This window comes from Natrix helvetica (assembly GCF_964273705.1).
Source record: "Natrix helvetica genome assembly, chromosome: 1".
NCBI lineage: Eukaryota > Metazoa > Chordata > Lepidosauria > Squamata > Natricidae > Natrix > Natrix helvetica.
The window spans coordinates 140,371,760-140,443,848 of NC_138548.1; the positions used below are offsets into that span (position 1 = coordinate 140,371,760).

At 38.5% G+C, this 72,089-nt stretch overlaps 1 protein-coding gene across 3 annotated transcripts; it reads left to right on the forward strand.

Annotated features, from left to right (window-relative positions):
- The first annotated feature begins 10,259 nt into the window (after positions 1-10,259).
- Positions 10,260-45,217, forward strand: SLC35F5 (solute carrier family 35 member F5). 3 transcript variants are annotated; one of them, XM_081939851.1, is made up of 18 exons: positions 10,260-10,433; positions 16,431-16,503; positions 17,549-17,621; positions 20,209-20,278; positions 22,040-22,306; positions 23,568-23,711; positions 25,870-25,932; positions 27,296-27,377; positions 28,079-28,269; positions 33,861-33,942; positions 34,916-35,003; positions 38,912-38,976; positions 39,281-39,385; positions 39,525-39,684; positions 41,296-41,386; positions 43,318-43,472; positions 43,998-44,089; positions 44,564-45,217. In XM_081939851.1, the coding sequence occupies exons 5-17, from the start codon at positions 22,082-22,084 to the stop codon at positions 44,080-44,082; spliced, it is 1,536 nt and encodes a 511-aa protein (XP_081795977.1). In that variant the 5' UTR covers positions 10,260-10,433; positions 16,431-16,503; positions 17,549-17,621; positions 20,209-20,278; positions 22,040-22,081; the 3' UTR covers positions 44,083-44,089; positions 44,564-45,217. The 3 variants fall into 3 exon arrangements, with proteins under 3 accessions (XP_081795977.1, XP_081795976.1, XP_081795978.1); XM_081939850.1 differs by having other exon boundaries at positions 10,261-10,433; positions 20,209-20,290; XM_081939852.1 differs by lacking the exon at positions 25,870-25,932 and having other exon boundaries at positions 10,261-10,433; positions 20,209-20,290.
- The last annotated feature ends 26,872 nt before the right edge of the window (positions 45,218-72,089 follow it).

Sequence of the window (72,089 nt, forward strand, 5' to 3'; positions counted from 1 at the left end):
CCAGAATATTAACATACCTTCAGGCATCAACCATCTGAACCACACCCCCTTCTGGTATAGTTTCTTCGCTAATTGCGAATAGCTTTTTCTTTTCTCCCTCACTTTCTTGGGGATCTGTTTCAGAATGGTTATTTCCCTATCTTGATATTTCAAAACTTGCCCCCTTTGTGCACTCAGAATTTCATCTCTTGTAGCTTTTCTAAGAAATTTAATGTGGACCTCCCTGGGTACATTGTGTGTTCTGGCATATGCTGAGTTCACCCTATAAACCAAGTCTAGTTCCCACCCCATCTGTTGTTTCTCTTTCTGGATATATTCGGCCAAAATACTTGTCATAATGTCCCTTATATCTTCATCATCTGTCTCCACATTTTGAAATCTAAGATAAAAGGACATTCTCTCAAATTCTATTTTCATCTGCTGGGTCTCAAGTTCTTTGTTCCCCTTCTGCACCCCTTCCATCCCCTCCCTCATCTCAGCCGTTCCCCCCTCCAAAAGATCCAGTCTCTGTGAGTTCTTGTTAATTTGGGCCTGATTCTCTTTAATTTCTTCTTTCATCTCTTTTAATTGTCTTTTTATTTCCTCTTGTCCCTGTAGAAGTTGCTGAAACATTAGTTGAAATTCAGTCTCCATGGTTCTAGGTTGCATCAAAGCTGTTATCGTTGATTGAGTATTGGGACTGGCTGTTGTAGATGTCGGGGCAGAGGCAGCAAAGCCAGGCTTCCCAGGAGGTGGTTTTTTACGTGACATTGTTTGTGAAATAAAGAGTTCAGTCAATGCAGAGAATGATCAGTCAGAGAGGCAGAGCAGCCAGAAGAGTCCAGGAGATTAAAGGTCCAGGTAGAAGGTGGTTTTTCTAGTTGCACTGGCAATAAGGTAAAGTTTTTCACACCAGGGAGTCCAAAAAATAACAATCCACAAGAGATTTGTCTGAGTAGCACGGAGACAAAGACCGGAAGCCTGAAGTTTTAAAGGTGGAGTCAATTTTCACAGTTCATAAAGACACCGGAAATGTGCCATCTTGCCCTGCCAGCTTCGGGTTTAGAGGCATAACAAAGTTTTCAAAGTTTCCAAAGTTTCCAGATCCTCATTGGATTATAAGGTTAAATCCAAAATTCGCTTTTAGTAAGAGCGTGACATCATTAGTTGGCTCTCTCCCTCCTCCTCCCCCTAGGGCTGAGAGCAAAATTGTTTCCAGCCGCCTGTCCGAGGGGGGGGGAATCCCCCTCCCTCCAGCCGCGCTTCTCCAATCCAAGCCGAAAAAAAGTTTTTAAACTGCTGGCAATTTCTCCAAGTTAGGAAAGGGAATGGAAGGGAGTTTTCGCCTCACCGCACCGCAGCCGCGTCCTTCTGCTCGTTTATTCTCCCAACAGCCTCACAGCAAAGATGCCGGAACGTCTCCCCATCATGCTCCCCAGTGCCTGGAGCGAGGCGGGGGGCCCCCCACCGGCCGCCACCAATCCTGGGGATCCCCTGCGGTGCCGCCCCTCCGGCAGGAGCCTCTACGGGGCGTCCTGTGCACCCCAAGGAGTGGGGAGCCCACCGGGAAAGCGTGGGGCGAGCAAGGCTTGCCCGTCGCCATCAGCCGCCGGAACCGGAAGTCCTTTTACACATTGTTTTTAATATTGTAAAAATTGTGAGATTTGGAGGGATTTCTGCCACTACCGTGGAAGCTGCCAAAATTTTCTATGTACCCTCTTACCTTTCCCCAAAAATGTTTAAAAACCAATAAAATTCTTTTAAAAAAAGAATCCATATTAAATCCTACTTAGTGGCGATAAAAGCGGCAAACTAATGGAAATTGGAGCCCCCACATACTTACCCAGACAGGTGCCGAAGATGTCCTCGAACTCCTTAAGGATGGCTTCAGCGCTGTCGTCCTTCAAGGCATTGATACTGGTTACCTCTAGGCCTAGGGCTTTGCGCATGCATGTGCAGTTCAATTAAAATTGCGCAGAACTCAAAAACAAGATGATGGAATAGATGGCAGCGACCAGAGAACTGGTTCGGGGGTGTGGCAGACCCATGCCACCATGCCACTACTGGTTCAGCCAAACCAAGCTGAACCAGTAGGAACCCACCTCTAACTGAAGAACAAAAGAAGACATACTGTACATCATTACAAATTATCAGGGTTTGCGACAGACTGAATGGGCTGTTCAAACAGACTCAGTGGGCTTTGAAGACAGAATTGCTCTCTTAATCAAGTTTTTAGAATTCGCAAAAAAAAAAAAAAAGAAGAAAAGAAACTTTATGAAAACTGGATGGGAAACCTATCCAGCCAGTGTAAATAAAGAAACTTAAATGGGAATGGAGTTCTGATTACAGAGCCTCGGGTTAGAAATTATAGTCATGGAATACTATTTGACAAGGCCTAGGGTAGAGTAGCCAGGGACACTAACAACCTATGCAGCTTTACTCAGATTTACCCAAAATACATTAACATGTAGGCATAAATATAGAAGCACTTTATCCGAAGTACAAAATGCAATGGTAAAATATGAGAAGAAAGTTAATCACTAACTAATCCTAGTAATTATAGAGATGTTTATGTAAGCAGCCATATACATACAATATACTGTTAAAAAAATATGAAAGGCAGATTTAAAAGATAAAATATGAAAGCCAAGGGGAAAATGGCCCAACTAAAGCACGTGTGTAAACCATTCTCCAGTGTTGTTATTCACTTCCTGTTGTGTTCGATAGTCTTCAGGGAACTGAAGAGCAGGAAGAAATAATTACAGCGGCCATAACTATTAATTAAAAGCTGGCAAGGCAAGGGCGATGCGACAGAGAAACAATAAAGGTTCTCAGAGGAGTAAAATATCCTTTAGGTATCAGACAACTGATAGACAGCTCCTCTACCTAAGGAGAAAGATTGGAGGAGAAAGAGACTAGACTTGATTTGGAGACCTCTTGTTTCAGCAGGTGAATCCAGTTTGGTTGAATTGGTATCCAAGTGTCATTGATAATTGCTGGATTGATCCAAAATAAGTTCCTTTTTGATATTCATTATACATTTATGTATGCCTTTTATCTTCACCAGAAAAGACTCCTGGGAACTTTGCTTGGTTTTTCTCCCCAATACTCCAGGGACTGCTCAAAATGCAAATAAGTTAGGACCTGCAAACAGGCATTCAGTCTGTCAAATCTTTCTGGCTGCAATGAGTGCCAACAGCTGGATCCAGATATTGTAAGCCAGAAATGTAAAAATAAGCCAATATGATCTGGGGCTCAGGCATAAGATGAAGCTAAAGAGTAGCTTCATGAGTTTGTGCTAAACTAAAAGTTGCCACTTTGTCACTTAGCAAAAGGTGTGGTTCCAGACATATTGATTCTGCAGAAACTTGTGGGATGAGTGCGATTCATTCATGAATGAGATTCAGAAGAACAGCTGGGAATGAGAAGCAAGAATCATTCCAACACTGCTGAAAAGTCGATAGTGTTGGCTCTCTCTCACTTACAAAACCAATTGTTTCTAGCTGTATGTGAAAGTTTAATGCTGAAAGCTATCTAAATTGACACTCCCTCCCCCCCAGCCTTCTCTCCATAGTTCCCCCCCCCCACTATATCATGTCTTTTAAACTGCAAGGTTATATATAGGGATGAGTTCTGTAAGCTGCTCTCAAAGCATTTTTTGCCCTAAATCTTGGAAAAAATACTTAAAAATTGTATGAATACAAATTCTGGAAAAGATATCTGAAATGTTTGTGTGTTTTTGGAATATGTGAAAATAATGTCAGAAATATTAGCTATGGTAAGTAGTACAGAAATAAAGTCACAAAGTAACCAAAGTACTTCCTCCTGAGTCGTGTACTTGGAACTTGTAATCTATCCCTTTTATTTAGCTGCTGGAATATAGCTGCCACTTGCGATAATACAGCTATTCAAACAAAAAGTCAAGAGTGAAAAATAAGAGGCTAGATTTGTCCTTGTTTCTGGTAGCCAGAGCTACCACGTCTGACTATCCAAATTCAGAATGACCACAATGTGGTAAACAAAGTGTTTCACACAATGTGCTTCCATCAATATCCCAGTATTTGCAAGACAGATCAGCCAGTACAATTCTACCTGTTTTCTTAGAGTTAAGTCTCATTGTTATAAGTGTGTACATATTTGCAACTTTAGAACATGACACAACATGATTTCTCAAAAGACCCTCTGGGATCAGAGAGATTCATTCACAGGGTGCAGTCACTGCAGCTGAACACACCTTGACTTACTTTTTGAGTAAACATGCATAAGGACTGGTTGCTACAGGTCATGCCGCACTCCAAAATATGTCCATAGACTAAGAGAAGGAAGCTCACACAATTCTCGGAAAAGGTACATGATGGGAACTGATTTTCTCTAAGATAACTCAAAGCCAGACAAACTAAATTAGGTCCTCTGTCCCTACTGTTCTGAAATGTTAAGAAATTAACACACCTTGATTTTGTCAAGGATACCAGTGGAAACAAGCAGACGTTCATCTACTCTAAATGGCTGGCCTTTGATAGGGGAATAAATCTATCCTTATCGTCATCTTTTGGAAATTAAAAAATGTTTATTTTATTACTTCCTTACATCATACCTCTTATGGCAAAAGAGCTAAAACATGAAAGAATTGTGATTTGATGAATACTTAGCATGTTTTCTGTATACTATATATTTTTTTCTCCTAAGACCTACAATAGGTCACAAGTGCTTTATATATTACTTTCGGGAAATCTGACCAGTATCCATTTTCTTGTTTGTTCTTTGCATTTCAATGGAACTTTTTCTAATAAAATGCATGAGCCATACTGATATTTTTTTAAAAAAAATTCAGAAACCAAGTGCTATGGTTTGCACAGGCAGCCCTCAACTTACAAGAGTTCATTTAGTGACTGAAGTTACAATGGTACAGAAAAAGGGACTTATGATCATTTTTCACTTAAGACTGTTCCAGTATCTCATTGAGCCATTTCCTTCAGACACCATAATCACATTTTAATATCTCATTCTAGGGAAGATGAAAATTGGGCACGGTAGCATGATCATCTCCACTGTTTGCAGGATGTTAAACTATTGTGACAAAAATAATTTCTGCTCATCCAAAATCCACATCCGGCAAATTAATAAAAAGCAAATGTTGGTTACTTCATCTGACTTCTGTCCCAGCATGTACAGCAAGATTAGTCATAATAGGTTTTGGTTAGAATACTGTGTAAATCCTTCCATTCTGGTTTGTGAAAATAGTAGAATTGGTGGGTAAGCTCTTAGTACCCAAGAGCTGCCTTTAGGCAGCACATTTTTTTTAGAAGTCCAAGCACTGCAAACTGATTCAGGCCACATAGGCATTGTCACAATGATGTCATAATGATCATGTATGTTGTGACTAGATCATATCAATGATCCAATAATATAATTGTGTCAAGCTATCGTATTTTTCGGAGTATAAAATGCACCAGAGATTAAGACGCACCAAAATTTTGAAGAGGCAAATTAAAAAAAGTTTTTGCGCTCTGCAGACCTCTCAAAAATGGTCCCTTTTTTTCAAAAAGCGGCATGCATAGCCTTTATGAGGCTTGCAGAGTGCTCCTGGGGGGTGCCCCCCCCCCCAAAATGAGCAAAAAATGGCCATTTTTGTCAACCAAAGGGGCATGAATAGCCTTAAGAGGCTTATAGAGTGCTCCTGGGAGAGGGGGGCAAAATTTAGCAAAAAATGGCCCGTTTTTCACTCATTTCTGCCCCCTCCAGCCCCCAGGAGCACTCTGGAAGCCTCCTAAAGGCTATGCACAGCCATTTTGGTGAAGGGGGCGGGGTTTCAGGAGGCAAAAAATGCTGTATTCAGTGTATAAGATGCACCCAGATTTTCAGCCTCTTTTTTGAGGGAAAAAAGCCCGTCTTACACTTCAAAAAATACGGTATGTCATTGGTAGGAAATCAGGCTATCAAAAAACATGGTGGCTGGACATCATCAAAGCTGAAACCAGCCAGAACATACAAAAACTTAAAGAAGTAGTGCAAAATTGGAAGATACAGAGCCCATAGAATCACCAAGAGTCGGACACAACTGGATAGATATCATCATCATCGTCACTGGTTGCAATACAAGTGTGGCCCTCTTGACTCTCCCCATCAGTTCATAGTACATTCTTTCATTTAATCTGCATGCTTACATTTAAAAAAAAAGGTAAATAAAAAGGTAACATTCATTAAATATAGCAGTAAAAACAACATTTTAAAATAACACATTTGAGTGACATTTTCTCGATAATGAGACCCACTACTGGTTTTGCTGTATGAACCTGGGTCCAAATATAAGCATGCAAGACAGTTTTCTCACCATCCACCCCATGCATTTTACATGTCTATGCCCTCAGGTGTTCTAAAAGTTCTCACCAAATTGTAATGAAATAGATGAGGGAAATCATTAAATGCATGGTTGATATCAACTATATTAACTCTGACTAACTACTGTATACTGCATTCAAAATGATGTGAAATTTTAAACCAGTTTTGATTCTGGCCCACCCAGTTTCGGCATGCTATTCAAAAGCAGAGTGTGACCTTTAGCCTAGAAAAAAATATATGCAACAATAAAGGTAAATTTCCCAACTTGGCTTTGAGCTCTATCTATTTTTTTTTCTTTTCACAATATTCTGAAGGTAAGGATGACATCTGTCTCCAATTTTAACCAGGAACAAAGTCTGTCATCTGTCAGAAACTGGGAAAACACAAGCTAATGAAGAGAATCATGGGATAGGTGAATCATATGCTCTGCCTCTCTTTGCTGCTTAACTGCTACTGAATCTTGGCTTCTCACATATGCAACTGTTCAGTGACTCACTTTAGCCTTTGAAAAAGAACAGAAACCGTAGCAGTGTGGTCAAACTCTCATTTTTAAAAGCTGTATCGCTAAATCTCATTCAATTTACATTCAGTCAACTTCTTCTCCATTGCTTTCTCAAAAACATATTCTGACCTGTATTTTCAAACCCATAGTGCAGATAAATTCAGCATGTGAAAAGTACCGCTTTTTACATTCTTTTATTCAAGATGACAACTATCTTAACAGAAGTTTAAGATGAACCCCAAAATTTAGAGTACAGACAAAATAAAGAATGTACTTTGTTTCAAACCTGGATATAGAATGCTTCAGTACTTTGGGCTTCAAATAAAACAAAATCTGGAAAAACTCAATGAAATTTTATGGAGCTACCCCGTTTCCCTGAAAATAAGACCTCCCTGGATAATAAACCCAGTTGGGCTTTTGAGTGCTTGCGCTAAAATAAGCTCTCCCCAAAAAATATTGCAACAGCAGCAGCAGCCATGAGGTGACCATGCTCGCCGCCTCCTGCACCCCCAAAATAATAAGACCTCCCCAAAAATAAGGCCTTTTGATTTTGGGGATCAAAAGAAAATAAGACCCTGTCTTATTTTTGGGGAAACACGGTAGCAGAACAACACTGGTATATGGCTCACCCAAGACTGATAGTTATAGGCACTGCATATCCCACTCGTTTTGATTCTGGGTCTCTTAGCAGCATTTGTCACCTGGTCCCTGACATTCCAAGTGCCATTTTTTCCCTCCCTTTTCTTAGCCATTATATTCTTCTGACAAGCTAGACTACAATACATATTTTATAAAATGTCCTATAACATCAAATCTGATAGGAAAAATGAGTGGGAGCATTAGGTATGTAAGCTGCCTTGAATTGACCCAGTCAATCAACCAATCAATGAATGCAGGATAAACCAAGTAAATAATAAAGAGAAATAACTGAGTCTGACAAGAACTTTTAATTGGTAGGAAAACTGAAACTTAAAAATGTTTAAAACTACAATATTTGATTCTATTATTCTATTGTAGGCTACAAGTGGCTTTCCATTCTCAAAATAAGTCACAATATTTATAACTTAGAAGTCTTCTCAACAGGAGTTATGCCTAAGGAGCTTTTGAAATTATGCAAATTATTTTGCATAGTATTTTCTATTTTCATGCTTAGTCTACTCAATTGACAGCTCTAGTGATGATAAATGAAATGGATTGTATTTCTCATTGCTTCACAGGTTTATAAACACTAGGTGCGCCTTTTTTCTGACACTTTTCATTTTATTGTTTTTGAATTCCATGACTGATCATTTCTAATGCTTGAAAGAGAGTACAACCCACTATCAATATTAAAAATTTCTGGTAATTTTGGCAAGAATACTGTGGGTTTTTTTTTTATTCTTTCAAATTAAGAATGTAGGCAACAACTCATGTAAAATGTGTTTGCAATGGAGGAGCACCAATGACAGCAAATTGTGTCTTATTTTATTGCATAAGACAGATTTTTAAAGAAAATATTAGACCAACTTATTTCCTTGACATCTGCCAAAAGCCATCATTTGTCAAGTGTGGTTCCTCCAAGCCTTGGCTGCCTTGCTGATAACTTTCTCCTTCACAGAGTAGATGTTGGTACAAGAAAGCACAGGAAGATCCTGACTGTACTCCAACCAGATAAGCCTTAGTAGATGGTGGATACGGTTCAGTTTAGATTAGTTGATTTTAAAAGTAACTAAAGACAACTGTACTCAAATGTGTACCTTGAAAAGCAGTGCAAACAGTGTGGGATTCCATGCAGAAGAAACAAAATGGGGAAAAATTATAATACAGCCAGAGTTCCTAAAAAGATATCAAAAGCTCAATTACAAGCAATTTCAAAAATGATAATAGTAGAAGACAGTGTAAGACTAAGATTAAGTAATATTTGTGATTACTAGGGAAAAGATCACTGCCTAGCAAGAATCAGGATGGGATTGTCCAGGATAAATCTTGCCAAACCAACCCGATCATTTTGTGACATCACAATCAGTTTAATTGGTCATGCAAATACAGTGGATATACAATAGTGCACTTTGAACTTCAGGAATATATTTGACAGAAAGCAAAACAACCTGCCAATTGTACTTTGTTCTTTGTTGAGGGGCATTGTAAAACAAAATTGAAAGCATGTTAAGCCAAGATATTATTGAAGCAAAACATCCTTCTGAACCTTTGTGCAGCCTAAGGCTCATTTGAACTTCATAATTGCAATAAATACAGATGCCTTTCAATGACTCTGTGCGAAACACACTAAACTAATCCCATGGTAGCATCGCACTTTGTGTGAATCTCAGCCCAGATCCTGTGTATGCTCGCTGGTCTGATGAACTGATCAGTTCCAATGAAGGGACTCCTAATACTGTAATCCATATAAAATCACAGTCCTAATCTGTTTAGTGCAGGACTACTAAACCTGTCTAGCAAAAATCTTGACAGCAGCAAAAAACAGAACTTCCTGGGCATCTCTGCTGCCGCCTAGGGGTTATCTGATTTTTGCAGTCTATGGAATAGAATAGAATAGAATAGAATAATAGAGTTGGAAGAGACCTTGGAGCTCTTCATGTCCAACTCCCTGCTTAGACAGGAAACCTTATACCACTTCACACAAATGTCCAATCTCTTCTTAAAAACTTCCAGTGTTGCAGCATTCACAACTTCTGGAGGCAAATTGTTCCACTGATTAATGGTTATAACTGTCAGGAAATTTCTCCTTAATTCTAGGTTGCTTCTCTCCTTGAATAGTCTCCATCCATTGTTCCTTGTCCTGCCTTTAGGTACTTTGAAAAATAACTTGATTCTCGCTTCTTTGTGCCCCCCCCCCTCCGAGATAGATAGTGGAGCACTGCTATCATGTCATCCCTAGTCCTTCTTTTCATTAAACTTAAGACATACCCAATTCCAATAACCGTTCTTTATGTTTTAGCCTCCCGTTCCCCAATCTTCTGTTGCTTTTCTCTACAGCCTCAACGACCAAAATAGACGCATATTTCAAGTCTGGCCTTACCAAGGCATGGTAAAGTGGTATTAACACTTCGCGTGATCTTGCTTCTATCCCTGTTTATGCATCCTAGGACTGTGTTGGCTTTTTTTTGCCAGCTCTCATAGTAGCTCTCATTTTCCCCCACGTCCGTCATTCTCATTTTTTTAAAATGCAAATATTCCTCCAAAAGTCAGCTCCCCACCCCCACTTCCTTACTACCCTCCCGTGTACTCCTACTAGCCTCGCCTTGCCTCGCCTCTCCCCGTCCTCAACGCCCTATCCATTGCTCTCCACGGGCGAGGCAAGCGAGCAAAGCATGAGCGCACACCCAAGAGCCTAGAGACGGCTGAGGTAGGTGGGGGTGAGGGTGCGGGGGAGGGCGGAGAAAAGCCGATACAGGGCTGCTAATAGAGCTCCGAGCGACTCGATGAACAGCCTGAGCGAGTGGCTCCTCCTCTCGGCCGTCGATTCACTTCGGCCCAGGCAACCAGCCGAGTCTTCGGCCGAGTCAGCTGGGACGGCGAGAGCGGGGCAGAGGAGAGGGGTTGGCCACCATCTTTGGGAAGCGGGGTTTCGGTCGAGCAAGCGAGCCAGGGAGCCGACGCGCAGGACGGAGAGGTACTCCGCTGGGTCAAACCCTCACATGGGCTGTGCGTTTTGCTGAGGTCCCCGGAGCGTCGGGTGGAGAACGCTGGAGGTCTCTCCAGCCGCTGCTTTCCTGTCAAGCTCCCGCCAGGATTTTGGCAGGAAAGCCGCCCGTCTCGAAGCGCTTCGGAGCTGCGGCTGTGGCAGCCGGGCTCAAGCAAAAAGGGTGGAAGGGGAACAAGTTAGGGAAAGGCGGCGGGAACCTCAAGGGAGCTGAGCAAACGAACTTTTTTTTTTACACACCACCAGTTCCCCAATCGCGCCCTAATATTATTCTTCGTCTCCTGTCAAACAATAATGTATGCCCCACCGCGCTTGATCTGGTTTTTTCCTTGCAAATTTCAAGCCGTCCCGCAGAAGAATCAGAAACTAGCTTGGTTTGACGCTTGTGTGTCCGTGTCATGTGTGTGTGCTTAAGGATGTGTGTAAAAGGCTATCTGTACTTCCTCTTTGGCCGCGAAGAGCGTGTGGGTGGGAGAAGTTTCAAAGCTCGTTCTTAGTGTTCAATATGTCAAAGCAAAGGTGGACAGCAGACTTTTGGCAACTGGATTATTTTTATTTATTTATTTATTTATTTATTTATTGGGAGGGGGGAGAGAATGACAGACCCAAAATCTGCTAAATAGACCAGTGAAAGTGAAAGCAGTGTAAGAAAAGGTAGTTTACAAAATGTTGGTTGAAGGAAAAAGGGGCACATGTTGCAAGTTTGGTTCCTCAGAATAGAGCCTCCCCTATCTAAGGCTACAAAAATCTGGGTGGGCGCTCAATATTAAAAGAGTGATATAGAAAACTGTAAGGAGATTGATATAATTTGGGGAGTTTGTCTGGCATCTTGGTTCTTGCTTTGAAAGTAAGTGGAAATCAGGCAAGCCTTTGCCCAAATCTGGCTGGTGCAGTTTTTATTGCTGTCTTGGGAATGTTAATCCATCTCTTTCTCACCAGTTGGTTATGGGGCTACCTTTGGAGAAGCTACAATTGCTTAGACTCCAGACTGGACTACTCTGACATGCTAGGATAATACTTATTTTGAAATTATTCTACAGGTTGCCACTGGGCTTCTGGGCCCAGTTCAGACTGCTTCAATCGTTAAAACCCTTCACTGTGCTGTTCCAAACTTGTTTTCTTGGCCTCCCACAGTATTCAGAGCATATCAGATTTCAGGAGCATCAATACATTTTCTAGCCTGCTTTTTCAAAGTCCAACTTTGGCTTCCATAGAGTGTCACGGGGAATACCTTGGCTCACACAGTTCTGATCTTTGTAGGTATAGACATATGATAGCATCCAAACATCTTTTCCAAAGCCTTCATGACTACTCTACCATATGCTAGTCTATGGTGTATTTCTTGACTGCTTGTTCTTTTACTGCTGATAAAAAATCCTAAAAGACAGAAGATATTTCCCATTTCCATAGCTTCAGTGATAGTCCTAAAGCTTATTGTTGTACCTGTTGTCATTAGTTTAATCTTCTTTATGTTTAATTTGAATCTCATTTTTCACTTTGCTCCTTGACTTTGTTACTAAAGTTTGCAGATCCTTTGCTTTTTTTGTCTATCTGAGTACAATAGTATCTTCACCATACTGCACCACAGTATAACATGAATAACCGTGGGTTATTCATGTTTTCCCTTCAGTTTTAAAACCATACTGATTTTCCTTCAATACATCTTTCCTTAATATATATTGAGCATATAGGTTGATATACAAGGGAAGAGTGTGCAGCCTTCTCTCACTTGCTAACTTGAAGTCAGTCTGTTTCACCATGTTACGGTAGTAGATAGGTTTTGCATGAGAAAAACAAGCTATTCTGAGGTTTCTGTTTTCCTAAGCACGTTCCACAGCTTAATATGGTTGACACCATCTAACATCTTTCTATAATGAACATATAGTGATTTCTTGGTAATTTTTAGCTTTCTGAGTTATCCAGGGTACATCAGCAATAATGTCTTGTTTTTCTCTGCCTTTTCTAAACCCATCTTGAACATCTGGCATCTCCTTTTCCCTGTAAAGCTCTAATCTGTTTTGGATGATCCTACGCATAATTTTGCTAGCATGTGAAATTCATATTGTCCATGAACTCTGATATTATTCAGTCATTGATTGCATTGTAGCCAAATATTTTTCTTGCTACACCCTTCCTAACTATAAAACACTGCCGTTCCTTCTTTGTGTTTCGTATCCTAAGCAGAAAACAGTATAACCTTCTGAGCAAAATTGTCCAATCCTAATCTAGCTCGATTCACTGATTCCTTAGATGTCCATCTGTAGTTGTTTTATTTCAAGTTTATGTTTAATTTTCCTGGGTTCATGTATCCTATGTTTCGTGTTCCCAGTGTAAATCCTGTCTTTGCAGCTTGGTATTTTCCTGTATGACAACTACAGGAAATAGACATCCCAAAGACTTTAATTTAGACACATCATAAACACCATTACAACTCAGCTCTTCCTCAGTCGTGTCATCTAACCTGAGGGGCCCAACATCCAAAACTATATAATCAATTTTATGTTTTCTTTTAGCAAGAAAACCACTAAAGATGTAGTTTTCTTGCTAAAAGTACAGGGATTGTTTACTATTCCCTTTTCCCATGCAGAGTGAATTGATGTCTTTGCCACTGTTAAAGTGATCATCTATCTCCAGCATCTTCCTCTATCATTGTTGCCCAATATAGGTACACATTTGGTCTAGCAAGGCAGCTGGGATAACCTCATACTTGGGTGACCCTGCTGGAAATATATACTCTTGGCATGTACTTCCAAATTTCTTTGCCTAACTTTCCCGAGAATACTTCCCACCCATGATGAGGATGGCTAGGACAAGCACAAGAGGAAGGGAAAAGAGGGTAACACTTTGATACATCTAAAAACTCATCCTTGCATCTTGACTATAGGATGAAAATATTTTGCTAGCCATTTTTAAAGGACACGTTGCTTTTATCCCATCACCAGAGGCAGAAGCACTTATAGTTCTTATGATTACAGTTGTGTACTCTTGTTGTATGAATGATCTGCAATAGCTCACTAACAGTGTTGGTAATAATACAGTTATGGGCTGGGATTTCCCCAGCTGCTTTGGGCATTTCTCTCTGGTAGCTTGATATTGCATTCAAATGGCTATTTTAGCTTCATCTGAAAAAGAGATTAGGCATCTAGCTTCAACATTATGCCTTATGCCTTATGCCAATTTCAAAGCATTTGTTATATGTTAAATGGGCTCCTTGCTAAAAATAGATATGATGTTCTGCAAGAACACAGGAACTGTTTCCTTAAAGCCCTTGTTCAACAGTCCTTAAAAAGAGTGTGAGATCTGTCTTTTAAAAATGCTATTTCTGCCAATTGATTTTTATTGGTATACACAGTTTTTCTGCTGCTCCTACAAAAAATATAAACTTCACATGGCCAAGTCCACTGCCATTTTGCATGCAGTTAGACCTCATTCAGTGACCATTCATTCAGTGGCTATTAAAACTTATGACAGTGCTGAACAAGGGGATTTACTACCATTACTTGTACCTACAGTTATTATAATGTCCCCATGTTCATGTACTCACAATTTGGGCACTTAGCAATCAATTCACAATTACGTTGCAGCATTTCACAATCAAGCCATTGCCATTTGCGACCTTCACTGCTAGTTCCAACCAGCAAAGTCAATAGAGAAGCCTGGAGGAAGTCACAAATGGTGATCACCTGACTGTGGCACCATAAGGAATTCACCTAATGATTACTGCTGCTACCCCTGGAAGTCAGTGTGGTCACCTGATTTTATACTCTATGACTGTGTCTAAGTTGCTGGTCCTAAATACCATCACTAAGTGAGGACTCCCTGTACTTTCAGGTGCTGTGGGGCTTAGCTGCTCATTGCTGATATTGCCATTCCTTTAATGGTTTGGAATATATGAGATGTGGGTTGAATTGACAGGAGGTTTGACTGTTCTCCGTTTTAACCAAATAGGTGATTGATGTAGCCAAGGGAGAGATTGAAGTCAGTGGTGGGTTCATAACTGGTTTACTACCGGTTCGCTGAGAGGGTGTTTTGCACGGGCACCACGCTTTGCTGCGCATGCGCAGTTGACTGAAAACTGTTCTGCTGATGCACAGAAACATGCTGGTGACAGCAGAAGAGACCGGGGAACCGGTTCAGAGGCGTGGCAGGCCTGGGTCACTGCCGGTTCCAGTGACCCAAGCCATCATACCATTACCAGTTTGGCCGAACCGGTAGGAACCCACCACTGATTGGAAGAAAGTTATTCTAATGTTCTGTAGAATCTTTCTATTAAATATAAACCAAATATTTTTGAACAAAAATAATAGTTCTATTCCAGAAGAGTGGTAGATATGTGTTTAAACAAAAGTTTAGCATTCTCCCAGGAGACCACTAAACCTTTATTCAGAAATAAACCAACTGACAGGTACCAATGCAGAGCACTTCTAGTCTATTTACCTGACATTTGAGCAGCTTGAAAATGATAAACCTCTATAACTCAACCCCATTTCACTGATTCACTCAACCTTACTTCACAATGTAATAAGGAAAATAATTATTGATTTTCATATGTTTCAGTGATGATGAGAGGGGGGCGGGGAAGCTACCTGGATAATCCACCAATTGCTTTCCTTAACTTTTCCCACATTAAAGCTTCAAAAGGCATCTAAAAGACTGGGTTAGTATGACCCTGATAAAGAGTCCAAATTTATTAAGGATCCAGAATTCTCACCTGACATTGACCTGGCTAATAGAATTACACCAAGATCTGGGCCAATTTATTCTCAGTTTATGCTTCCAGATGTGTTAAAAACTACAATTTAAATAATTGGAAATAACAAAGAATTTCAGTCATGGAAAGGATTTTTTTTCTTGCATTTGTTTTTGCAGCTGTTAAACAGTTTGTAAGTTGGAAGTCTGTTGATGTATCAAAAATAACCTGGATTGCAGACAATCCAGCCTTAAAGTCTAATCCCCTCCCTGGGAATTTAAACATACTGTATACCTATTATAATTGTTCTCTGCTTCAGAATGTATATATTATTTATTGGTATTGGAAGCAAAGCTAGTTTCCAAAACTTTATCTCATATTTGTTAAATTCCAGAATGAGACAATGGATATTAAATTGTTTGAATGTTTATTGACTTGCAATTTTTAACTTTAGTTGTAACCTCTGCTGTCTCTCTAATTATAAAAACCAGTCTTCTTCAAGTTAAGCTTGACTTTTTTGTGGATTATACAGTATAGATGCCATCATGTAGTTTTCTTTGCAGCTGTAGTTTGCAATTTCCTTATTCTAGGTTATATTTTTTCAATTCCTAAGCCTAGTGTGTGCCCCTTATGTTTTTCAAATTCTTCTAAGTACTAACTATCATACATTAGTTATTGCTTAGTTTCCAAGCTATATACTGTGGGGTGTCACATGTGGTGTCTAATAAAACATTTTACTTTCTTCTGTATAATTGAATAGTTTCATACCTCTGTAAAAAGGTATTAGTATATCACAACAACATAATGATAGCAGCAAAACCTGTTTGGTGGTTAGGTTGTAGAAATGTTGTATCAGGTTTGATTCACTTCTTCTAAGCTATTTCAAATAGAATAAATAAAACAGTGAACCTTTTGAATCAACAGTAGTATATTTACCTACTGGAATATGAAGGTTGTACTTTGGGAGAATGAGACGTCACCATAATTAGAAGTTGGGCAGTAAGTAAAAACTCACTTGTTGCTCTTTAGCATAACATACCATCCTCTGAATTACCTTTGATCAAGTGTATATAGACGTGTGTGATGATTTATACTGTAAAGTATAAATCATCACACACAAGTGTGATAAATCATCACACTTATTTTATTTAACTATATTGTAATGTCAACTATAAGATAGTTGAGGCATTTAATAGGTATAAAAATTTAAAAAATGCGAAGTTAAATTTGAGTACTGATAATTTCAGAAATAATAGTCTATCTTCTTTTTATTTTAGAATAGATATTTGAAAATAACTACACCAAACAGTTCTGCAAAACCTGTCACTGCCATGGCAACAAAATATCTTGGTAAGAATGAATTAGTGATTTTTAATGACACATTACATTTTTAATCAACGCGCTGTGTTTTCTGATTTTTAATCTGAGCAATTATGGCAAGATTTACAGCTCGTGAGAATTTTTAAAAACTTAATAAAATGCAGATGAAAGATTTTTGTTCTAGTAGTGGGTGCTATATCTGTATGTCTCTTAATTAGAAAGATAGTCATCAGTTATAAATGTTGTATCCAATGTTAGTAGGAAAAATATAGAATTGCCACTGACTATTATACAATACAATACAAACCTATTACTTAGTTCTTCAGGTTAATCCTTCAAATTTTTATCTTTGAACAAAATTTATTTTCTTGGATTTCTCATTAAAAGGTAAAATAAAGTGGCTTTCATTCTTGATTTAATCTTGAGAAATTATAATTTGAGAAAAAAAAATGTTTTTTTAGACAATATTGAGTGGCCTAGTTTCCCAAATATACATTAATAAGGTTTTCTTTAAATGTACCATATGCAGGAAGCTTCAGAAGTTTTGACCAGTTGCTATGGAAGTGGCTTGTGTATATTCCATTTCTGTGAAATCACTAGGGATTGGCGGTAAATTTGAATCCATTTCTGCACAATCACAAGATTGTGGGCCAACTATCAATATTTGAGATTAACATCTATCTTTAGTTGGTAAAATCTAACGTGTCATTTACATTCTGTAAAAGTGAATATGTGGTACAGGGTTAAAAAGTAGTATTTAGTAGTGCCTAGTTTATGGTGAGTGTGATTTATGACATTAATCTGAAGAAAGTAGAGAAAAATTTCTGCAGAAATTGAAGATTTTCATTTTAAAGTGATATTGTTTGAATAATATATTTTTACTATAAAATGGAAGTTTCATCAACTGAAATATATTTGTACGTTTGAATAAGTATATGAAAGTCATCTATTGATATGTATCTATCTATCTAGAATTTATCTACTCTGTCTAATACATTGCAATAAAAAACAGAACAATGACCATTGATAAATGATTGAAAATGCTAAGGACTTATTTCTTCTTGAATTTTTGCAGAAAATGCTCAAGAATATAGATAAAAAAATGTTCCATGGGATATGTCTATGTCATACTTACAAAACTCTAGAAGGTAAGGAAACCTGTCATACCATATATAATTAATATAAATAACAAAAGAAATATAAATCTGATTTTATCATGTATTAATATTTCTTGAATAATTACATTGTAAAACTATAGTTAAAAAAAGAGCATATAGTAATTAATTTCTCTCTTCATCCAAATAACTATTAATTCTTCCTATTTTACTTGAGCGTTACAAATGTTCATCAGTTACTTATAATGTACATTTTTTTGACAGCAAGAAATCATTTAGGTTGATGTTCTTACTGAAACTGGACCAACTGATTTATTTGGGCAGGGTGATAATTCTTTAGAAAACACACATAGCCAGTTAGTCCTGTTTTGCATGTTTCATTAAATTCTGCCATACAAACTCAACTTTTCAGGACCTTAATTCCATCTCTAAAAAAGCATTTTGTGCAACTAGTATGAGGAAAATAAATAGACATCTACATAATTTTTAAAAAAGAATTATAGTATTGATTCACAGATCTTTACATTTATGTGATATGATAGTGATGAATGCAAACGTTAATGATACTGAGTAATATATTTTATAGCAGAATAAGGGATGACAAGAGGAAGAAGATCCTTTATTCTCTTTACACTTCTAGGGACTAAGAAAATAGTATTTTTCTTGCAGATATAATTTTTGGGCTCTGATAAAAATAAAACCATCACTGAAAGCAATGCTTCTAATTCTAGCAAGCTTAGAACTTCTCCTTCCTATGTAGTCTAAAGGGTATTATTTGTACAACTAATAAAATAATGTCCATATATGGCACGTAACACATCTTTTTTTTTTTGAACTAAGAATCACAGTTGGCATGCTAGTGTCAACAGTCTAAAAGTAGTTGAAAAGAAAGGAACAAAAGAAAGATGACTGTCCATCATATATTTAATAATTTTATCTTTGTGTCACATCAGAAATGACAATTTAGTAATTGCTTTTGGAGGTCTCTAGAAGTTTGTGTTTTTTGATATGCCATGCTTATGGCCTGAAAACAAACCCACTATGTTTATCAGAATGTAGAGCCACCATATTTGGAAAAATATAATGAGGATCATGTTAAAAGTACTTTGGATGCAGAGGTAACCACCTGGACCTGGTGATTGTCAAGGTAACAACTGTCACGTATCCAGCCTTCCTTTGAGAGAAAATTGCTGAGACAGTGATGGCAGAAGAAATTGATTATCTGGACCCTTTTCATTTGAGTTTCTTGCCTGGGCATGGGACAATAATAGCATTAGTTTCTTTCATGATGATGTGAGTCAAGATCTGGATACAAGTAGTGAACTCTTCCTCATACTTTTGAATTTCTACGTGGTTTTGATACCATCATCTACGATATCTTACTGTACTTATGGGACTTAGTTTTGACAGTTCTGTTTTGCAGTGGTTCCACTCTTGAAGAGCTTTTGCCTGTCTTTGACTAGTCTACCAATTGGTACAAGAGGACCTGGATATAGTAATTAATGCACTAGACTATTGCAATGTGTTTAAAGACTTCTTGAAAACCGCAATAGGTCCAGAATGTGCCAGCCTGCCTTCATATTTACTGGCTTCAATTATTGGGGAATGAATTATTAATTCTGTGAGTCCTGTACTGGTTGTTGATTGGTTTCCAACTAAAATTTACATTGCTTTTATTGACTTAAAAAATCTTTCACAGCTGGGCTTTGAAATACATGCAGGATTACCTGCTGTAGCCAGAATTGTATTGTCATGCTTATATGGAACTTATACAGAGGTGTCACACTTCTGGGAGGTGAAAAATATTTTAATTGTAATTATATTATATGTAGACTTCCAACTGCTGAGAATAATCAAATTACAACAGAGTATAATTGAATAAACTTAGCTTATATCTTTTTGCTTGGTTGCACTAATGCAGGATACTGCTTTATACACAATTCATTAAGGATAGTTTATTAATGAAATAATTTTAAGAGCTTGACTTCTGCCATGATATTTTTGTTTTACCTATGAGTTTAATCTTCTAGATTTGGCTTGTTTCCATGGAAAGCGTGTTCATTTTTGGCATGCTTCTGAGGAAAAATGGGGTGGGGGAATTGATTGTATGCCTTCTAATAACTCTACTACATATCGGGTGTCTGTAGTTGATACTCTATTGCAGTATATTTCTGTCTGAAATCACATATTTAATGTTGATATTTATTCTGCAGCTTTATCCAAACTGTAGTTTTTGATTAACACCTAAATTCAGCTGGGGATGAGGCTGTTATCATATTACTATTGTACATAACTATAGGCATCCACAGCTAGCTACAGTTTGCAAAAATAAAGAAACCTTTATAGCACAATCTCTTCCCTTCCTGTATCACAACATTGCATGCAAATACATAACTGACAGAATTGCATCAAGATGTCACAACACACTTTTTGTCAATTACACCCACACACCCTATGTATGCATATGCATTGTGCATATCACGTCTGTGTTTTCCAAATGGGACTCTTGGATTGCAAAAGTGGTGAAATGGCAGGTTAAGATCTGATGGAGAGTTGGAAAAGCCTATTATCCTGTAGGCAGTTGATGCCTTTAATTAATTAATTATTTATTTATTTTTAGGAGAGACTCTTCATCTTTACATGATGCCATGAAACTCATTGAAGTCCAGTCATTATCTTATTCTTAAAAGGTTAGAGAACAGGTATGAAAATAACCATGGGAAATAATTGGCATTCTACAGTTTGTTTATCCAAAATACAAGGCATACAAGAATAAAGCAGGACTCTCCAAATTTGGCAACTTTTAAGACTTGTGGACTTCAATTCCAAGAATTCCTCAGCCAGTCATACTGGCTGTGGGGTTTTCTGAGAGTTGAAGTCCACAAGTCTAATAGTAGCCAAGTTTAGAGACCCCTGGGATAAAGTAAAAGTAAAAAAATATTGAGTTTAGATGAAAATAGATGCAGTTCAAAATATGCACGCAGTGTATTTCTTTCATTTTCTGTGCTCCAATTTTAATCTGGACATAAGTAGTGTGGTATTTAACCTTTTCCCAATTAAATTCAGGATAATCTGTTTAGGCCTTTTATACTTCACATTTCCACTATTCCTATTTAATTTGCATGTCAGCTACTTAAAAAGACAAATGTATTTGGGTTGCAAGCCTGAACACTGCAAGGGTGTTTCAGTCTCCCAGACTTAAATGTGAGGCTCACAATTGCTTGTATTTGTATTCTGTTCTGACGAAGCATCAAATAATGTTTGTTATATCCAGAGATATTGGTGCCATCAACATGCAGATGGCATTCTGATTTCACTTTTCCTTTCATATTTGAATCATCAAGCCACTACTGGTCTCAGTTCTAGTTTTATATGAATGAAGAGGAACAAATTAAAGCTTATCATGATAAGACACTTGCCAGACATAAAGGAAATAGGTTTATACTGTTTTTAAAGCAACAATTTGCATTTTAGTAGTGCTTTCTATCAGTTTCATCTTTTGTAAAGTGTGGGCAGCGGGAGGGGGCGTTATAAAGAAATCAGATTTTACCTCATTTATCCATGGTTTAATCCAAAGGTCTCAAATTCAGACTATCTCAAAGGCCACCTCATAATAACCCCATGAAGACTACTTATTAACCTAAGGTCTGAAGCATTGAAATATGTTAATACAGTGGCACTTATATTTTTACTGAGTGTGAAATGAAAAACAAATATCACAATGCACCCTTAAATATTAGCTAACTTTTTTTTTTATTACACAATAGAGAAGCTTGTAAAACATCTGCAAAACAACCATTTCACTCAGGCTACATAGCTGGATAGGTTTTTTTCATTAACCAAAATGCAATAATTGGCTTTATTACTGGATTGGAATCTAATATGTTTTCATGATCATATCTACAATAATCTAAGAAACCCCTACCAATAGGAGCTGCCCAAATCATTTTAATCTTTTCCTCTCTTCTTATTGAGCGAAGAGATTTTTATTTCCTTTTGTTGTTTGCTCATTGCTTTTCTTTCTCATTACTTCCTTTGCCTAGTAGAAATACGTTACTTATTTATTGTTTTTCACATGCCTTGCATGGCAGAGAAATCCTGACAACTAAACATCCAGATATAGTCTCTTCTCACCCAACTCCTTCCTCTCCTCCTCCTCTCCCTTGGGCAGCCCTCTTTTCCTAGCTCATACTAGCAGACGAAACATTATCTTTATACAGTACTACCAATGTTCAGAGAGATCAGGGCCACCAAAATGGATTGCCTGTAACAGAGCAGGCAGGAAAATAACATTGGATGCTGATGGTAGCAATGTCAGTACAAAACAATATTTCGGACATTTCTCTGCCAGTATAGATAGTAGTTGGGTGGCCGGGGGGGGGGGGAGGAATTTTAATATTCTGCTTATGGAATAAGATAAGTTGTGTCCAATTTTCTTTCATACCATGCAGATTGATCATTGGTTCACATTTTTGCTGTACTTTAATATTTGAATGAGTGTCCCGCCCAGTTCCTGGAGGATAAAGCCTGTTTCAATTCATTTAAAAAACCCATTGTCACTGCTGTTGTTTGACAAGTTACAAATGGTTTGGATTTTTATCATGAATCGGATGAACCCGCAAAGCAGTTCTCTGACTCAGCGTAGGCGAATGGCTCTTGGCATTGTCATTCTTCTTCTGGTGGATGTCATATGGGTTGCCTCTTCTGAACTCACATCGGTAAGTATCATGCTATAACGCAACAATATTGTGATATTAATTTTTTTGTTAGCCCAAGTGAAACTAGTAGTATTTATGACAACATGGTATACCGCCCATCTCATTGTTTACTAAACTAATTACTCAAAAAAGTTTGCTAAACTAATTAAAGGATTAGTAAGGTTTTAGAACTAGACTTAGTCATGTGAAAAATCAAATACACCCCACTGAAATATTTCAACTTATTGAAGCATGCACATATATGACAAATATCATGCACCAGTTACATTTTGTAGAATATTTTTGTAATTTTCATGCTAGTGCTTCACACCATGGTGGTAAGTTTTGTAAATTCTTCCTGTCCCCGTCCCCCCCAAAAGAGCTAAGTTTACTCCTTCTAAGATGAGGAAAATATTCCAAGTGCATACTAGAAGTCCTTGACTTACAATCATTCATGTAGTGACCGTTCGAAATTATAGCTGCACTGATAAAATTGAATTATGACCATTGCAGTATCCGTATGTCACGTGATCAAAATACAGATGTGTGGCAGTTGGCTTATATTTATGACAGTTGCAGTGTCCTAGGGTCATCTGATCACCTTTTGTGTCTTTCTGCCAAGCAAATCAATGGGAAAGCCAGATTCACTTAACAACTGCAGTGATTCACTTAACAGTCCCAACAAAGGTGATAAAATGGGCCAAAACTCATTTAAGAGCTGCCTTGCAACAGAAATGTTGGGCTCAATTGTGGTTGGAAGTTGAGGACTACATAGATATATCACATTTTGATAGCTAGATGCAATTTTTTCCTGTTTACCGATTGATTGATTGATTGATTGATTGATTATCTACCATCAAGTCATTGTCAACTCTGAGCGACCACGTAGATAAGCAAGTTATCCACAATCATTTCTTCTCAAATCCATCTCCTAGGAATTTGGTGTCTCAAGAGACTATCCTTAAATGTGATCCATCAGGCTTGTCCACTCTCTTGGAATTTCAGCTGCAACAGATAACCTTGCAAAGGATTTGCAAGTAGCAAAAATGCAGACCATTATATGTTAAAATCTTTAATAAATCAGTACATCTATTTTTCCTAGCCCAGAAATATGCTAATAATTTATGGTATGGAGAACAGTAATTAATACACATCCTGGTCTTGACTGAGATTGAATACGAATCCAGGAATGCTGTATTTCTTAAATCACATTTCCATGTTTGAAGGTCCATGTAGCTTAATGTATTTATAAGTGATGGCTTTTTCCCCCTTTTTTCTGCAGTATGTTTTTACTATGTATAAAAAACCATTCTTCAGTACATTTGCGAAAACATCCATGTTTGTTCTTTACCTCTTGGGATTCATCATCTGGAAACCATGGAGGCAACAGTGTACGCGTGGGTTTCGTGGAAGACATGCAGCATTTGTAAGTATTGTTCTGTTTATTGATTTTTATCAGTACTGTGGCTTTTTTATACACAAGAACAAAGTGTAAAATAGAGACAAAAGTCCACATAAACTAATATAAGATCATTTCCAAATGTTCAGAGTGTACAGCAATGTTTCCATACGTCTAGCATTTCAAAGTGAATCTTTACATAAATGAAAAATAGCAGTAATGTTACTTTGGGGAACTGATATGAAAATCAAGCTCTCTGTCCTTGAAAGTTAGCCTGTGGTTTATATTGTTTGTGATATTCTGCCTCTAGCTGAAGTGTTATTAGTTATTTACAAAGATATCACACTAAATGTTGTTTTAAGAAATACTATGTTATCAAAGCTGATTTCTTTATTAAGATTTCTGTAGTTTTCCTATTGATAAAATGCAGTAAACCCAGACATTGTGCTATTCACAATGTGCCATGAGAAAACGAGAACTGACTAATTCATTCAGTTGTTTTCCTCTGAACTCTCACAGCTAGAAAATACATTAGATTATTGACAAATCTTGTTTATCTATGAAACAAAGAGCTCTATAACTATATTCATCTGTTTATATTCCACCTTTATTATTTTTGTAAATATGTTAAGGTGGTGAACACACACACTTTCTATTTTCTCCACAATAACAACTGTAACAGGTGGGTTGAGAGAGAGTGACTGGCCCACAGTCACCCAGTAGGTTTTCATGCCTAAAATGGGACTAGAACTCACCATCTCCGGGCTTCTAGGCTGGTAGATTAATTATTAGCTCATGAACTCAATTAGAAGACTAGGTAGATTTCTATGTATTACATAGAATTTTATTCAAAATTTCACTTTCTCTTTAGTTTCTCTATTTTGTATCTTAAATAAAAGAGTATTTTATTCAGATTATCATTTGCCATGAAGTGTCCTGGTAGCCAAATAGCTGGAGATAAGTAGGAAGGATATCCAAAATTGGTTCTTAGTGGTACTTTGGAGCATGCATGGGCCTTTGCCTCTATCTCTATAAAGCAGTCATGACTTTTGTTGGGATCACAAACGTGCCCTTTGCAGAGACTGGGGAAAAAATATAGATGCCCTAAATAGATGCTTCATCGTTGTTGTTGTTTTAAGATTGGAATCCAAACATAACACAACCTAAATAATAGAGTAGTTTATAGCTTAACAGTGATTTAAGAATGACTCCTCAGCTCTTGTTTATAGTTCCCAAATACCCCTTTTGAGATCTGGGATTACTTGCAAATGATATTACAGAAGGTTGAGTGCTTAGATTAGCAATTTTAACTTAGGTTTCTATCTGGAGAATGGACAACAATGATCATAATTCCCAAATGGCATAGACAGTGATTATTGCTAATGGAAGTTGCAAACTAGATCTGGGGAATTCAGATGCTTGTAAATGCTGATAGTCGAAAACTATTTACTGTGTTTCCCTGAAAATAAGACAGGGTTTTATTTTCTTTTGACCCCTGAAATAAGTGCTTGGCCTTATTTTCGGGAAGGTCTTATTATTTTTGAGGTGCAGGAGGCGGCGAGTGTGGTCACCTTGTGGCTGCTGCAGTGTTGCAATATTTTCAGGGACGGCTTATTTTCGGGGAAGAATTATTTTAGCACATGCACTCAAAAGCCCGATTAGATTTATTATCCGAGGAGGTATTATTTTCAGGGGAACAGGGTAGATAATTTCTTATTATGAAAGAAAAAAATGTTAAACTTTTTAATAAAATGTGTTAAGAGGATTACATCATAGTCTGCTTTTTGTTCGTTTATTTTTGGCTGACTTCTAGACTAGTGTTCATCTTACTGCTAACAAGCTGGATAATTGAGAAAAACATCAAAATACTGATTTATTTTATAGTCAACTTGCCATATGCCCCTGATCACATTTGGTTTTATTGTAGCGACACTGTTTATCATCTCTTATTATTCTCTGGGAATAGTTTTTAAGCAATGGCAAATCTTGGCTTTGAAACTGATACCAGTTCAGGAGCAAGAAGGAGGAAGAATTGGAATGTGGCTGTCAGTGGGCCATTTTTCCTCAATCTGTATCTCAGTCAAAGATATTGATGATGATAATATTCTCTGACTTAAACGTACTTTTTAAAATCAAAGCACTAGATATATATTAATAGAATCTGAGGTGTCAAATTTCTGCTTAGTTTGCAGATGCTGAAAGTTATTTTGCCACTTGTACAACTGACAATACTGTGAATAGTTCTTTGGTAAGTTTTCTCATTTAAGAATTGTATTGCCATATGGCAATATTTATTCATTTCTCTTTTTTAAATTTCTCTTTAAAATAAAAATAGATCAGAAAAAGATACCTTGCAGTTTTTAACAAAAGGTGATTAAACATGATAAAGAGAACCATAGTAACAAATATTTCTGATTTGCAAACGCATTTTATATTTGGCTTTGGGAAATAAGTCTTATAGTTCAAGATTACTTCAGTCACTTGTTTGCATAAAGCTATTTTGGTTATTGTGTAGTGGTTAAGACATCAGGATAGAAACCGGGACTTTCTGAGTTCTAGTTCCACCTGGGGCACAAAGGCAGCTGGATGACCTTGGGCCAGTCACTTCATCAGAGCTCTAGGAAGGAGGCAATGACAAATCACTTCTGAAAAACCTTGTGGGAAGACTACAGGGCCTTCATTGAATGGTAGAAAACATGTGATGGGCCAAAATACCATCTTATAATGCAAAAAGAAGTTTTTATATGGTTAGCTGTACCTCTCTCAACCAACACCATCAAACCATCTAAGTGAAAATTAATTCAACAGGGAAGGTTTTGCTTTCTTTTCTGATAGTTTGTTTTAGGATTATCTTGCACTGAAATCCTTGCTAATTATTGCATTCTCATTGAACTATGTCTGAAAATCCAGAAAGGGACTATGTTTGCAGGGATGCAAAACCAATTTAAATCTGCGGGTCACTTTGAATGTTAACTGGCCTGCGCACATGTGAATACAAGTGTCTTTATAATAATAATAATAATAAATTGAATTTATTAGCCGCTCCCTTTCCAAGTAGGACTCGGGGCGGCGTACAATGGAGCATATAAAACATAGAAAATGTATAAAAACAAATAGACATACATACATACCAAACACATATACACATACACGGACACGGACACGGAGGAGGTAACAAATTACATCATATAGACAGTTAAAATTAGCATTAAAATACCCCAATTGTAAGAATTGTAATTAAGGACCAATTTGATGTTATTGTACCAAAATAAATTTCTTTATTTCTAAAAAGATACATGCTTTTCAGAATTGGGATAGTCAGTTTGCTCGGTCATAAAATGGATCTGTGCATGTAGGGAAGTCCATCAATTTACATGAAGATCATGAGGGTTATATTTTCTACTTGGTGGAGGGCCTCCTATAGAAATGAGAAGGTTGTGCTTGAAATTCTGGGTATGCCAAATAAACAGCTGATCTAAGCAGTGGGATTTTAATTCTATTTAGTTCTATAGAGTGTTGAGTACCTTTTTGTTCATCACATTGCCCAAAGCTCTTGATTTTGTTTTGATAACTGTGTTACATGACTGGGAATTGGTTACGTTGCATTTCAGAGTGAACCTTTGTATGTTCCTGTAAAGTTTCATGATTTGCCAAGTGAAAAAAGTAGCAGCATTAACAGTGATGCTGAAAAAAGTAAGTACATATTTCAGAATTTTAAAAACATATTTTTATATCACCCACTGTATCCCCATGAAATAATGGAAGTACAGTATGAAAATCCATAGTTAATAGCTTTTGCTTTTTAGTTAACTATTTTGTGTCCCTATATATATTTTGTAAATGTAAACTGAAATTTTTTTACATTTGCAATATGGATTAGACACCTTTAGTGTTTATTTTTATTTATCTGTCTTAGAGGAATTAAATTTGAATATATAGATGAAGCTAAAAGATGTTTTGTTGTTCTACTCCTATTTCTTTAGAAAACAAGAATCTAGAACTAGAAACAGCATTTTTCATTTTGGTACACTTAGTTAGCCTTTGGTTGAATTAACCACAAGATGGAGTAAAAGTCATGCCATACTTAAAATCAAAAGTGTAATGTTAAATGCATGAATCAGGTTTTAAAGACCAAATTCATGAAAAATACATTCCTGGTAGAAAGCAAATCAGTTACTCTAAAAATTAAGAAATTCTGTCTTTTTCTTTAAATAAATGCAATCAGTACAAATCAAAACCTCTTAGAGTAAAATGTGCAGTTCCAGCTTATCTTTTCTGTATACAAGCTAATTCATGCTGCTGATATAAACTGTTCAAACATGGGGAGAAACCTTATCTTGTTGATTGTTTTTCTGTTCCAGTCTAATACACACCATTTTTTTCCCCACCTAAAGCTCCCAAAAAACCTCGTGTAAGATTCAGTAACATTATGGAGATTCGACAACTCCCAGCAAGTCATGCACTGGAAGCAAAGCTGTCTCGTATGTCTTACCCAACAGTTAAAGAGCAGGATTCAATATTAAAAGCTGTAGGGAAGCTTACTGCACTCCAAGTAGCCAAAATCAGCTTTTTCTTTTGCTTTGTGGTACGTCATCTGTTTTTAATTGTTGCAGAGTATAAATTGAGTCTTTTAACTCTGGTATATTAATAGAAGACAAATCATTTGGGGTATCAACTGTTTAACCTTGTTCATACCATTTAGGGAACTGCATAATTTTGGCTTATCCCTTAATTGGTTAAAGTTCCAATTTAATGGAACTGACAGTTTTAATGAGCAAAAGCTTATATTCATCGTGATAAAAGATATATGTATATTATGGTTTCCTGCCTCTTGCAGTAATTCCCCAAACAAACAAACAAAACACCTTAACTAATTTGTTGTTTTTTATTCACTTGTAATTCTGTTGCTTCAAATTTTCTATCATCCATCAGACATCAAAACTTGGAATTATATTTTCCTTGCCTCCACTAGTGTGAAAGTGACAAAATTCCATGATTAATTTTCCAGAACTGATCTAGATTCATTAATACTCACATGGTGTTTTGAGTCAGGTAGTAGTACATTTTTAGATCTTAGAATATATTTGGTATTGATATGTACGCATTCCATTAATTTCAGTCATCACAAAATATAATTATATTCTAGCATTGAGATATATATATGCAAATTTAAGTTGCCTGTAAATTCACTCTGATGTCAGAAAACGTATTCAGCAGTTTGGAAAAAGGAACACATGGTTCCCCCCCCCCCCAAGTTCTTGAGAAATTAAGCTTTCTAACAGTTACATTTCCTCTTTTAATGCCTTTAATCCAGGAAAAAAGTTAATTTCTGTTAAATTAGCGATGATTAACTTGTCCTACCCTGTTTCCTCAAAAATAAGACCTCCCCAGATAATAAGCCCAATTGGGCTTTTGAGCGCATACGCTAAAATAAGTCCTCCCCTGAAAATAAGCCCTTCCCCAAAATATTGCAACACAGCAGCAGCCATGAAGTGACTATGCATGCCGCCTCCTGCACTTCAAAAATAATAAGACCTCCCCCCAAAATAAGGTCAAGTGTTTATTTCGAAGGTCAAAAGAAAATAAGACCCCGTCTTATTTTTGGGGAAATATGGTATTTGTTATAAAGGTTTGAATTCCATTAATTGGACTTTAGGTGAACAGTTATATGAATATATAATTAACTTTCTCTGATTTGAAAGTTGGCATTTTCATGTTCCAGTCAGTTTATGATTGCTGTGATTCAGGGCAAATCACAGAAAAATAGCAAAATATCTGTCTAATCTAGATGTATATTTACAATTACTATTATTTTGCAGCAGGCATTCGCCTCCCTATATATACATACTGTTAGCATTTTCATAAACTATCTGGAAGCAGGAGTAATTTTTTCCCCATTCACCAATGGGGAAAAAAAGAATATAGCTACCTGCCAACCCCCTTCTAGCCACTGTGCTTCCTAGATATTACCTTTCCTTAATGTTCTCTGAGTTTGGTTGTTTGCTTGCAGACTAGTGACATCATTGGTGCTAATCAGTATGGGGTTTCCTCCAAAGGTGGGTTGCTACTGGTTCGCACTGGTTCAGATGAACCAGTGGTGGAAATTGCGACTGGGTCACCAATTTCCCGGTAGGGATGGCAGGCTGGCCACACCCCTGAACCGGTTCCCCAGTCACCCATTCCATTGTGGCATGCTTTTTAGGCCTTTTTTAATATTCTGTGCATGTGCAGAACAATTTATAGGCAACTGCGCATACATGCACGCACAGCGAACTGGCAGTAATACGGGCAGCAACCCACCCCTGGTTTGCTCCCTATATACAGTAGCTTGCCCTGTCAATGTTGGTGGGGGTGTTGTTTTCTTCTTGGTGTTTCCTTCACTAGAGTATTGTTTTCTGCATGATTGTTTGTATGATTTAATCTCTCCTTGGCTGCTGGAGAGGTTCCTTCTTATCTTTTTTATTCTCTCTTGAATAATGTGTAAACACAGTTTATTTCTATGTGTCTATTGTGAGTTGATTTATTTGATGCCAAGTTTCCAGGAATTTTATAATATTTTTGGATTTATGTTGGTCTAGGGTGCTCACAGTTTCCAAGTTGAAACTGTAGTTGGATCTGTCCATGGGTTCTGAGATTAAGAAGTTTTCATCTTATCTTCTGGCTGCTAGTTGGTATTCATCAATGTGTTCGGATAGATTTCTGCCTGACTATTCTACATAGTGACTGTTACTGTATGTTGTAGATGAGTCCTGGCTTTAACTTCTTGAGCCATGGGTCTTTTGGCTTATATAAGATGATTTTGGGGGGCTTTAGTTACTGTATAAAAACAGCATAAACTATATATAAACAATATTTACTATATAGTATATAAGCTATGATAGATAGATGAACGGACGGACGGACAGACAGACAGACAGACATATGGAGGGAGCAAGCCCACACTTACTAGCATTGATGATGTTACCGAGTTGGATAATGAAACATCAGCAAGCAAACAACCAAACTGAGCACCAAGGAATCCTCAGCTCAGAATTACTTCCTGAGCTACATATATTCTCTTTTATTGCTACTTCTCCTTCCCTTTGTCATTTTTTTGTAAGCAGATCAGCATACTAACAAATAAAGCAATGGGGGGGGGGGGAAGCTCCTCATTACTATTTTCAAAGGATGACTATTTTCTTTCAGACCTTTTAAGGCTAATAAGCATAAATGCAGATGGACATAATAATGGAGGCTGGTGTTTTGCTCATCGTGTACTAGTTTCCTATTATTATTATTTTTAAGAAATGTATTTGAAAGAAAGTTACAAAAGGAAAGAGAGACTAGAACTTCCAAGACTGGTGTCAATAGATATACTCATGACAGGGAACCTCAGCCTGATATTTCTGTTTGTGTTATAATTGCCTAATCTTTTCCTTTTAAGTCATTGAAGGAGAAGTTGATCAAAAAGGTTTTGTTCTACCTCTTCTAGATTAAAAAAAGAAAGAAAGAACCCTCTTTCATTTGTCTACTTTTCCATTATTCCTCATCGATTTTTCTAGCAAATGCCTAGAAGAAGCAAATGGCTTTTCTTCTCAGGTTCAATCTGTATGAGAGGGAGGGAGGAGGAAGGAAGGAGAAAAAATATTTGAAACTGCAATAAGAAGTGGTGAGGACCACTGCTACTGAATGCATGGCTGTATAATCATGCAGGTACCCAACTGGTCTGCTAGCTAGGTGCAGGAAGCATACCAGTAGTGATGGCATTCAGGAAAATACAGAGCTGTGGGGTGATGTGAAAAATCTCTCCATGTTCCTTAAACAACAGTAGGGCATTGAATACTTAGGAAAATGAAACAAATCAAAAGTTATTCAAGGAGCAGACAGTCCTTCTCCAACTCCTGCAGCACTGTGAACAGAATTAAGGAACAGAGCCTGAAGAAGCAGATAACCCCAATTGCAGTGACCCTCTTCCATCCATCCATCAAACAAGGAATTGGGCAGCATCAATTTAAGATGTCACCAGGAGATGCTTACAGAGATGATCTTTTGGTAGTTGGACCTGGACTAAATGCCAGCAGCAGTGACCTACATGACAGCTAGAAGCTTCATAACACCAAAAAAAGCTGGCTGCAGCAGTAGAACCACATGAGTTGTAACATTGTTAGGATAATGACAGAAGAATTAAGAATCTTTAGAAAGTGTGTCAGAGGAATAAGAAGTGAACCCTGATAGATCAAAGGAGAAACAAACCAGTTTTTAGGGTCATTAATGATTAGGACCCTGAAGACAGATTTCTGTTGGGTCCAATATACCCATGCAGAAGTGGCCAATACCAACATTCCCATGAGTGATTTTCATGGTTCCAGCTGAAAGAAAGAGAGGTCTGGCAAGCTGAATTCCACAAGGCTGTGGAATTATTCTTTTCCCAAGAAGAGGAAAATGAAGTACTCATGGATTCTACAGAACACAGAAAGTGCAAAACATTAAAACAAAGCAAAGGACTGCGTATATGGATGCCAGATTTTTTCCTAGAAATAACAAAGGACACCAAATGTGTCAAGTCCCAATTCATTATCTGGATTTATACCTAGAAATTGAGTGGGAAGATCTGAGCTCCAGCTTTTCAGGTTTGGCAGTGGAATCTATCTTAATAATCACATGCCCACGCTCTATCTACATCTACAAAGTGATTTGGTGCATTTTTGAATGATGAGATTCTGGAGTTTATAGCAGAAGGGTACAAATGTGTTGTGTAGATAAACATTTGCCTCTGATCAACAAATGCATCTCTATCTTGTCACATTCAAATACCCCACTTCTTCAGAGATGCAAGCCTACCCTGTGTTTATACTCTATTGGGATATTGATGGGAATTGTCATTGTTTCATTTGATAAGTGTATAATGCTAGGGAAAATGGAAGAAAAGAGGACAAGAGGATCACAGCAGCAAAGTGGATGGAGTTGATTATGACAACATTGTGTACACCATTGTGAGTCCCAAAAGCTGGGAACAGTTCTTCTTGGAGAAAACTTACCTGTATAATCACTATGAATTGACACCAACTTGATAGCACTGTATCAGCCAAGAGTGCTAATAATATATTTTAAATGCTCCCTTGGGGTTCAGGAGGCCAATAATCTTTTATTTTCTCACAAAACAGATAATGTGAGAATTACACAATTCACTGTCAACTGAAGGGGTTAGTTGAATGCATTATGTTGAAATATTCTGCCAGCAAGAAACAGCTTCCTTCTAGCATTGCAGCTATACCATCAAAATACTCCTGCTAATAAACATCTGTAAGCAAACCACATGTATGAAATTGTCTACATTCATTAGACATTACCAGATAGACCAGTTTGCCTCAGCAGATGCTACTTTTGGTCACATGGCTCTATAGAAAGTGCTTTAATTTTTACTGTCCCTTCCTAAGAATACTGCTGCAGTATATCCTTTTGCTCTCCACCCCGTTTTTGGTGACTGGAAGTGTTGTGGAGCTTAATAGCAAATTATTCTTCGGAACCCTAAAAGATGGATTTAGCTGTCCCACTTTGCAATCAGGGACAGGAATCAGTGCAAGCAGCTAAATGTCAGATCTTCAGTGTACTGTTTATTATCAGGATGTGATAATTGATGGATAATGTCCTTTCCTACATTTCTATATCCCTATTGTCAGTTGCAAACACATGTGCCAATGCAGGAATTATGTAGTAAAAAAAGGTTTATTATAAACAGTTGAAGCCAATGCTCTAAAGCGGAGCTGTCAAACTTGCGGCCAATGGGCCAGATGCGTCACACACTGGCCACACCCATGTCCGGTTTAGCGAAGAGGTGGGGGAAAAATCACAATATGTCACATGATGCTGCTGTGACGCCACAAGTTTGACACCCCTGCTCTAAAGTGACTGAAAGAGGGTTTTCTTCTTAGAATAGGAAGAAGTCCTATCAGACTAGGTAGAGTTAACCTTTCTTTAGGATTTCTTTCTGGGATCAGAACAGTAGTTTACAGTAAAATCAGCTTCTCCTTTTTCTTAATACAGGCCAATTTTATTGTGTGTATGCTCTTGTTATGCTCTAAATATAGATTATTTAAATATTTTTAATGGTTTACAACACTTTTTTCTGACTTTCAAAGCAGTTGTTACAAACAAGAAATTGAATGTTATGCTAATATCTACTGTTTCATATTCTAGTGGTTCTTGGCAAATTTCTCTTATCAAGAAGCACTTTCAGACACTCAAGTGGCAATAGTTAACATTCTGTCATCAACCTCTGGTAAGTAATGAAGATATATTCTAAAACTGTTGTCCTACTTCATTCAAATAGCGTCTTCGTATTTAAGAAAAATACAGTTATCTATTTTGCATCACTTCTCTCAATGTTCTCTCACTTCTCTCATTATCAATGAGGGAGAGAGTAAATTGAAGGATTTCTTTTTTTCTTTTTTTAAAGGCATCTATGGAGGCAGGTATAACATGCATGATTAAGAAGTCAGGTTCAACAAGCAGACCTGTACAGGCTTATTCAGCAGCCTCATCAGTGGGATTGTTTAAAAGCTACGCTGATTATTACTGAGGATTGATTCCCATATTGTGATAGCATGATAGTAAACTAGCATGTGTGTGATTGTTAAAATTTCTGCAGTATTATTGGCCACCCATCTTGCCAAAGAGTAAGATTTACATGCTGCTAAACTGTAATAACCTCCTGGTGGTATACAGCAAAATAAAGTCAAAGCAGTACAATAACAGCAGATCAAAATAAAATCAAATTAACAAATCAAATCATTTATTTGATTAACAAATCAAATCCAGTTCCAGGTGTCACTCAGTCTCCAAAAAGTATGCTAAAGGAATGTAGTCTTCATACTTTTAGCCAGCATCATTCATTTGTAAATGTGATGAATAAATAAATAAAAATAATACAAGCTTTGTTAAATAAAAATGAATCTCATTTTTGCAACAAATATATATGAATCTCAGATTTTTTTCCCATTTTTAAAAAAGGGTTCTAATAATATTTTAACTTTGTTTAAAGAAATGCTGCTAGTATTTTTTAATCAATAAAGTTATATATAGTACAATGTTTTTAAAGTCTAAGAAATCCAATAAAATATGTTTGTTTGATTTTACTTTTAATTTCATTTAGGCCCAAGATTAATTAAAACCATTATCTTTTGATTATTATGTTTTCAGTCTTACATTTTTTATTTGATCATGCATAGCATATTCTTTTGTTCTTTTCACAGGATTATTTACCTTAATACTTGCTGCAGTGTTTCCAAGTAATAGTGGAGATAGATTTACCCTCTCAAAATTGTTAGCTGTCATTTTAAGGTAGGAATATAGACTTCTTAATCTTCAATTTTCTTTTCCCCAACAGGCTTGAGTTTTCTTACATTCTTCTAGATAGTTGGATTTAGTAGTGGAGATTTTGTTACTATTTTTAGATGCAGCTAGTTGTATACAGCTGCATGAAAAAATCATTCAAAGTAGTTTACAGAATGTGTGCTAGAAGTACTGCTTCTTTATTTCCACTGTCCTACTAAAGGGGCCATTTCTCAGCTGCATTATGAGCCATCTGAGCTTTGTTAGATTAATATCATCAAGTGAACCTTCTTAAATCAGCTAACTCTGTGGCATCACCGAAGATTAAATTCATATGTGATATTAAACTTTGGTTTAACATTTACTAATCATGTTTTATGGAATAAATTATGGTGGCTGGCTTCATACAATACATAAATTAAAACCAAATTCAAGTAATCTTAACTTACTGACCACAATTGGGACCAGCAACTCCTTTGCTAAGTGATGGGGATGTAAAGTGAAAGATCACGTAACCATGCCAATTTATGTCAGTTCCAGCTGTAGTTGTTAAGAAAGTCACCCACAGTTGTTAAGAGCAATGTCACATGACCATGCTTTCCTGCCAGCTTCCTCATTGATTTGGCTTGTAAGATGCTGGCTTTGAAGGTTACAACTGGCAATCACATGACCATGGGAAACTGATAGTTGTAAATGCACATCAATTGACAAGTGCCTGAATTTTAACTGTGTAATCATGGGGACACTGTTATGGCCACAACTTCAAGGACCTGTTGTAAAACTTATTCAGTGCCATCATAAATTTGAACAGTTGTTGAAAGAGCAGACGATAAGCAAGGACTATCTGTAAACCACAATATGGTTTGGTGTTATGTGTGAACAAGATCATGATTTGAGAATTTTTGTTAGTTGGAAGTGTTCAGTATCATATTCATGTACATCACCCTTATCATGATTTGTTTTAAGCAAGCTATTATGGCTAGAATCTCACATCTTGCTTACCAATTTTGGTTTAACATGAAAAACTGTGTCTTGTTTGACAAGCAACAGTGACCTACCATATTTTTCGGACTATAAGACCCACTGGTGTATAAGACGCATCAACATTTTGAAGAGGTAAGTAAGAAAAAAACGTTTGTGTCCTCCCCTGCCCCCAGAAGCACTCTGCAGGCTTCAGCAGGGCTGGGGAAAAGCAAAAATGACCCTGTTTTTACGAAAAACGGCTCATTTTTCCAAAAATGGGATGCGGGGATGGGGCTTTGGGAGGCCAAAAATGGCTGTATTCAGTATATAAGACGCACCAACATTTCCACACTCTTTTAGGGAGGGAAAGATGGATCTTATATTCTGAAAAATTTCAACAATGCTAAACTATTCAGGTACTCCTTGACTTACAACCATTCATTTAGTGATTGTTCGAAGTTACAGTGGCACTGAAATAGTGGCTTATGACCACATGCATACTTACATACATTGTGATCATACATACAACTGTTGCAGCATTATCAATGCTCACATCATCCAAATTTGGGCACTTGGCAACCAGCATGCATTTATGATGGTTTCAGCATCCCAGGGTCATGTGATCACCCTTAGTAACCTTCCCAACTGCCTTCTGATAAGCAAAGTCAATGGGGGAAGCCAGGTTCACTTAATAACAGCATGATTCAATTACCAACTGCAGCGATTCGCTTAACAACTGTGGTAAAGGTCATAAAATGGGGCAAAGCTCACTTAACAAATGCCTTGCTTAGCAGTGGAAATTTTGGGCTCAGTTGTGGCCATAAGTCAGGGGCTTACCTGTAAGACATTGATCTACTCTCCACAATTCAGTTCTGTTAAACTATTGGATTGATTTAAAATGAAGTGTGAGTCCAGAACCAGGGCTCAAAAGTGATGTGATCTCACCAAAAGAGGAATGTAGAAGAGCAGAGTGCATAATTCTGTGCTTGTTTGTGCAGCATACACATTCACATAGTTCAATGTTGTCCCTTCCCACAAATCATCTCAGGCATTCATTTATTGTGGACAGTAATCTCTAGCAAGTCAAAGGAGTTGAAATCATGCAGGAATTTGAAACTTTGCAACCCTGAACGTTCCACCTTCCTTTGTTTCACCCATATTTGCATTAAACCTCCTGATGGGCACCTATCAGAAGTGGTGAGGGAAAATATATGTTTGTTCTTACTTTATTCTAGATTAGGCTGGGCAAAGTTCAGTGAAGAGCTTCCTGCCATTCAGTTGATGTGATTCTCTTCGTGGAAGCAAAATAACACTGCAATTTGGTTCAGTGAGGCTCTTTGTGGGACCCGGTTGATTTCCTCTTTGCAGTGTGACTCTTCCAGCTTTGCAAATGCTGCTCAAAGCAAATACTGCAGTGAGGCAAATCCATAAAGCAGAGCAGAGGGAAGCAATATGGTAGTTTTTTTAAAAAACTTGGCGTTTAGAAGGGAGAGGGCCACATTCATTTGCAAAGCAGGTCCCAGTTGGGACTGTGGTCTTTGGACCTTCGTGGAAGGGAGACACTCCTACAAAAGTTTGCACAGCTTGCTTTGTGTGTGCTTGACCTCTCCTATAGAGCAGCTATGGAAAAAAGTGATAGCCTTACTAATGAGGTGCATCCATTGTGCCTCTGTAAGATTTCTATTTTCTACTTTATTTCCTCCCAAAAGCAGAAAAAAAAACCCTGTCCTAATATATGGTAAATACTAGTGCCCTGTCCTCTGTGGCACATGGAAGCAGAACCAAACCAACCAAGCTCAGACTCTTACATTTATAGTTGTTTTGGTTTGTAAACCATGGTTTATCACTTATGGTATATGGATTAATGGTCTATTCAAATAAACCATAATTAGTTTCACATGGTGTATGAATTCACCCCTGAGAAGTGGCTATTCCCAAGCCTAGTTTGTTATTTATAGAGAAATATTCATCAAACACCACCACCACCTTTCTTCTTCTTCTTCTTGTCTTGACGGGATGCACTTGGGATTGGCTTCTGCTAATCTATAATCTTTCTTTCTAGTTTTCCAGGTCATTATACTGGCAAAGAAATGTTCATTTTCCTTTAAAATCCCCCTTTTTCTGTAATTTTAAGAAAAATTGCTATTATTTAGTCTGTATAAACTATATATAATTTTGAGGACCATTGAAATACAACAATACTGGTATTAAGGCAGTGACGTGCAGTGAGGTTTATGACTGGTGAGGCTGGTGACGTCATCAAACCGCGTGGTTTCTCCGATTGCACGGGCACAGCCCAACCGGAGAAGTTTCTCTTCTCAGAAATGTCAGAAAGGGACAGGCAGGCTGCCACAGCTCCACTGAGAAGACATTTCTGAGAAGAGAAACTTCTCCTTTCTCCTCCCCCCCCCCACTCCCTTCTAGCACTGATGATGTTACCTAGGCATTTTTTGCATCGGGCGAGCCCGGATCCTTGCAAGGGGAATGGGATCACGTGTGCAGGAAGCTCCTCAGCGCCAGCCTCAGATCAGCGGGAGCCGCGGTCCCCTTCCCCTGCACACGTGGTCCCATTCCCCTCCTTCCTGAGCCAACATGAAGGGGACCACGGCTCCTGCTGATCTGAGGCTGGCGCTGAGGAGCCTCCTGCACACATGATCCTGTTCCCCTTGCAAGGATCCCGGGCTCGCCCGATGCAAAAAATGGCGAGATCGGTGCACTTGGGGCTGCTGCTGCGATGTCCAGGGAGGCTAAAGCAAGCCACGCGCCTCTCCCAACCACTTTCGCGGCTTCCCGGAGGTTTTTTTTTTTCATGATGAGAGCGGTGAGGCTCTGCCTCCCCTGCCTCCCCTGACTGCACGTCACTGTTAAGGCAATTGTAAACAGTCTTTATTGTTAACTCTTTCCACACAAACTGACTAAATTAACTATAATATAATGCTTTGTTTCTAAAATAGCATTGGAGGCGTTGTTATGGTGAATTTGTCTGGATCTGAAAAATCAGCAGGAAGAGATACAATAGGTATTTTTTAAAAAAATTCTTTACAGTGAATTGAAGTGATTGACGAATATTGCTTTATATTTTTAATTCAAAAAGTGACAAAAATACATGAAGGGTAGAAAGTCCGTTTTAATAGCTGAATCTGTAGTAAGTATTCATTTTGAAGGAATCGGCTTTTTTTTTAAAAAAAAAGTGAAATAATTTGCAGGACCTTAACAATTTTCTAATTTTGCGTAAATTATGCATTTGTATAATTTAGTAGCCTGCTAAACAAAAAGATTGCATTTCATAATCCAGTGGCAATACCTTGCTTTCTTATTTACAGGGTCTCTGTGGTCTCTGATGGGAGCTGTGCTGTATGCAATCTATATAGTTATGATAAAACGAAAAGTTGACAGAGAAGATAAGCTTGATATTCCAATGTTTTTTGGTAAGGACATATTTGAAGACACTGTTTTTCAACTTAGGACTGAATCTTGAACTTGATATTTTAAGTTCTGCAAAGTATACTTTGCGATGTAAGACTAACTCTTTGTTATGTGATTTGTTTGTTTATTCTGTTCCTGCAGGTTTTGTTGGCTTGTTTAACTTGCTGTTACTTTGGCCAGGCTTCTTCCTACTTCATTATACTGGATTTGAGGTCTTTGAATTTCCCAATAAATTAACCCTAATGTGCATAGTCATTAATGGCCTTGTTGGAACTGTTCTGTCTGAATTCCTCTGGTTGTGGTATGTTTGTTGCTTTGATTATTAGGTTTCTTAACAACAGTCTATATAGGACCAAATGAAATTGCTTTTCCATAATGTATGTTTTGGAAACTGCTGTCTTTACCAAGTATTGATTATGACACAATACCATGCATTGGAAAGCATCATTCCCTTCCTCTTCCGTTGTAATTCACCCAGACCAACATTGCTTATTAAATATTAAAAGCTAGAATGTGGTTTTACGTATCATGGTACGTAAATCATATTTTAAAAAGCCTTTAGAGTTGGATCCACAAATTATGGCCATAATTTGGTTAACAAGCCATTAAGGCTGAATTCACACATCAAACTATATTAATGTATTGTTTAACACAGTGTGTCTTGGAATGGTTTTTATAGCCATCACAACATGTGACACGATATGACATATGGCTGCTTGTCTAGACATAATGGTTATTAATTTCAGGTGATTGTTTTGGATTGATCCTAGAATGCTAGTGTACAGTTATAAAATTTGTGCATTTCCCAACAAACCTAAGGCTATAGGGATATCACAAATGAAGCTAAATTACATCAACTTAATAGCAGATGCAACTTTTATTGCCAATTCTTTGCTTGGAGAAGATAGCTGGCCATAGATGAATGGCAATAGAAGGCGGGAACTTTATCTATAATTGAAAGAGCAAAGTTCTATCTGCATGTGCATGGTTTTTAATCAGAACCATTATGTCTAAATATATCTTACACACATTTTCTAATTAGTTTGAATTGATTCCTTAGAATCAAATTATGGATATTCACGTTTGAAGGATAAGGCTGTGTAAGTGTTGCTATCTGTGCATGTAGATGACTTAGTCTTTCCTTTAATCAGTAAATGGTGAAAATCATCATATATGATATTGCTATAAAGACAAGAGCAATATATCTTTGGCATAAAATTTTTCAGAGCCAAATGAGTGAGTGAGTGAGAAAGAGAGAGAGAGACAGACATAATTTTTGTTTAACTGCCTCATTTAGCAACCACTCACAGTTTTGAAAAAAATAACTTTGCGGCCAGTCCTCTCATTTTTGACCCTTGCAGATCTGTAAATCAAAGGAAGTCATAAGCACAGTTACGATTTCACTTGGCAACCACTTTGCTTAACAACTAAGTTGCTGGTCCCAAATTGTGGTTCCTAAATGAGGAGGGCCTCTGTTGAAACATGGCAGTGTATGTTAGCAGCAGTTACAGATAGCAAGTACACTTTTTGGAATCAGTTATTCTAGATGTGTAACATTAGACTTCATTAACTGCATCTGAAAATCTTGAGGCATAGTGGAAGAGGTGGTTATCCTTCGATTTCTTTGACAGCTTACACTAAGCTCTGATATGATATATGTGTGGCAAATTAGTATACATGATATGCAAATAAATATGTATAACAGAAATACATGGTACGGTTAGAAAGATCCGATCAATACATTAAGAGGAAAATTATGAGTTTCCTAAGTATCTTGGTTTAAACAATATAACTAGGCCAAAATACCGGTACCTACAAATTCTGCAAAACTCTGGTATACACTTGTGAAATTTGTTTCTGTGACTCTAATTTTTTTTTAAACTCAAAACTTTGCATTTTAACATTTTTCCAGGGGCTGCTTTCTTACCTCATCACTTATAGGAACACTTGCCCTGAGCCTTACAATACCTCTGTCCATAATTGCTGACATATGCATGCAAAAGGTAATGTAAATTGTACTGAAGGCAGTGGTAAATATGACAGAAAATTCCAACAATTTTTTTTAAAATTCAATTTTTTAACTGAGCCCACCTTCTCATAATTTAAGAAAATCTTAAAAATTCCTAATGGAATCTTCATGGACAAAAGAAGAGTTCTAATGCTGTTGCAAAAATAAATGTAGATAATAGAATTTGCTTGCCCATCAATAGCTTTTAATGCTGTTGTTGCTGTTGTTATTATTTTTCCCACCTTTTCCTATATAATTTGAGGCAGTGAACATATTTAATAATCCTGCCTCCTGTTTTCCCCACAACAGCCCTGTAAAGTGATTTGGCTTATGAGTGAGTGACTGGTCCAAAGTAACCCAGTCAGTTTTCCTACTTAAAAGAGGCCGAGAACTCACAGTCTCCCATTTTCCAGACTGGCATATTAACTACACCAAACTGGCTCTCCATTGATGAAGCACAGGTGTTTGTTTGCAAGCAACAAAAAGCACTGCAATACAAACCCGCTGTTTTCGGAAAGTCTCATATAGATGTCATTGTAAGTTCCCCAAGTGAAATACTTTTCTAAATAGAGTGTTATCTCCCCCTTGTGGTGTTTTGCTTCAGGAATCAGAACAAGGCAGGATGTAATGGTAGCTGCAGTCTATTGTGTGCTAATATGAACCTGCCATTCATTCATTTATTAACTATTTATTTTATTTTTATCCTGCCTATTATTTATATAAATAACTCAAGGTAGCAAACACACTTTCCTCCTCCTATTTTCCCCACAGCAACCCTGTGAGGTGGTTTTGGACTGAGAGTGAGTCACCCAGTTAGTTTTCTTTTAAGCTAGTAATTGTTACATCATGAACATAAATTTAAAATATATTTATAGAGTAGGGGGAGATTTTACTGAATTCAGATTGTTCTTTTCATATAAAAGTTATGATTAGATAGGAATGTGTTTTTAAAAAGAAAATGTCTGCATCATTGTTTCAGGAAAGCAAACGAAGCAAAGCATCTTACTGGATCACTGAAATATCTTACTAGCAACAGTAGAAATATCATATGTTCTCCATATTTATTTCTAACATTGGTAAAATTTGACCTCACTGTGACACTTTAACTCTGAAGTGAGATATTTCATAGATAGTGTGAAATTAGCATTTAATGCAGCTGTCAGTTTTAACTGTCAGCTGTAACCTTGGTTGATGTCTATGTTAGTCACACAGTTCTGCCTCTTAAATTAAAGGATTCACACTTTATCAGTGTCCATTCCTGAAATGTTTTTCATCCCAAATATGAGATTATTTTATCTTATGGGCTTTATTCTCATCTACCACTTTCCTTTCCCTGCCCAAACTGTAAAGTTCATTCGTTGCCAAAACAGATCAAACATTTTTAGCTGTAGAGATCTACGTAGCTGCTTCAGGAACTTGAAATTTGTAACTAATTTAGAAGAACCATCAAAGAAATGTGACCCCCTTTATGGAAAGCATCATCCTTTTCCGCATTTGATTTCATTTGAATGAACATCATATTTCATCGTTGGAGAAACACCCCAGAGAGCCATATGCTTCTACACTCTTTTCTTTCACCTATTCTGATACAACTGCAAAGAGCAGAGAGAAACCATTATTTGATGAATTCAACATGAACACACAACGGGGCACGAGGAGTGGGAAACATGTGACTTAACAAGCATCAACCATAGCCAAGGTTGATGTCATTATGGAGCGTAATAGTTCAGATTGGGTAGACATTACTGAAACCAAGATTTACTTAAGATTCTGGCTAAAAATTCTTCTCATGTTCCCTTCTCCTTTTCTACAGCTCCTTACTGGCCTCCAAATGTCTCTTTCCTGATCCAAACGTATGACATATTTGTCTTTCCATTAACCTGCTTTTATTCTTGATAAAATATCAAATTGATCTTTTAATTTCAGGTCCAGTTTTCTTGGTTATTTTTTGCAGGGGCAATCCCTGTATTTTTTTCCTTTTTCATTGCAACACTTTTATGTCACTACAACAACTGGGATCCAGTAATGGTGGGAATTAGAAGAGTTTTTGTATTTATCTGCCGAAAACATCGTATTCAGAGGTAGGGTGATTTATTTGCTTCTTTCCTATCCATTTCATCTTTCTTCCCTTAATTTTTAAACTATGTCTTTACTATGTCATTTTTTTAATCACAAATCATTTCAAAATGAAATTTGTAAAGATCTTTCTGAACTTTGTAAGATCTGGTTTTAACTGATGATAAAGGAAATGATATGCTTTCCTTCTACTTTGACCTAAACATGAATACCTACTGAATGTCCTATTATTATAATTTATTTTCAGTAGTATTTTGATGTGTTATTATAAGAAACATTCTTTTCTTCACATCGTTCTGGAGAGTTCTGCTTATAGTTGTTCAAAAAAACTTGCTTGACTATCTAATATGAAACAGAAGATCTCAACATTACTCCAGTTGCTACGGAATTTTAAATCCGTATTGTTTGTCCTTAACAATTTCTTCCGGGCGATGTAAAGTAATATTCATCCCATTGCTATAGTTATGCTCTTTATAACATAATAATATGAATACATTTTAAAAGCCTCACAAGTCTGTAACATCCTATAGAACATCTGAAGAAAGCGAGCAATGTGAAAGTCTCATTGCAGTTCATAATGTTTCGCAAGAAGATGGAGAATGTGGTTGTTCTTAGGCAACAGGTACGTAATTGTAAATTAACTTCAACCTGTGCTAACAGAGAAACATGCTAATACACTGAATGAGCCCCTCCCCTTAGTTCAAGCCTAGCTGAAGGCCAGTCCTCCCCTGCTCCATTTTAGAGAACTCATAAACAATATCATTAACCTTGATGAGAATATTATTGCAAAATAATTTTATAATTAAATAACAATAAATGGGAATAATTGCTCATTACAGTGCTAAGTAAGCATGCCAAATATGTTGATCCTCATGATGCAGGTCAAATCATATGAGGAAAAAGTATTTTCCATTTTTATAGTCCATAGTTCTCTTTGTGGACCAAAATACTGAGCAGGATGGTACAGGATTGCATGCTTGGAATCAGTTAATTATCAGTAACTAGTTTAATTAATATAGATTAACATATCCTATCAAAGAAATGTATACTGTGATATAAGAGCATTAATGCTATATTTTCCCATTTTTTTAAATAGCGAAAGATGTCATGAAAACTCAGCGAAGAGACAATCACTTGGAAAGTCCTTATGGAATCATGTTTCAGTACCTCTTCTGAATCTTTAAATGTTTCAGTTCTTTTGAAACTTAAAAATATACAGATTCTTTTTCAGTTTCCAGTATTTAACCAGTTAGAGGAAATGCCAATCCTTTACGAAACCAGCTTGCCTTATAGAACTCAGCTGGTGAAATTACTTGACAAATCAAAGAGAATGCTGTTCCAATGATTTTCTTTTAAAAAAAGAAAACATTCATATTTTTGTTGAGTGCTGGATATTTTTACAAATACTTTTCATCTTCTGTAAAAAGTCATACTTTTGTAAAAATTTTCAAATGGAAAGATAAAACACCAGTTTACCTGTAATAGGTACGAATTATCACTTTGTGATGTATAAACTCTACTTGAATAATGAAAAAAAAACCAATTTATTGAATAACTTTATTATTGCAGAAGTTATTGTGGCTTTCAAATACTATACATATCTTCATATATATGAAAGCGTTGGTAATCATTTGGGTGCCTTGTGATATCTATTATGTCATAATAAATTCAAGATTTAAAAAAATAATGTATAAAGATAGTTACAAGTACTGTCTCAGTTTTGTAGATAAAATTTCTTCATAATATGTTACTATTCGCTTCATAGACTTTTTACACATTTTCAAATTAACTCATTCCATATTCCATTGAAAACAACAGATCTTTGGGTAGAATGCAAAATAGCAATAGCACTTAGACTTACATATCACTTCACAGTGCTTTACAGCACACTAAACGGATTACAGCATATTGCCTCCAACAATCATTTTATCGACCTCAGAAGGATGGAAGGCTGAGTCAATCTTGAGTCTGGTGAAATTCGAACTGCCAAATTGCAGTCAGCAGAAGTAGCCTGTGGTACTGCATTCTAAACACTGCGGCACCACAGCTCATAAAATAGATCAGTTTACATCTGGGGAATATGGGCTAATGATGTATGCCTGGAAATTGTGTGATTCAATGAAAAGAGGTCAAATCTAGAACCAGGTTCTTGTATATTGATTCTTCTTGCACACTGGATATTTCAAGATGCCATGACTTAATGATAGAAACATTTTGAATTTACCAGCCAGTTTGTAAATCAGCTTTCTTACTTTTAGGAAACAATTTTTAAAAATACAGGTAGTGACCTCAAGTTATGATGGCAATTGGAACCAGAATTTCCATTGCTACATGATGCAGTCATCAGTTATGATGTCACAAAACTGCATTGCTTAATGATAGCAATCCTGGCTGTCAAGGATGCTGTTGTAACCTTAGGACTGTTCAGATCATTAAGTGAGGGCCATAGTTTGGAAAAAGATGGAAGTCCCAGTCAAGATGGGCTGAAGGGAGAACGCCAGGAAGTGTAGGCAGGCGGGGCAATGGGCAGGTGCAAAGGAGTATGGCCAGGCAGGCAGCTGGATACTGGCGCCCTTCTGGGAAGGGTGGCCAAGGCTGGAAGTCCTCTGTGACAACATCACTACTGGCCAGGGCTATCCTTCCATTGGGCAGCAAGGTGGGGATATTTCTATGGGGCCTCCTTCAGGCATGGTAGGGATGCCTGGTGGTGATTTCTAACAGCTCCTTGGCTAAGGGCTTCTTTGCATGTCAAGGCAGCTGAAGGAATAGGGGCATCCACAGAGATGAAACAGCCCAAATTTTGTTCACATGATTTCAGACGCCCTATGATGGCCGGAACTTTGAAGACTGGTCGTAATTCCATTTTCTGGAAGTACTGTTAGATGTAACTCGAGGACTAACTATAGCATGCTGACTGAAATGGGGAAAACTACAAGTAGTGCTCAATTTATGACCACAATTGAGCCCAACATTTCTGTTGTTAAGTGAGACATTCATTAAGTGAGTTTAGACTCATTTTACAATATTTCTTGCCACAGTTGTTAAGTGAATCACTGCAGTTGATAAGCTAGTAATACAGTTGTTAAGGGAATCTGGTTTCCCCATTGGTTTTGCTTGTTCAAAGGTTGCAAAAACTGCAAAAACTGATCACATGAGAACTTGGGACACAGCAACAATCATAATTATGAACCAGTTGCCAAGCATTTTAATTTTGATCACATGACTAGGGGACGCTACAAAAGTGTGAAAAATGGTCGTAAGCTACTTTTTCAGTGCCATTATAACTTTGAACAATCACTAAATGAACTGTTGTATGTCGAGGACTACCTGTATTCCTTAACTATAGAAACTCCCCCCCCCCAATAAATGTGATGGTTTTAAAATGGAAAATACATATAGACCATTCAATTGGAACAACTTGCAAAAGTCAATGGAGTTTTATTTGCATAAAACTAGTTCTCGTTTAGCAGCCACAACTGGGACTGACAACACGGTCATTAAGTGAAGTGGTCACTAAGTGAAAGTGCAACACTGCTTTATTTTACAGATTTGCGAAGGTCATAAATATGAGGATTGCTCATAAAATTACTTTTTTTATCACTGTCATAATTGAACAGATGCTTAAGAAGGAAGCCATTAAATGTGGATTACCTGTATTACAGATAATTGCATTGAACCTGCCCAAGGGGATCCACAAAGCCAATTGGAGCTATTTTCTTCATATTCTGGATACAGAAGAAACTGGAAAAAATAATACGTTGGTTTAGGAGAGGCTTTGATTTGATCAACCATAACTTTTACATTACACAATGATACACAGCATTCTGCATATCATTATGGGAATAAATGCTGGAAATAACAGAGTTGGATATTTATGCAAATATTCTTGGATGACTACACATCAACATGGTTATCACCAATGAACTAGAAATATGGATTTCCTGTGATTCCCAAGCAGTACTCTTGAATCAAAGGCTTTATGGATACCAAATAGCCTTCCAATTTGCAAAATAGGTCACATCCAGCATTTATATGACTTTTACTACTGTAGTTCAACTTCTAAATACAGATGATGCTCAACTTGCCACTTTTAACAATGGTTCAAAATTATGCCAACCTTGGGAGGAAAAAAGTGACTTATGAGCTGTACTCGCATTTATGACCATTGCACAACCTCTGTGGTCACATGATTGCAATTCGGATATTTGGCAACCAACTTGTATTTGTGACTGGTTACAGTAGCTTGTAGGCATGTGATTTCCGACCCTTTTTTCTGATATCCAGCAAAAATCACACATTGGAAAGGGTGGGTTTGCTTAATTGCCATTAATTAATTACCATTGTAAAAAGTGTAAGTCAACAACTTGACTTACAATCACAACTTAGAACAGAAATTCTGGTCCCAATTTTGGTGGAATGTCAAGATGCTCTACATATGTAAGATGATGGTGCTAAAACAAGGTTGATCTTTTCAGGAAATACTTTCACTATATTCTGAGGAAATGTTTATAGGTAGTCCTCAAGTTATGAACATTCACTTGGTGACCGCTGTGCAGGGCAGCAAGGCTGGCAGAAGCAAGGTGGCCAAAAGGACAGAAAGGTGAAGAGTTGAAGAGAAGTCAGTGACTTGCCTTACGGAAGTTTAAAGCTGGCAGGGACCAAGCTGAGACTGGCTTGAATTGGACTGGATCCTCTCTTAACCACTAGTGGGTTTTGGTTAACAATAACAGCAAGTAGTGCCCAGATTGCCATTGCTAAGTGATGCATTACATGATACTTGCTTTATGGCCGCATCTCTTAGTGATGGAAATTCTTAATTTATTTACACTGAGTTAATATTGGAGACACAAAGACAGTCTACCTGAAAACAGTCTTCCTATTCAGCCGAAAAGGTTAACCATCACTGTCCTAGATATTTTAAGATCAAAGCCAACAGCTTTATTGGAAAAATATCTGAGGTGGAGACTGATAATGCCTATACAGTGGAACATTTGGGCATAAATAAAAAAGAAAGGTTAATTCAAGAAGCCTTTTGATTGTTCACAGACACAGATTTTTCTCCAATAAAACGATTACATTGCTTGAAAAAGATAAATTTGCTCAACCTGCACTCAGACAAACTCCACTTAGCCACTGCACGCATGACCCACTCACTGATTCCAGGCCTCCACCTAGGTTTCAAAGGCAATCCATATTGAGCAGTTCAAAGACAGTTTCTTGTGCATCTGACAGGAATTTTCCTATTGTCATGCCTCAAGATTCTACCTGCAAGTATAGTAATTGAAAAACAAATGACTTGAAAGGACGCTTTCCATGTCAATAATGTTGTGGCTACAGTTGATTCTGTGGATTGTCCCTTATTCTCTGATACTGGACACTTTCCCCCATCCCTTCGTCCTCTTTTGGCTGTGGAGACCAGATCCCAAGCTCCTTTGATGCCAGGCCCCAACAACCAAGAATGACATGAGAGTTACTTCCGAGTAGTTTCTTTACTGCTGCTCACCTATAGACAGAAATCTCGCCAGACTAAAGCACTTATTTGCATAACTGTTAGATATACTCTGTGAACTACCAGGTGGGAATCCGCCTTTGTTCTTCCTGCAGACCAAAGATTCCGAGCTTCTTTGTCACTTTCCTCCCTGAGAAAGTGCTCCTGTTTCCTGCAACTCTGGACTATATCTATGTTCAATTTTAAGCAGGTCCATCAATAGCATTAATAGCAATTGCATGTAGTAGACTAAAGCTGACAGCTTTTTTACCCAAACACCGCACAATTCTAAAACTAACCATCTTGCCCCATTTCTTCACACAATAGAAAGTGTAAGGTATTGTGCTTCCTCTGCAGTTTCCTTTCTTTGTTTCATTGTGCAGTCAGGACACAATGCCACTGCTATTGGGGGTTCCTGTCTGTCTACCTGTCTGTATTCACAAATTCACTGATCACAGGATCATTCAACTCTGTTCCATTTTAATTAGATCATACTTCAAATACTATGTCCATTATGGGCAATACATTATATCTATCTAGCTTTGTCTGTCTGTCTCCATCATCTACCCATCATCCATCCAACCAACCATCCATCCATCATCTATCTATCATCTATCTATCTATCTATCTATCTATCTATCTATCTATCTATCTATCATCTATCATCTTTCAAGAAAGAAGAAAGAAAGAAAGAAAGAAAGAAAGAAAGAAAGAAAGAAAGAAAGAAAGAAAGAAAGAAAAAAAGAAAGTAAGAAAGAAAGAAAAAGAAAGACAGACAGACAGTATTTATGCTTCTACTCTGATTTGGGAATAAGTATATTAGTAGATTTGAAAAGAAATCTGGGGCAACTGAAGGAAACTTGGCATTTCATTTTCCATCCTACTCTGGCTATGCAGAAGCTGGATGAGGGAACTGGCCTCTACGGGGTAGGCCTATACAGGCGGGCATCGGGAGAAAGCCCTAAACCTTGCACCCTGGAATCACCCTGTAGAAATGCTATAGTAATAGATATGTCTGGTTCTGAAAAAAATCATTCTCAGTCTGAGAAACAACAATACAAACTCGCAATTTGCAAAGTGCTTTTATGTATCAGAATTTGTATATCCTAGGAGATGGTGCTACCTTATCTAACTTCATTTTGACACCTGATACCATTCAGTCTTTGGAGAACTGTCTTTCTTACCTGATCAAAAATAGACTAAGACTAAACTAAGAACAAATCCATGACAAGCCCAGAGTACCTATGTTTCTGGTTCACTGCTGATAACCATGTTGATGAATAGTCATCCAATAATATTTTCATAACTAACTAATAGGGAAGAGTATAATCACCTTCCAGTCTATGAAGACTAAATTCCATGCCCTTGCTTCTAATTTGGGCATTCCCATCTCAAGCCTGAGGGCTGTACTCCTTGGGGCCACATGTAAAGGCCTGTCAGCTTAGACAAGAAGCACACCCAGGAGAATTAATTCTGTCTTTATTGTGAAGTTATATCAACAATCTTGCAAGTCTAAAAGTACATCTGTTTCCCCATCACTTTCACAGTCCAAGAAACAGGGAGGGTCCATTCTAAGACATTTGTCACTCTCCCATTCCTTCTGTGGGCTTACCTTTCTCTGTTCTGATCATTACCTACCATTCAGCCCTTCCTCGTGACTCCCAGGTCATTCCCACATAGCATGACAGGACCTTAAAAGTTTGCTTGCATAAGTTCACTTTTTGTAAACTGTAGATTAATATTTGGCCTCCAAATCAAACTTGGATAAGGGTTATGGCACTGGTCAGTTTTAAAGCTGCTGGTATTAATTCCATTCCATTAATTCTTCTTTGGAATAAGACAATTTCTTGATAGCTGTGGAGAACTTTGAGACTACACATTCCTCATGGGCTTTCCAAGCCTTCTGTGAATGGACAACTTTTCCCAGATATTTAAAATGAGCACCTCAGTTTTATTTCCATTTATTATCGAACTAAATTGCTTTCATTTCCTTGAAAACACCAGCACTTTACCTTTTTGATCACTTATAATCAGCTGGTTTGATCTGCTAATTGGGTTATGGCTTTCATAGCCTTTCTGGGAATAGCATGTACTAAAGCTATGAAAAGCAGCACAACGCAGGTACATGCCCCATTGTGAGGGCAGCAAGATTTAGAATGGCTTGATATTCTACTGGCTTTGGCATGGGAGGAAATTCTAGCAAGGCAACTATGGGGACTTGCCCTTATAGTTGAAACAACAGTATTACAAATGTACAAATGTTTTCCCCAGTAAAAACAAGCACACAGTAATGATTAATATGTTACTGTTTGATTGAGAATGGTAGACAAACATGGTTAAATGATAGTTCCTGACTAAATTATGTCTCCATAGTAAATGTTGCTGCCTTCAAAAACGAGAAAAAGAAAGTTCCAGCAAAACAAAGACTTGACTTGACAACAATACTGGAAAAGTCTAGAACAGAGTATAAATAAATAATCTCTAAGCATGTAATAGTCAGTGGGAAAACTATGAGCATACACCAGTGACGTGCGGTCAGTGGAGGCAAGGGAGGCAGGGCCTCACCTCTCTTCATGGAATAATAGTATAAAATATTATATACTATATATATATATAATATTATATACATCCGTCCGGCCGTGCCCGGGAGCTGCGGAGGCAGAAATGTTGTCGGCGCCTCCGGATGACGAACCAGTCGCTTGCTTTCGTCATCGGGAGGCCGATAACATTTCTGCCTCCGCAGCTCCCGGGCGCGGATGGACGGAGGGAGCCAGAATGGCGCCGAAGCAGTCCGGCAGGCGAACGAGCGAGTGAGCGAGCGAGGCAGCGAGATCTTTGGTCACTCGTCCACCGGACTGCCTCGGCGCCATTCTGGCTACCTCCGTCCGGCCGCGCCCGGGAGCTGCGGAGGCAGAAATGTTATCGGCCTCCCGATGACGAAAGCAAGCGACTGGTTCGTCATCCGGAGGCGCCGACAACATTTCTGCCTCCACAGCTCCCAGACGCGGATGGACGGAAGTAGCCAGAATGGCGCCGAAGCAGTCCAGCGAGCGAGCGAGCGACGCAGCCTGATCTTCGGTCGCTTCCAGAGCCGGAGCGGGATGGAGCAGCCACCGCCTTGGAAGTGAGTCGCTCGCGGGCGGGCAAGCAACGAAAGGGGCAGCGAGGGCGGGCGGTGGCTGCAGGCGGCAAGGCTTGAGCGGGGTGAAAGCGCAGCCCCTTTCGTTGCTTTCCCATTCACCCTGCGCAAACCTTGCCCAAGGGAGCTGGGGATCGGGCTTTGGGTTGGTGGGAGACCTTGAAGGAGTGGGGGGCGGAAGGGACTGGTGCCGGTGGAGGAAGCAATGCTACGCCGCGGTCCCCTTAATGTTCACTCAGGAAGGCGGAGAATGAGACCACGTGTGCTGCACACGTGGTCCCATTCCCCGCCTTCCTGATGATGTCACCAGCCTCCCCAGCCATAACCCTCACCGCATGTCACTGGCATACACCTTGAATCCAGCAATATAATACCCCATAAATGCTGTTTAAGAGGTTAGTTAAGATAGGGTCAGTGGTACACCAATTATGGTGGCTGAAAAAACTTTCTTAAAGAGTGTTTGTCAATGGCTCCTCATCAAATTGGTGATTTTTGAGTGGGTATCTCACAAGGGTTTCTCTGGGGCTCTCTACAATATTTTTTATTACTTTTCTGGATTAATAAGTGGAGGAATATTTTGTAAATGTATAGATACACAAGTGGATGAGATAGGACAATAATACTACATAAGACAGAAATAAAAATCATGACAATCTGGATGAAAGGACTGAAAGTAAACAAATGAAGTTTAACATAGAGAAGTGCAAAATTATTCAGAACAGAAATTAAATATACAGCTACAGGATGCTAATTACCTGTTTTAAGTAACATTATTGACAATCACAATTTTGGAACAGTTGTTGATTGCAAATTGATTGCAGCCCAATATGGTTGCAAAGAAGGCAAATTTGATTTTTGGCTTCTGAATATATATATAGTCTCCCTTTATTTATGTATCAGTACAAATACAACACAAATATAAAAAAGGCAACATTAAAAATAAAAATATGGTTTTCTGCCTGCATGGTCTTCTGTGATGAAGCCGAAGGACAGAAAGAGGGAGTAGTGACCTTCCTCCCATATTTAGGCATACCAGGGGTTGTAACACTAATACATTATATATATGTAATATATATATATAATATATATATTATATATATATATTCCATAATTGATGGATCACAGGATCATTCAATTCTGTTTTAATTAGATCATACTTCAAATACTATGTCCATTATGGACAATACATTTTAATGAGGATTACAGAAATTGAAACAGGATCAGAGAAGGACACAAATATGATCAGAGAGACTAAATCCTATACATAGAGATAGAAATAGCTAGTAGATTTAGTCTTAAAAAAGACACCTGAAGAAAGATATGATAGCACTTGTCAAATACTGGAACAGTTGTATATAGTAGAAAGCTGCTCTTCTTTTTCCAGAGGGCAAAATGTGGTATAAAGAGTTTCATTTAATATTTTGGTAATGTTAATGCAATTTTTACATTTTGTGAACCCCTGGTATATTTTTCTCATTCTATTTATTTCTATAAAAATATATTGATGGTCCTTTCTAACTCTATGATTATATACCTTTTCCATACTAGAATTGGGGGTAGGGAAAGTTTCAAACAGATGCTTGGTTTATTTCATCAATGACACTAAAACAATACATGTTAGACTAAGCATTAACAGGTCTGGTTTTCACTTCTTGTGTTCTGATTTTGTTTATATCTGCTCAATAAAATGTGTTTTCAGAGTATTATTTTTACCATACTTTAGCACTGTATTACAAGTAAAAGAAAATTCTCCCTGAAAGATTTTTAAGCATGTGTTAGTATATTTATAACTGAGCATAATGTTAAATAATATGGATATGCACCTGGTGTATCCGTTTTAAACTTTTTAAAATGAAAAGAATATTTATATCTTAGTCTTCTAGGTCAAATATTAACCTCAACATTTAGCTTCATAATATTGGGAGCTATTTGTCACACATTTTGTTAAGGATCAAATTAGGCCCACAAGTTCATAATGGGGAGAAACTATATAAAACTGAAAATCAGAAAACTGATTCATTTGTGTTTTCATACAAAAATGTCTTGAATTCTTAACCTTATCTCATTTCAAGCTCTTATTTCTCCATTTACTTCAAGCAAATACCTTGAAACCTGGAAAACATTGCACAACACTTTCTTTCAACAGACTTTGTTAGTATACTTCCTCAAATAATTCATAGTGTTTTGTGGTGCACCACTTCTACAATTAAAGACCTTGAAGCATATTTAGCCTCAGTTTCTATACTGTTTGTGTCAACTAAAGTCAACATTTCTGGCAAACTCTTGAACTTCATTCAATTTTCTCTTATCCAAGAACCCCATGCCCAACAGTATAAGAGGAGTTCAATTTACACTGAAATTGATGTGCATCATGAAATTAATATTCCATATCTCTAGATCAGTGTTTCTCAACCTTGGCAACTTTAAGATGTGTGGATTTCAACTCCAAAACTTCCCTAGCTTGTCTTGCTGGTTGAGGAATGCTGGGAAATAAACTCTTAAACTGGCCAGGGTTGAGAAACACTGCTCTAGGTAAAAATGGGGAGGGAGGTTTTTTTCATTATTTTGAATGAATTACAAAGATAAGTAATCAGGGGTGGGCTTCAAAAATCAGGGTTTGCTGCCCCGTTGCTGGGTGGGCATGGCCATAGTGGGCAAGGCCTAGTCGGCCTCCTGCACCACGATGTGGGGGAGGGTGCTTCCCCCGGGCTCTGGACTTTTGGAATCTCCGGTAGGCCATAACCCCCCCCCCCCCGCCTCTGTGCGGGCCCTGCACTTACCTGGCATGATGTACAGGCTGCGTGCAGACTCCTGGGAGGGGTGGAGTGGGAGGGGCAGAGTGTGGTGGGCATGGCCAGCCAGGTGTGGCATTTGGGGATTCACCGAACTGGGCAGACTCTTAGCTGGAGGATCGCCCAAACCCATGCGAACCCCCAGCAGCCCACCCCCGCAAGTACTATAGCAAAACATTCACAAGGTAAATTTAGGATAGATTGTGCTTTAAAAAAAAAATAGACTATGAGAGTTGAGAAGTATGGAAAGTTAGGTTAGCGATCCTGTTGGTTCTGGAGCTAGTATTTCTTGACCAACATATCTCAGAAGTAATTTGGTTGAAGATAATCTAAATTTTATCTTCTCTGACTGGGTAATAAATGAGCTCGCTCCTCTAATTGTTTATTCGTTTCCCATTATTGCTGCTTTTTTTTTAAAAAAAAATATTCCTAGCTAGGTTATTTCATGTGCATTGCTTCTTCTGTGTTTTGTCTTGTTTTATTCATGCTTTCTTACTCTTGACTGTGTCACTAGACTATAACCTTGGTTACAATACACACTGCAGTCTCTGGGTTTGCATTTTTGATTAAGATGCTAGGTTTTTCCCAGGCCGGAGATTGGCAAACTGTTGTGATTTGCATTAACAACAATACTTGAGTCAAAAGAAAAACTCAACTTTTAAGTGTGGGCATCTAATTGCTGAAAGATTTGGAAACTAGCACAGTTTGGGGGAAAAAAAACTTGTGACATATTTATGGAATGTGGCTAGCAGGAACTGATGTTCACATTATGCAATTTTTTATATATTTTTAAAAAATCCTAAATGATGTTTTTTGTTATTTCAAGGAAGCAATATTTAATAAATAAAGAAATTGACAGATTAGTACAAAACAAAGGAAGTGAACTCCCCTCCAATAGAAAAAAATGTTAAAGGTCTGCCAACAAAGATGTTTATTTTCTAAATTTTTCCAAAATGCTACCACAAGCATCAGGATACCGTGTTTCTCTGAAAATAAGATAAGGTCTTATTTTCTTTGGACAGCCGAATTAAGCACTTGGCCTTATTTTCAGGGAGGTCTTATTATTTTTGAGGTACAGGAGTCCCCTCATGGCTGCTGCTGTGTTGCAATATTTTCAGGGAGGGCTTATTTTTGGGGAGAGCTTATTTTAGTGCATGTGTTCCAGAGCCCAATTGGGCTTATTATCCCTGAAGGTCTTATTTTCAGGAAAACAGGGTAGTAGCAATACTGCAGTGAACAGGGTAATAGTTCCCTCAAATACCATATTTAGCCAGGAATGGCAAGATTAGAAATACAAAGCAAAATAATATTTTAGGTATTTTAATCCTATGTTATCTTTGAGTGTGCAGAATGGTACTCTTACTTTCCCCAGGTTTTTTTGAAGGAAAAAAAATTGGCCAAATCTTTTTAGCAAATAGTTCTTACAAGATTCTTCTTTATTTAGCAAATGTAATTGACAATCTATAATCAGTAGTGTCCTTGGGGAGAGGATCAAAATCTGCAACAGAGCAGACAGAACCCTGTGATGCATGCTCGCCCATCTGAATATTCATATGATATTAACTCACATACACAACAATCGGGGCTTGCGTTGTGACAGTCCATCCATCACTGATTTGCTGGTTTTGACCTCCCTCCATGGCTCCTGCTGCCAGCAATTCTTTAAATTATAAAGATAACAAAATAGGAAGTTCTGTTCTGAACAACAATCTACAAATATCCCTTTAAAATAATGAACAAAAACAAAGTACTAACATTTAGGTATGTCTTTATAAAGATGAGCAAATACCAACTTTTGAGTGTTAGCCTAAAGAGGTAAAGATTCCTTGTCTTTTACGACGACTTGGGTTCCAAATGATTCATTTGGAAATGGGATTGATATACCTAATGTATATATATATTAGAAGTATGAACCATTAACATGTGGTGGTTAAAAGTCTTAGACTAGGAGTGAGAGACCCAAGTTCTAATCCTCCCTTAGACACAGAAGCCAGCTAAATGATTTTGGGCCAGTTTCTTACTCTCTTCCCTAAACCAATGATATCTATCCCAAACTACTAAAGACTGACCATAAGTACTAAAGGATGCTTAGGTGTACAAGACAGGAAGAGGGACACACACACACACACACACACACACACACACACACTTAACATGTACACTTTGTGGAGAGGTCAGAGGTGGATTGCTCCTGGTTCAGCCGAACTGGTAGAGGAATTCAGGCCTGGGTTGCAGAACCCATGGAATGTTTCTTCCTACTGATGTTTCATTAATGCTGACTTTGAGATTTAATTTGTTAGGTTGGATGGACTCATAGAATATGATGAGTTTATCAATTAGGTTCAGGAGTATGATCTCAAGATTAATTGCCAGCCACCTGCCATGGCGCTTAAACATTCAACTCAACACTGGGTTTTTATAGTCTATTTCATTATATTAATGGACATTTCCCCCAATCCTTTATGTTTTTGAAAATCTGAAAACATAATCCAACTCTCAGCTTGGTACTGATATACGCTATTAATTCTAATCTCTCACAATTTTACTGTATATTTTAATTGCACTAAATGAGGAGTGCTCCTGCACTGCTGATCTGGAAAAAAAAAGATAATTTTGCACTCAAGGTCAGGAAGGATTTGCATTCATATAATTCCCCACCATTCAAGGTGATAAACAAATATCCGTAATAATTGTAAGACTAAGCTTCAAAATAATGTCTGAAATAGGGAGGATCACATTAAGCAGATAGTCATTAAGAAAACAACAGAACCCTTATTAGTATTGCAATTTCTGGTATGATCCATTCTGAAACATTTCAGCTAGCCCAATGCAATGAAGTGAAGTCAAAGTTTTATGTCTAATGTGTTGGGTTATATTTATCAGGAACACGTTAAGAAGATGCTAATTATGCTATCCTTTTCTCAGTTCAGGAATCCAGATTAAAGCATTTCTGATGGGTTCAAAAGACTGTTCAGCTTTTATCTGGACAGCTTCCTCAAAGGGGAACTGATCACCTTCTTTAGTAATTGGTTCCACTGTTGAACTGCCCGCATCATTAGAAAGTTTTCTTAACATTGAGTCAGAAGCTGCCTCCCTATAAGACTTTTGCTTCCCAGGCAGCGTAGGATTGGAGGTGGTGCAGTGGCTAGAGTGCAGTACTGCAGGCTACTTCAGCTGACTGCTAGCTGCAGTTTGGCAGATCGAATCTCACCAAGCTCAATGTTGAATCAGCCTTCCATCCTTCCGAGGTGGGCAAAATGAGGACCCAGATTGTTGGGGGAAATATGCTGACTCTGTAAAATGCTTAGAGAGCACTATGAAGCAGTATATAATATTAAGTGCTATTGCTATTGTCAAAGATTCATCGATAAAATAACATTTGATTAAGTTCATCCTAGAGAAGAAAAATTTAAAACCATAAGCAGCAACAACCCAAATACATTTCAGAAACAAGGTGGCTAAATATAAATATTCTGCTGTAGTTAATTTGAATAAAGTTGAGGACAGATGGGGAGAACAAGAGCCAGACCGCAATCTTTTTGTTGCTCTAAATCATTGCACAAACAGGATTTAGGCCTATCACCCCCCCCCCCCCCCACCTAAGAAAGGGCTGAGTATAAAACTTACATTAAACTAAATCATCTTCATCTAGAAATTTCTGTACATATTGTAAGTTATTGAGAAGAGGTAAAAGCTCCAACAATTCCTGAGGAAAGGTTGACTTGAAACCAATAATTAGTTTCATAAATCTGGGATCTTGCTTGAACTGGTATCATCCTCACGTCCAAATAGAAGATAGTGTTGGATATACAGCCCTATAATTAAAATAGCTCAAAGAAATTTCAATTGGATTATTACCAAACCACCTTTATCAGAAAAGACAGGATATCTTTAAGGAATCTGAGATATCACCTTAGCTTCAAAACCTTTCAGGATTCAGTAAAATCTTCAGCTACTTGAGTTTCCCTCCCCTTATCCTTATTCCATCTTTTATCAAGACCAAACATGTTCAGTTCCTTTAATCTCTTGTATGAGTTTTTAGTCTTTATCACCTTATTGTTCTTCTTTATACTTGGTCCAGTTTTGACGGAATATCTTCTGAAAATGTAACCAAACCACACGCAGAATCAATACAATCAATATATTTAATCAATGAATGATTGGCTCATTTCTAGATTCGGGGTTCAAAAGTTCATGCACCTGCCAGGTATAACATCTGTAGCTTTTTTTTTGCTATTTGGACTTTAGAAAAAACTAATCTTTAAATTATTGTATGCCAAATGCAGGATGCAACCTAGTTCATAGGAGCCTGGTAAGCGAAGTCTTGGTGAACTATTCCCACAGGAAAAATGCCATGTCATTTTCTAATTTCCGTAGTTTAATGAAGACATTCATACAGAGAGCAACATGCTAATCATAGTACTCTGCGAATGAAACAATATTTGGAAACAAGGGAACAGCAGGATAGATTTTGTAATCTGGGACTAAATGGACTTGTCTCCTTGGGAACCACACTGGCCTTTTTTTCCTACATCTTCCCACTCCTCGCTCCACACCCCCAATCTATTTTATTCATTTCATTCTTTTTGATATACAGGTTCTTTGAAATAAAGGGCTGGATCATAAAATAACACTGGCTTTTAACATGAGATGATCGTTGGGTACCACCTTTCTTTAACTGATGGAGGGTTCAGAGAAGAACCTAAGAATAATTTGGTTCACGGTGACATATTAATTGTTTTAGTTTTTTACTACACTATCAGATTTATACTCTCTCTGGCTGTCTCGCTCTCTTCTTCTCTCTTAGGAAGACAAAGACATACATACATATCTCAAAGAACATTTTGCTTCTTGCTTTATATTCCTGGTTTTGGATTGTTTACAAGTCAATCATTGGATCTGGCACTTGCATTAGTTCTCTAGGCTGCTGCACACTCGGCTGGTTTAAAAAATGGCAAATACATATTTTAAGGAACATTTGGAGAAATTGGAATTGATGTAGAGACGTTCACAGGACTGGAAGCTGAAATGTAAGCTAAGACTAAAAAGAACTGGATTAGAAACTCATTTTTAAAAAAAGAGCAATCAAATAAATACCTGAGCGAATGTCACGTAGGGGAAAAACAGGATCTGTTTTCTGCTGCTTCAGGGTGACCTTAAGTCAGTGGTGGGATTCAAATAATTTAACAACTGGTTCACCCAGGGTCAGGTTGGCTCTCATGGGAGGCGTGGCCCATCCCCATCCTCCAGCCTACGTTCCCTCTAAGGTGGCGGCTGCGCTAGCGCGCAGGTGGCAAGAAAACACCGCGCAGCAGTTTTCAACTGCCGCGCAGTGATTTTTATTGCCACAGGCTTTGGAAGCTGGGAAGGTCCTTTGCAGGCAGCTAGAACGGGCTGCCTGCAAAGGACTTCCCCAGACTTGCTTTGAGGAGCACGGGGCGACTGAGGCTAGTTGTGAAGCCCCAAAGCCCCCACCGCCACCGGAAGAACTGCTGCCATCTCCTCCTCCTCCTCTAACAGGCAGCACTGCCGGATTTGCCGCCCGGCGCTGCGGCTGAGATGAAGCTGGCAAAGCTCCAGCCGGCATCTCCGCGCGTGGCAGCGGCGCCTCCCCTCTGCTCGGAGCACCTGAGCTCAGCGCTGGGTTACCCCTGCCTGCCCCCTCCTCCTCCTCTGCCGTGCTTTTGAAGAGCCATGAGGCTGCGGGAGACAGTAGGAAGGCGGGGAGGGAGCAGGGGGAAAAAAAGCCTCATGGTTCTTCAAAAGCTCGGAGGAGGAGGAGCGGGCACGGGTTACCCAGCGCTGAGCTCAGGAGCAAATCTGGTGGTGCTGTTGGAGGAGGAGGAGGTAGCAGCAGTTATTCTGGTGGCAACTCGTCGGCAACTTCAGCAGCAGCCCTGCCCACAATGAAGAAAGCAGAGATGGAGCAGATCCACGCAGATGACGTCGCTGCAACATGACTGGAGGAGGAATTCTGGGAGTTGAAGTCCACAAGTGTTAAAGCTGTCAGGTTTGAAGAGCTCTGCATTTTTTTTCTAGGGGTGGAAGGGTCTTGTAACTTGACAGCTTTAATACTTCCATGCTTCAAATGCCAGAGTTCCTGAGCCAACAGGACTGGAGGAGAAATTCTGGGAGTTGAAGTCCACAAATCTTAAAGCTGTCAGGTTTGAAGACCCCTGGGGGTTTTTTCCCTAAAGGGTTAGGGGTGCAAGGGTCTTGTAACTTGACAGCTTTAAGAGTTGCGTGCTTCAAATGCCAGAGTTTCTGAGCCAACATTTTGGTTGCTAAGCAGGAGCATTGTTAAGTGATACTGATATTATATAACACTTTGAATTAAACGGGTACCTTGAAGAAACATAACTTTGAGTTTCAAATAATACTGATTTCGTTGTTGTCTTAGGTGACATCTGTGAAAAAAATTCGGGTGCTCAGGCATGAAAATGTGCCGCTCAAACACTATACTTTTCTGCTCACATCGAAAAAAAATTAGAGGGAACATTGCCTCCAGCTCCACCGCATATCGCGGGATGAGCCTCCTGCAACGGCCAACCTGATCCAGTTGTTAAATTACCTTTAAAATTACCTTTAAATTAGCACCACTACCCTGCTATGAATTGATCCTGGGTACTGCGCTGCAATGGAGAAAGGGGAAGTGGAGTGGCTGGCATGAGGGGAGGAGGAGCAGGGAGAAGAAAGAGGGAAAGCAGCCTTCTCCTTCCCTCACGCCTGCCGCTCCGTTGCTCATTTTTCCATTGCAGCGCAGCGCCCAGGATATCCACTTGATACCGTGTGTGTGTGTGTGTGCGTGTGTGTAATTTAATAACTGGTTTGCCTGAATCAGTGTGAACCGGTTGAATCCCACCACTGCCGTAAATTGCAAAAAGGAGTTTCTAGTTCAAGGTATCCAGACCAGCAAGTCAACAATAGAAGCATTGATTCAGCTTCTATTTAAGCCAACACTGAACAACTGTTTAAGCTGGATTTCTACACTGAGCAGGGAGTTGGACTCAGCAATCTAAAATTCAGTGCTTCTCAACCACAGAAACTTTAAGATGTGTGAATTTCAGCTCCAGCCAAGACTAAAATAAATGATCCCTTCTAGCTCTTGGTTATGCTTATTGTATCCCTTGTTGAAATATAAATATTTTTACCATTATTAAATAGAAACATTTTACTACCAAACAGCCTCTCAAAATTTAAGAACAGGAAAGTAAACCTGAAGCCATTTTTTTCCATTTACAAGGCACTTCTGTTCAATTTAAAGAAATCCCCATATGGCATACAATTCCTTCATGCAAAGGTATACTGAAAAAATAATGCTGTTTTGTTTGAGGTAAGAGATTTTTTTTTCCCCAGGCTGATTGGACACACATGACAGATTAAATTTTCACGGAACATAAAAACCAGAGAGATCTTTAAAATAGGCAAATCAACTCCATGAAATGAGATAGGACCTCATTTTAAATCTAGACAGGATTGCTCATTTTCCTGCAGCAGGTTGTTTCTCTTGATTTGACCAGCAGAGGGAGCTACTGCAGTGTGGCTTAGATATGTGTCTCTTGTTACTGCTGTTCAGCTTTTCTTAAATAATATCAGTCTTAACAAAAACTGCTTCCTCAGTCTTCCACGGTGGTTTTGGAGTTAATTGACACTGTGGCCTAACCTTTGGATTGCACCTCCACGTTCACTTATGACTGAAAGGACTTGTTCAATTGTTTTGTAGATTGCAGGACCATTGGAAGGGTTTGATGAAGAGAAGCAGTTGTCAGAACAAGATATCCGTACAACCAAGCATAGCGGAAAACAAAATGTTTGTTGAAGAGTGTTGTGGAAGCCTGCTACAGCCATCCATTTTCAGTTAATTGAATAGCAGCCTCAGGGAGGATTGTCAAAAAGGATAGGAAACAAAAAATAGTTGTGTAGTAATTTACATCTCAGACTGAAATTGGAGAATTCTTCCTACCACCAGCACATGTTTTTCCAAAGACCACAAACCACAGGATATTCTTTTTAGAGCCTTGAATACCACAAGGCAAACCAGTTATTAAATTACACACACACACACACACACACACACACACACACACACACAGAGAGAGAGAGAGTATCAAAGGGGATATGATTGAACATCATTTGTTCTGCAGTTAAGAAACACATGACTTTTTAAAAGTGGCATACAGGTAGTCCTCTACTTACAACCTTTTGTTTAGCTGTAGAGTTAAAATAGATTATTCTCCTTAATGATGCTTGTTAATGGCTCTGTGTTGAGCTGAAAGGGAGTATAAGATAATGTTTTGTGATCTTCAACATACAGGTAGTCCTTGACTTACAACAATTCATTTAGTAACTGTTCAAAGCTCAGCACGGAAAAGTGCCTTGGGTCTGTTTTTCACGCTTACGACCATTGCAGCATCCCCATGGTCGTATGATAAAAATTCAGATGCTTGCCATATTTATGACAGTTGCAGTGTCCCAGGGTCATGCGATCGCCTTTTGCAACCCTTTGACAAGCAAAGTCAGTGAGTAAGTCAGATTCACCTAACAGCTGTAATACTAACAACTTTTGCAGTAATTCATTTAATGACTGTGGCAAGAAAGGTCATAAAATGGGGCAAAACCCACTTAACTATCTCACTTTGCAATGGAAATATTGGATTCATCCGAGGTGGCACAGTAGTTAGAGTGCAGTACTATTTCTGCTGCCTGCTGGCTACCTGCAATTTGGCAGTTCAAATCTCACCAGGCTCAAGGTTAACTCAGCCTTCCATCCTTCTGAGGTGGGTAAAATGAGGACTCAGATTGTTGGGGCAGATTGTTGACTCTGTAAACCGCTTAGAGAGGGCTGTAAAGTACTGTGAAGTGGTATAGAAGTCTAAGTGCTATTGCTATTCAACTGTGGTCATATGTCAAGGACTACCTATATTAGAATGTTCTTCACATTTTGTCCATTTTGACCATTCTTCCACATTAAGTTCATTTCTGGTTATATGTGTCTATGACTCTGTGTTGGGAAGGGCATCCAATGATCGAAGGCCATGAGTACAAAGCTGAAGAGAAAAGTTATTTCTTTCCACAGGATCTAATATATGAATGATGTTATAAGTTAGGTCACTGTTAAATTAACATCTAATGTACTGATAGTATAAAAAATGGAAATAATAGAAGCTGGCTATGTCTTATAGTTCCCTGAATGGTCATAACAATGAAATTAATGGGCTAGAGGTGTGAAACTAGACTTGGAAATGTGTTACTAGTGGATTTATATACTCCCCCCCAAAAAAGACTCCTATGTTTTAGGTTTCTTTCTTTTTAGAACCATAGTGGGGACTTCCTGATTTCTATGAACATTGGAGTATCTGATATCCAGCCATCTTCCTACAAACTTCATCTTCTCGCTATTGTACTTCCATGTGCTTTGAAGAGTATTTCTGAAACTCTTGAGTATAAACTATCTTCAGCTTCAACCAGCTTGATGTAGAAGTTAAGGTATCAGGTTAAAAAGTCGGAGACTGTGAGTTCTAGTCTTGACTTGGGTACAAAGCTAGTTGGATGAGCTTGGCCAAGTCACTCTCAGCCCAAGGAAGCAGACAGTGGAAAACCACTCCCATAAATCTTGCCAACAAATCTGCAGAAACCTGTTTAGGCAAGTGCCAGGACTTAAGACTCTTGAAAGTACCACTCACCCACCCACACAAATGGTCTCAAGGAGCTCTAGCACTTTTGAACTTCACTAAGAATTTTGAAGTACTAATAATTCTCAATTCATTAGTCAAGACCTTCACAATTAAAATCAAATTTCATTACAATAGGAATAGATGAGGCAAAGATATTTGAAGGAAAATTGACACCCTCTCCCCCCCAAAAAACGCTATTGGTAGGATTGCTGTTAAACTCAGAAAGAACAAGGAAATTTTACAGACGATGTACTGTAGAAGGCAAATGCTATAATTGTCATTGCAATAATAATAAATTTTAAAATCCAAACATTTCATTCCTATCACCCCTTGATCCACTGCACAACGGTGGGTGGGAGTGGGTTATTTTTGGACAATGTTCAGTTCATCATAAAGGAAGGTAAAATGAATCCTTCATTTCAAGTATTAGGCTGCCTAAAGTATAAAAGGATGCATTGTTGTTATTAATTTTAACTGCTGTGGTGACATTGAATTGTTGAACTGCTACAAAGGAGAGAAAACGAGATGGGATTTGTCTTGTAAAGACAGTTGCAAATAGCTTTGAGAGAAAATAACGAGAAGAAAGTAGGTGGCATTTCCTTTATTCCCACAATAGTGTTGGTGGATAACTATTTTCCTAGGCCATGAAGATGACCCTTCCATAAAAGCTGACTAATTACTCCAATTGATGAAGAAGAGCTGCGTTCTTCACACTCCCACGGATGTCATGCTGTTTGTGAATATTTAACTTAATTGTCATAGACAAAAGGGTAAACAATGAAGAAAGTAATGTATGAAAATTGTCTGGTAAGGGAAACTTTATTGAAAAACTAATGGAGGTTCTGCAGGAACAGGAAGCCACTGCTCAAAGAAAACTCAGCTCTAAGTCTCAAAAGAAACACTATTTTTATATCTCCTTCTCTCAAAGTGCAACATTTCCCGGAGTTTATTTGCAAGATTCCATTCATTGCGGAGCCAAGGAATTAGTTTAATTTTTTCCCCATGACAATCAAAGAGTTCTTTGCTTGATGAAATGCTCAGAAGCAAGTGCCAGACGACTTGACAGGTGGTTCTTTTCAGCCATAATTTAGCACTGCTGCATTGTACGTAGCTGAACGTAGCTGTAATACATGAGTAGCCCATTCACGGCTTATTACAGGTAGCTCTTGACTTGCAACCATTCATTTAATGACCGTTTGACGTTACAATGGCACTGAAAAGAGTGACGTATGACTGTTTTTCACACTTGCAATCATTGCAGCATCCCCATGGTCATGTGATCAAAATTCAGCCGCTTGGCAACCAGCATGTATTTTGACTCATATTTATGACAGTTTCAGTGTCCCGGGGTCATATGATCACCATTTGCAACCTTCTGACAAGCAACTTTAATGGGGAAGCCAAATTCACTTAGCAGTAACTAACCCAACAACTGTAGAGATTCATGTAACAACTGTGGCACGAAAAGTCGTAAAATGGAGCAAAACTCACTTAACAACTGTCTCACTTAGCCACATAAATTTTGGGTTTAGTTGTGGTCATAAGTCCAAACCTGTGGGTTGGATATGATCTCCCACATCTGGTTTGCAGCCTCCAAAGCCCCTCAGGAACAAAATGGCTAATGTTCAATAAAAATAATGTTCCAATTGTTTAGGAGTGGTAGGCAGTTTTAGGGAGAGAAAATTCTCCCATTCCCACCTATAAACTCCCATCTCAAACCCGCAAAATCTAGTAAAGAAAAAAAACCCAGACTGCTTTTTTTGAGACCTGCTATTGATGCGCTACGGGAAGCCATTCTATAGCCCAGAAGCAAATTGAGAAATTGAATTGAGCCCCTAGTCAAGGAGATCCATAACACACAAGTGATTTTATAGTTTAGCTCTTAATCAAGACGTATTGCAGATTGCTAACAGCTGATTCACAGTCATTGATTATTAAACAATTTGATTTTTATTATTGCTTTGAGCCACCCAGGGTTGTGTTTCATACGATGGGTGGCATTATAGTTCTAATGAGCGAATGAATAATGTGCATGTAGTACAATGTACCTAATAGGCATTGGAGACTCATTAAAAAATGGCCTTTAACCCCCCCCCCCCCCCGAAAAAAGCATTGTTTTTTCCAAAACAAAAAAATGTGGTAAAGGCCAAACCTCTAGTCTTTCTCTATGCATGGTTTGGAATATTCCTATAAAGGTCAGAGATTCTACCCTGTTTTATTTGTCTAGTTATTATTAAAATATTCGGTCTGCCCACTATCCTAAAGTTCACAGGCCAGTTGTTACCCACAAATTCCCTAAGTTAACATTTTAAGTATAGATAACAAAACTAAATTAAAAACAATGCCTTATTTTTTTTTATGCCCACAATAAAATGTCTCCTGAATCTCCCCAGGAGGAGTCTTTTTTGTGATATAGGAGGGACAGCATAATGTTTGTGTTCACATTTGCTTGGAGTCTTGCTTGATTTGTAGTGTGACTATCATCTGAAGAGGCTCTAGAAACTAATGACTGTTTTGGCTCTGTAGCATCCACAAATATGGCGAGGAGCCATAATGTCAATAAGAGTTTTCATCGTGTGTAGATATTCTATGACAGATTCAAGGAGTATGCATATCAATAGTGAAAATTATCCTGCTGAACTCGGACCTGAGTGTGCTTTAATTCAATTGCTTTTCATTCATACCACACTTATGGGACTGTCAGTCTTCCAACCCTCTAGACATCCATTTTCTAAGCATCCTACATTTAATGTGGGTATATCAATCAATCCTAAGTTCTGGGAACATCTTCTTACAATTAAGTACTCTAACAGTAGGTTGTACTCTGGGGATCACTTCTACAAGATACAAATATTTATCATTGATGTCTGCCAGTAAACCACACTATGAAACTGCCCCTTGGAGCAACTCAATTTTAACAGCTAGACTTGTCAGTCTCCAGGACGATCTCCTTCCAGATAGCCTGCATCAATTTAGTCTTCATTTCAATCATCCATCTATTTCTTCCAAGTGTGGCCATGCTAGAAGCATGCAAATGGCCACATGACTACTTTATCTTTCTTTCCAGGTGTTTAACCCCTTTTAATTCAAGTAGCTAAGATCTCATTTCAAAGCTGTTCTCTTACTGGTATTTTAGTGTTTCACATATGGAGCTACTTTTTGACCTTATTTAAAAATTCTATCCTTTTCATGCTCAAGTAATTATTATTTCTATCTTTAGAATCATGCTTCTTTGTAAAAGTTTATGGCAAACTACTTGCTTCCTGCTTCAGTTTAGTCTAATTTGTGGCCAGGCGCACACACTTATGTATCTGTAAAATCTATGGAAGAAAGTAGGGGGAAAATGATGATCCAGTTATCCTATATTTTTGGCGTAGCAAAGCAAACAAAAATCAATACTTCTGATTGTTTATTTCATCATATATGTCACCTTTAGCTCAAATGAAAATGCCAGTCAGTTTAGCTGGCTCTCAAATACAGAATTCATTTTATTAAATTTAAGGCCACCCATCTTACCCCAGGGTAACTCTGCATAGTTTACAGCAGTGGTGGGTTTCAAAATTTTTAAGATCCTCTTCTGTAGGTGTGGCCTGCTTTGTGGGAGTGGCTTGCCGGCCATGTGACCGGGTGGGAGTGGCTTGCCAGCCATGTGACCGGGTGGGAGTGGCTTGGCAGTCATGTGACTGGGTGGGCATGGCCAACGTAAAATGTGGTTAAACTCACTTAACAATGCTCTTGCTTAGCAACCAAAATGTTGGCTCAGAAACACTGACATTTGAAGCATGCAAGTCTTAAAGCTGTCAATTTACAAGACCCTTGTATCCCTAACCCTTTAGAAAAAAAAAACCCAGGGGTGTTCAAACTTGACAGCTTTAAGACTTGTGGACTTCAACTCCAAGAATTCCTCCTCCAGTCATGTTGGCTCAGGAACTCTGGCATTGAAGTGTGAAAGTCTTAAAGCTGTCAAGTTACAAGACCCTTGCACCCTTAACCCTTTAGAAAAAAACCCAGGAGCGTTCAAACTTGACAGCTTTAAGACTTTAAGGTTTAGATAGGACTCGAGGTGGGCAGGGCGATTGGTGGGCCAGACAATCAGTGAGCGGCGTGTGGGGCAAGCGTGGTGTGGGCGGGTGGGGGGAGGGAGCTGGAACTGTTCTAAATGGTACAGTAGATTTGTGGAACCTCTTCTATAGAAGAGCTTAGAACTGGCAGGAACTCACCCCTGGTTTACAGTATTCAAAGGGTGAAGCTATACAAACCCTATACACTCTAGGAATAAAATACTATAACCCTTAGACTAGCCTGGATTAGATTAGACTGACTAGAAGGTTGGTCTCTGTAGTCACTCACAGATTCATTTATGATATTTGAATCTGTCCAATCCAATAAAATTAGAGTATAGGAATAATGTGGAATAATACACATGCAAGCCACTGCCTCAATGCTGACTCCAAAGCATTAAAATGCCGGGGAATGGGATGACCGTTCTAAAACTGAGTCATCACGCTGACTCTTTAATGAAGAAGCCTCTCCAAGTTAAATAGTCAGAAGCAAGTTTTCCTCATTAGTATAGAAGTCTAGCATTCTGGACATAAGCTTCTGAATTCTAAGTACAGATAGACCTCAACTTACCACAGTTTATTTAGTGAACATTCAAAGTTACAACAGCACTAAAAAGGGACCTTTGACCGTTTTTCACACTTATGACCTTTGCAGCATCCCCATGGTCATGTGATCAAAATTCAGAGACTCGGCAATTGACTCATATTTATGATGGTTGCAGTATCCCAGGGCCACGCGATCACCTTCTGTGACTGTCATGGTTCCGAGTAATGCTCACAATCAATTCAAGACTCTAAGGCCTTAGCTTCCCCAGAAATCCTGTTTACTGGGTACTTCATATCAGCACGGTCAAATGTGAAACCAACACTGAATAATTCACACAGTTTTGGTATCATTAAAGAATGGATAGTAGCCACCCCCACTTGTGGCAAAGGTCATGTTAACCAACCAAGTAGGTGATGAACATCTCAGCACTCTCTCCTGCCATTGCTAGGGCACGTTGATCTGACCTTGGTTCTCAGGAGCCTTATCGTTGTTATGTCTGGCACATTGGAGGAAAATATTCTACATTTCATAAGTGTCCCCCCCCCCCATAAATATGGCAACTAAGAAAAGAAGCAAGAAAAATATGGCTTCAGCTGGAGTCGTTTCAAGAGTTGACAGTGACATTCTGACTAGCAAAGTCAAATTAAATGAACAAGCAAGTTACTAAAGTAACAAGCAAACCAATTCCACTTAACAAATGGTGGCAAGCAGTGACGTGCGGTGAGGTTTATAGCTGGTGAGGCAGCAATTTTTTTAGACTTATGGATTTCAACTCCCAGAATTCCACAGTCAGGCATGCTCAGTTGCGAACTGCCGCACTCCGCCCTGGGATTCGGCCACGGCACCACCTGCCAGGGCTGCGCGGAATCTGGGGTGCGCTTGTTGGGTGAGGGCAGCACAGATGGGGAGCGGACGTAGCGGAGGAAGCCTCTTCCCCTCCGCTTCCCGCACCCCAAAGAACAAAGGGAACCTCTGCCGCCGCCCGGGCAATCTGGCCGGCCTCTCTCACGGCGGCTCTCTGGTACTGAGCTTGGGAGTCCCTGGAGGAGCTGGCGGAGGCTGCAAGCACCGCAGGCTGGACTGGAGCCTCGAGTCTAGGGCAGCGAGTCATTCGATAGGAAACTTGTCTCTTGGAAGGAATGACTCGGCTTGGCTCCTGCTTTGTCTCTCCTGCCTCTTCGCTTCTCCGTTCGGTCGTTGGGCGGCAGATCAAAGGCGGGAGCCAAGCTGGGTCATTCCTCCCAAAAGGCAACTTTCCCATCGAATGACTCACTGCCCTGATGATGAGAGGTTAGGCTGTGCCTCACTTGCCTCACCTGACTGCACGTCACTGGTGGCAAGAAAGGTTGTAAAAAAGGGCAAAAATTCATTTAACAAAATGCCTGACCTAGCAATATCAATGTTGGACTGAATTGTGGCCGTAAGTCAAAGACTATCTGTATACCAGATGGACTTTTGATTAGTTGAGGCACCTAAACATAGCATTGTCAAACTCAACAGGGAGACAACTTTGGACAAAGGGACAGCAGTTTTCTTGGAGAGCTACAGTGTATATGAGGAGCAAACAGGAGGGGGATGGAGAAAGCAAAACTGACAATTATGTATTTGTAGGTCCTTCATGGTGGCTTTCTGGACAAAATGGGTTCCACAAGGCCTTCTGCCACTTAGCATTCACTCTCATCCTCCCTTATTTGTATTCTGTGGCTCTGCTCTCCTCACTTCACCCTCACTTCTCAGGCACACTGCTTTCTGCTTCCCTCAATTTTTAACAAGTTCCCGTTGGTGTTGCCAAAAGTAATGTACCACTGCTGCTCCAGGTGGACCACAGGCTTTATTATAGATGTGCCTCTGGTGGCAACGATGGAGATAAGCAACAATTTGCAGTCTCCAAACAGGTACATTTTCCAGCTATTTGGACTCAGGGACTTTCTCAAAAGCAGGAGAAAGAGAGAGTATTCTCCCCACCATCCCCAGTACAGAGAAAGGGGGTTTATCTTCATTGCTGTCAATGTAGAAGTGTGTTAGCATCAAAGGATATGGCTCAACTGAGGCAGAAACAAATATATATACACACATATTAGCATAGAAGCCTCTGGCTTGGTCTCAAAACACATGGAAGAATTGGCTGCTTGCCTGTAAGCTGCAGGTGGAGACAATCAAAATATGGGCTTGACATTCCTAAGCAGTGCCCAGGTGAAGAGATGACAACACCGGTATGTGGGCAAACCAATAATTAAAGCAAAAGTGGAAGGTTAGAAGTCATATTTTTCCAAACGTAGGCAAATGAAAATTGGATATCTGCAGTCGATTTTCCTTTCAGTGGGTCCCTGATTGTGAGAGAAGACTAAATAATTAGTTGCAGGTTGTGAGAAAAGCTGGCTTCGATTTGTGCTATTCTGCCCCTAGGTTTAGTTTCCCAACTGCTTCCTTGCCAGCTGCCAGTGGGTCCTGAAGTCAGGCATAAGAGCAGAGCCTTCTTTCGCCCTTCCCTCCAGTTGCCATCCCAGATCGCAAAACTTTTAACGGTGATGGGCTACTCTTAAGATAATTTGTTACCTGTGGGAAACGTTGGGAAGAGATGGCAGCTTCACTTACTCTCCAATAAATTAACAGCATTGGACTTGCTCTGACTTTCACAAAGGCTATAGTTCTTCTCAGTAAATACACAGTGGCACCACTGATTATATAGAAAGCAATTTGCAAAATGGAATACATTGTGGTTTTTTTGTTGTCTGATCTCTTAGCATAACATTTCAAACAATAGTGAAAAGAGGAGGAATTAGCTTGTTTCACGCCCAAAAGATTTTGGGACAGACGTTTGCATTGAATATATTGTACCCAGTGACGTGCAGTGAGGTTTATGGCTGGTGAGGCTGGTGACGTCATCAGGAAGGTGGAGAATGGGACCACGTGTGCAGGAG

What these genes read in the sequence shown, in the direction of transcription:
- SLC35F5 (XM_081939851.1), top strand. Translation starts at nt 22,082, where the DNA reads ATGAGTGTCCCGCCCAGTTCCTGGAGGATAAAGCCTGTTTCAATTCAT. An exon ending in CCTCTTCTGAACTCACATCG is followed by an intron (nt 22,307 to 23,567) that starts GTAAGTATCATG and finishes TTTTTTCTGCAG; the next exon opens with TATGTTTTTACTATGTATAA. An exon ending in AGCAGGAAGAGATACAATAG is followed by an intron (nt 38,977 to 39,280) that starts GTATTTTTTAAA and finishes TCTTATTTACAG; the next exon opens with GGTCTCTGTGGTCTCTGATG.